We start from the raw sequence: 57,408 nt of genomic DNA, 5'->3' as shown, positions 1-57,408 counted from the left end.
AGCCAAAGAAACACTAAAGCAAACCAATAGAGAGAGGGCCAGTTGCCTCTTAACACTTAGCAAACAAATCTGATCCTGTCCATTGATGGTGTTTTGCAGGCTACATGCTTCTATTTCAAATCATCATAAAATTCAAGAGTAAGCTGATGTATGCTCATGAGATCTTTGCATTTACCTTTCCAACACTTTTACGTAAGTCCTATTTACTGTCTGAGCATGTATATTGTCGATAAAAGATAAGAACACATTGTACTCAAATATAATATTGCTTGTTTGATTAAAACCCAGATTTTTTCAATGTAATTTCCTGTATATCTTGTCTTTCCAAGATACAAATATATAACTCTTGTCAAGCTTTTGTTGGTTAGCATGTAGCCAGCCTCACCAGTAGAACTGACTCTTGATATAATGTTAGAACTTTAAGGCAGCTTTTTCACAGAGGCCACAAATAGTTGCAAAAAAGAACCATTAGTTGGCCCTTGCAAGCCTAGCTCAAACACAACAAACACATCAACCTGTAATGCCACCCAGTCCCATCCCACCCAGTTGTTATCCCATCAGATAACAACCCACCAGACTGCTGAGCATGACTCAGGTGAATAGCATTTCATACAAGAAAAAAGGGGAGAAATCTATTCTTCAGTGAGTATTCTATACACACTACAGTCACATGTAGCTTTGAGGTGTGTTTTTTTTTTTTTTTTTTTTTTTGTTGTCACATTGTGTCTAATGCAGCTTTTGAGATTGAAGATTTTAGCTTCCATCATTGTGCTTGTGCTGAACGTGAAGCTGCTCACAGATTGAGTGAAACGGGGGATTTCTTTCTTTTGGAACCTCGGTGCTCTTTTATTTTTTTCTGTCATGCTCATCTCCTAGAGGCTTTCCAAGGAATATTGAGGTTTACAGTATCGTCTGGGTTCAGGTGGATTGTACAATGTGTGTATGTGTGCGTGTATTTGTATTTGTCGGGGCCAAACTTATGGAATCCTAATGTTGCGGGGATATGATGTTGTTGCAGGACCAATGGGAGGGTGAAATCATCAAGGAAAAAATAAAATAAAATGTTTAGTTAATGTCCAGGTTGTTGGCCAGAATAGACTCTTTCTGTGAGACATTAATCTTAATCTCAGTTCCATCTATGCAGTGGGGAGTGTGATGTTCAGTCAACATCTAACAGACAATTACCCCTCAGTTTCATGTTTGGCTCTGTGACAATCCACAGCCAACAAAACCACAGCGGGGAAAAAAAACTATGTTTAAAAATTGTGCAATGATTATCCTCACAAGTAATTCCATTACTTACAGTGGTGGAATCCCAAAATGGATCCTAATTCTTACGTACAATATTTGAGTGAGAAAATGTTCGTTTTGTGTTATTTTGGCCAAAGCCCTTTCGTTGTAAATGTAGTAGTATTGCTTCATGATTCATAATCTAAAAATGCAATGTTTCTAGCGTATCTATATACGTGCAACCCCCCGCCTCCACGTAACAAATCATATCAACGCTCCATCAGAGCTGCGGGCACAAAGTTGAAGAAAAGGCGCTGGAGCAGCTGCCTTTCCTGCTCAGCACCACGGACAGCGAACACTTGGCACCCTGAAAAAGACTTTCCATCGATATTGGAAAATTACGGAAGAAGCACAGGACCTTATTGATGGCAATTTTTTATTTTTATTTTTTTTCCCCCCGTGGTGATTACTCATTTTAACCCGATTATAGACAGACGTGGACTTTCCCACTGCTCGACAAAGTAAGTCTGTTCTTGTCTTGGTCTCGCAATAAATCATTGTAATACCCTGTACATGTCAAATTCCGATGGAATATGTCAAGTCACGCTCAAAGAGATAAGATTCTTCAGGCATAACTTTCACGTTATACATTTCACAGCTATTATTAGTCAAGCAGATCTGCCGTGCGTAAAAGCGGTGGCACGTATTAGTGATAGTCCACTCCTGCTTGCGGAGCGGGTGGCCTGTGTGTGTTTGCAGCGTATTTGTCAAGAAAAATGAGACAGAACCTCTTTTAAAAATCAAATGCGCGGCAGAGGTGACAGGAACGATACATCATGATTTGTGGCTCAGCGGTTTGTAGTACCTAAGTGCTTATACAACTCCGTGTAAAGCTACGTGTGTGTTATGTAGTCTTTATGGCAACCCACCCGTGTCTGTGGAAGTCACTCATGCCGCACGATGCGCAAGAAAATAAAAGAGTTGCGAGTGCCTCCTCGTTTTCTCTACTGTGGTCAGAGCCCACGGTGACTCAGATAGACTAAACCAGTATTTCCACGTTTTCAGCGGATACCTTTACTGATTTTCATTCTGTTTTTGTTTTAAAGTAAGACTTTCTTCTGAGCCGCTGGAGTCACTCTGCATATGGGCTGTGTACAATGGAGCCTCTGGATCAGAGCCACTGGTTTCCCCTCTCTTCAGACCCAAACTCCTCTGCAGGTGCTCCCTCGCCCTTCCTTTTTTCCTTTCCTCGCCTTTTCAACATCTCCTCCAACCTGTCCACTCAGAGTGTCCCATTCGAGGGCAGCAGCACTCTGATGACTGCGCTGATCTCACTCGCTGTCTTTGTAGTGGGTCTGGCCGGCAACACTCTGGCCATCTACGTGGTGCTGCGCTATGCAAAAATGAAGACAGTCACCAACATCTACATCCTGAACCTGGCTGTGGCCGACGAGCTCTACATTATGGGGCTCCCCTTCCTCACCACACAGAACGTACTCTCCTACTGGCCGTTTGGCTCCTTCCTGTGCCGCGTGGTCATGACTGCAGACTCCATGAATCAGTTCACGTCCATATTCTGCCTCACCGTCATGTCCATTGATCGTTACCTGGCCGTGGTGCATCCAATCCGCAGCACCAAGTGGAGACACCCCAGAGTGGCCAAGGTGGTGAGCGTAGCAGTGTGGGCCGTGTCTTTTGTGGTGGTCCTGCCGGTGGTCATCTTCTCGGACGTGCAGGTATGTAGGCTACTATCGATCCTGTGGCTGTCGAAACTTCACACAGTGAGATGAAATCTGCATGTCCTTCTCAAACATACCTCAATTAGACAATCGTTTTGAAAGACTTACCAGCAGTTCAACCACTATTGTTCCCTACAATTTCCTCAAACCTGAAAGATATGGAGACAAGACAAAAATAAAAGTCCAGAAGTGTAGGAAAGTAAAGGAGTCCCACTACCTGCACCTTTGAAGCTCACAAATTGATTGATTTTTGTTGTTTGTTCTGTTAGAATTAAAGTGGAAAAAAATGTCAGCTTGCTACTTTTTGACCTGCACATTCTTTTGGCTGCCTAAGTTGGGTAAAAACTTTAATGGCTGATATGAAAGATATTTCCTGCATCATAACACAGTAGTGGTGGAAAATATTTTCCACTATGTGCTTCCTTAAATTTTCCATTAAACATCGAGCAGGGTGCTGCCCTAAGCACGCATTGACCGCCATCCCATATCAGCTCTGGCAGTGTGGTGCTGACAGAGAAAAGATGCAGCTTCTGGGGATATGTCTCATTGGTTCTCATTTGTATATGTCCCCAGGTGCTGGATGAGCATGTGTTATAAATATCCAAGAAATGACAACCTCTGAGTTACTAATAAGAATGCAAAAGGTGTTGTGTTTGGCATTTCTGAGGCTGATAGTGAAACATAGGCTATATACACCAATCACGCATAACATTATGACTACTGGTGGGAGAGGTAAGTAACCTTGACCATCTTGTAACAATGTTCTGCTGGGAAACTTTCGGACCTTTGGACTTTTGGCATTCATGTGGATGTTACTTAGACATGTAGCATCCTCCCAGACCAGACTAGACACTCCCACCCTATAGCAATGCCGGCAGCAGTCATCCCCAATATTGACCTCAAAATCAAGTATTTTATTATTCGACTGGCTGAGCCAGTTATGATTAAATTTTTGATTCCTAGCAGTATTGTCTTTCAGTAGTTAAATATATATTGTAAGTGGTCTTGAGACAGTTTGTAGAGTTATTGACGCTATGAATTGAATTGAATTGAATTGAATTGAATTGAATTGAATTGAATTGAATTGAATGCTTACTCACCTGCATTAGGACACTTTCAACTCCTGCAACATGATCTGGCCAGAACCGAAGGATGTGTGGTCAACAGCCTTCATTCTCTACACTGCCACGGTTGGCTTCTTTGGGCCACTGCTCATCATCTGCCTTTGTTACTTACTTATAGTCATCAAGGTGGGTGTTTGTGTGTGAGTCTGATTAAAAACACCCATGTGTAAATTTATACTGTTATTTCAGTCAGCATAATGATCATCCTCATCACCCTGCCTATCATATTTTTTTTAAGCGTCATCATCACTGAGATAATTAAAACATCCTTGGTGTTTTCGCAGGTGAAGTCCTCGGGGGCCCGGGCGGGCTTCACTAAACGTAGGCGTTCAGAGCGCAAGGTGACGTGGATGGTGGTGGTGATTGTGGTGGTTTTCGTGCTCTGCTGGCTCCCGTTCTTCATCATCAATATGGTGAACCTGGTAGTCATCATCCCTGAGTCTAGTGCCACTGCAGGCATCTACTTCTTTGCTGTCATCCTTTCATACGCCAACTCGTGTGCCAACCCGGTGCTCTACGGCTTCCTGTCAGACAACTTCAAACAGAGTTTCAGAAAAGTACGCTGACTGTCATCTGGCTTTGAAAACTGCATAGACAACGCTTGAAGAAATCGCATGCATATTTACGTGTTAAAGTATTAGAAGACGTGTTCTTGTGTGTGTGGTCAATATGAAGCAACTGCCATGAGCTGGTTATCTTAGCACAGCTTGAAGCTAATGGAAATAGCGAGATTTGCTCGTTTAAAGGCAAAAACAAGAAGTTGGAGTTACTATAAGTACTGGACTTGTCAGAGAGTGGAGATCTCTTGAAGGCAAAGCCAAAAGCTCAAAACATTTCTGTAACGTGCAATAGTTTGTAACACTCTCCTCCCTTGGTGCTGTTTTTGAATAACAGCACATAAATGTGGCTTTCCTCCTTCCTTGACACAAATCAGTCTCTCACAGCTCTCTCTGTGCGTAACACAACTTCACAGTTGATGAAGCACTTCATTTGGCAGCCAACACCCCCATTTAGACCAGCTGATCACATTTCTAAACTTGCCAAATGTCAAATGAGCACCCTTATCTCTCTCCAAATGTTTTTTCGTTCTTCGTTTTAATATTTATAAAGACTAAATTTATAAAGACTACAATAATGGCAGTGGCTTTTGTTGACAGATAATCTTTTAATCGTTTAGGATTTGTATTATGCACAATGATCCAACATTTTTTTTTTTTTTAATATTATCATTGTTAGGGTTAGAGGTGGTGCTGACATAACATCCTCTCTCACAGCTAGATATCTAAATGTAAACATTTCTGGAAGTATATTTGTCAAATGCACCTGTCAAAAGCTACTATAAACAATGGAAAGAAACACTTTTATCCAATCAAAATTATGCTCCTGCCTGTTACCTGCAAGACCTCGAAGGAGCACCCCCGTCTACATACAGTGCTTACTATTCATTATTCAGACAGCATAAGGATAAATCAAAGTCAAGCACTTGTGCTTAAACCTTCCTCAGATTAACTGCATCTTCAGGAAACAAACCTTATCTGTGTTACCTGCATTGCAGCCTCTTATTGTTTGACACATTGTGGCACCAAAACAAGAAAAAAGGCATAGATTACAAATTGTGTAGACATGTTCCAGAAAGTGCTTTGCTACTTAAACAGAAAATCTCCTGATGTGCTTTTATTGATTATTCAGCAACTAAACTCACTCTTTAATTTTAAACTAAATTCAAAGACTAAAGTAAAGTGTGATTTTATTGCAGTGTGGGTACAATAAAAACAAGCAGTAAGTGCAATACATGTTGCATGGCTTTGTTGCTAAATTATCTTGGTCAGCCACAAAAACTACTTGAACAGATGTAGATTTATTTCTATTTTAATTTAGAACAATACTACAGCTGTTTAAAGAACCACATATTGTAGCTTTAATCTCCTCTTGCACAAGACTGCAAGTAGGTACAGTGTACTCTTCTCTGTCCTTTTCTAACCTGGTATTACAATGTGCGTTAAGAGCAGTTGACCTTCAACACGAAAGCTGTTGCCTCGGCCTGGAGATTAATGATGTGGCCTCAAAGCCTCTACCGATAAAGTGTTTATTGTTGTGCATCCTCTAGGTGCTGTGCATTAAGAGCATGAGGTGCACTGCCAATGGCGTGGATGATGGTGACCCGAGTGCTCCGCGCAGTGAGAAGACCACAGCACACGACTGCATCCTGCTTTCCTCTCGTAACCAGGTCTACCACGATCCCCAGAGCAGCCAGGTAACCTGTGTGTGTGTGTTGAGACATTAAGTTTTTTGGTTGAAAGAAAAACGTGCAAAATTGAAATGCCAAAGAAAAACTCAAAATATTCAGACTAAGTTGTAAATCTGTTTAATGCAACAGAAAATATAATTATACAACATCTAATGTTATATCCTGTTTGACCTGTTGTTTTAGTTTTATTGATATCGCCTCTTTGACCCGAGAGACCTGATGTCAGATCCGTGTGCTACAGATGATCTAAACACATTATAGCATGCACCATTATGAACATATAACACACCAAAATGACAGAGAGAAACCCATCTAAAAGTCTCTTTCAGGCATTGCCACCTAAACGAAACACAATTAAACCCCAAATGTATGGGAATGTGACGAACACACGAATACAGCCAACACTTATTTTAGTGCTTTAGTGCATTTACTAACCTCACCACTTCAAGACAGCCACTAATGCACAAATGTGTCATATAAACGCAGAGATCCTGCTGATTACAATGACATCTGTCTCTTCACTGTGTGACAAAAACTCAGAGAGCTAGAAGCCAAAGAGTCATGAAAATAACATTCACAAAATCATAAAGTATGTCTTACCTTTGCTGTTTTGTGATTAAAAGTTATATTCCAGCTCCAAAAAACGCTGCTAATGACTTATCCCATGACTCTGCGTCAGTTTCAAATGAATCATGGCGCTCCCATTTGTTTACATGAAAAGGAAGAGGCTTCTAGGTCGGAGCGCAGGGTCGCTGGCCATATGCAATCTTTGTGTTTACTTCGCTCTGGATCGTCATTGGTGGTTGCTACAGTACATTCGAGCATGGTGTGAACAGAAATTAATATTTTTCACTTTGTTCCAGGTGAATTTTCATCTGACACAGTAACATATATCTTTATTCTGACACTTTTGTAGCAGTCTCACTGGTGTTTGTATCACAGGTGACAAAAATTATTCATACAGCCCTTAGATATAATAAGATATAACACATTCATTATTATATATCATTTTCACACAGGAGGCAGAAAATGATATGGCATAGGGATGAAGAGGTTAAGAAACCTCAGGATGTGCTCACAAGCACACGCTCTCTGCACAATCTCTGCATCATCGGTGTGACACTTCTGTAGCAATCAACTGGCAGGTGTGAGAGCAGCTAATGGAAGAAAGTTGATGAATTAATGCTGCTGTGGAGGCAATGATTAGAAAATTTCTGAAAGCTGAAAGATTGTGAGATTAGGTTTAAAGGAGGCCCGTCAGGCAAGGGGAAAGCTTTGACTCAGTCTGTGCGTCCAATTAAATAACCAGTACATGAGCAATGGAGTGTATTGGACTGACAGAGTGGCTCTGATGAGACTCTCCCAACGCCTCATTAGCTAGTTCAAGGTTATCAAAACTACAACCTCTTCCATAAGTCACAGAGTGGGCTAATATGTTAGAGTACAGGTCCTTGATTATTGATGTATGGGTGGTTTCAGAGTGTACATTTTCCCTCAGGCTTGATGTCTCCCTATTCCCCCTCCCAGCCAACAAATAAGATGTGACTGTGAAAATGACAACCAAAATGGGCAGTTTAAAAAATTAAACAATCAAATTTGTAATTTGCAAGGTTTGCATACTGACTGATCTGGTGAGACCTCAAAGGGGTTATTGTGATAACAGGAAATACAGGCCTGACTTTTAGAAAGACACGCAATCCAATTATTCACCCTCTTTACCGTCATGTCTCTTCTTCTTCTCTCTGAAGGTCTCTCCACAACCCCCCGGCTCACCCACCTCTCACACTGCAGCAGACCCGCACCGCTCCACCCCTACATGTCAGTTCCCGTCTGCTTACCCAGGACTCACCACCACCACCACGATAACCTCCACAGCAGCCTCCATGGTTACCACTGCGATAAGTGCTGCTGATCCTCCTACTGTCACTGCCTTGACAGCACCCTCTTACTCTGTCTCCATAGCTTCACAGGAAAAGTAACCAGCTGGCAAAACTGGTCAAAATGTAGAAATACTTTCATATGAATGGGAAAAAAATACTTGACTGTCAAATACATGCACATTATAAATACATTGGAACATTTCTGCCTCATTTTCGTGAAATGACCTCACACATATATTTAATTACCAAGCTCCTCTGGCATGGCGGTACATGTAAGTGCCTTTCCATCACACTTTTCAATCATCACAACACCTGAATGGAACATTTCTACCTTCTCCCCTTCTGTTATGTGACATGTAAGAATGTATTTACTTCTCAGAACCAAAAAATGATCACAGGAACCCGGTGTCAGAGATTTATTTGGGACCTCCAGGTTTCTTTAGTGTGACTCATGTGAAGTATTTCCAGATAACAGTCTTGATCATCGCAGCTTTAATCAGCAGGACAATGTACTGATTATTTGTCATCCCCCTCCCTCCCATTACAAACTCCTAGTTATTTCCTGTTATTTCTTATTTAAGAGGGTAAATCTTCATAACTAAATCTGAAATCTGTACAGCTTTGCGAAAAAGTCTGCTGTGATCCTGTTTGTGCACAATTAGTTTTTATTGTTGAAAAAAATGTCTTTCTTCACATTGTAGTTAACGTGACTCGTTCACTGCCCTTCAAGCCAGCACTGTACAAACACCTCTTAAGTTGCGTCCTTGCTTGTGATGTGACTGTTTTGCACATATCCACGTATGTACTTGTGTTCGCTTTTGCAAAAACTGTGATGCTGGTAAATTCAGGGTTTATGGTGTTACTGCGTACTGAGTATTTGCTATTATGCCTATTATACCTAGTTATGTCTTTATTTTTGAAATATTGTATTATTTTTGTTACGGAGTCAGACTCAAGAGGATTATATCGTGGCCACAGAAAATATTTGGTTACAATTGACTGGTATGTAATTACTTTCAGGTCAGGCACATCAAGGTTGACTGGTCATTCTGACTATAAAAACAATACTTTAGAAACAATTTGAGCACAGCTTCTTCTTTTGTGGTATAACGTGCCTAAGTGTATTGCTATATTATTGCTTACGTATTGTTTGTGTATATTCCAGTCATCCTAAAAGCAGCAAGTAATGGAGTTTATTTAATATAAACTAAATGGTATCAAATAACTCAGATAAATTGGATCCTTTTAATGGTGGCTTATAGTGCTTTTTCAGTCACATTTCATTTGGTGGAAAATAAATTTCATCAATGCCACACAGAAGCTGGCCGAGTGAACATAATGGAGTGGATCCACTCAAAACAAATGGGCTCACTGGAAGAAGAAAAATCAAGGTTTCTACATGCAAATACAGAAAATGTGTTGTACATGTAGCTGATATAGATGAGTTGTTCAGATTTGTTTGTTGGATTTCTTTGGAATAAAATGGTGTGATCATACGTTTTGTTTGCGGCTGTCACACAAACACCCTCAGTGTATGTATGTATTTTAGCCACAACATCAGCAACTGTGTAGTGCCACTTCACAATTACTGAAAGTGGTTAAAGACAACTCAGTCTAACCATTGACCCTCTTGTGCAGCAATAAGTTTCAACTGCTGGTTAGAGATGTTGGTGGGTTTTCCCACATGAACTGTTTGCTTCAGATCCTTCCACAACATTTCTATTTGGTTAAGGTCAGGACTTTGACTTGGTCATTCCAAAACATTTGTTGTTTTTAAACCGTTCTCTTGTAGAACAACTTGTGTTCTTTGGGTCGTTGTCTTACTGCATGGTCTAGTTTCTCTTAAGCTACAGCTCATAGACAGATGTCCTGATACTTTCTATTTGAAGGTTCTGGTATAATTCAGAATTCATTGATCCATCAGTGATGGCAAGTCCTCCTGGCCCAGATGTAGCATAACAGGTCCAAACACGGACATTACCAATTTAGCTGAGTGTTATTTATATAGCATGAATAACAATGCAATCTTTCTCAAGGCTTTACAAAACCCCATTGTTGTCTCATCTCCAAACATGACACCTCTTATTTAAACCAAAACAATTCTACTTTGGTTGGATCTGTCCACGAAAACATTTTCCCAATAGTCTTCTGGTGTGTCCACATAATGTTTAGCAGATTTTTCTTTTTTCTTTCTTTTTTTTTCTTTTCAGTGCAGTGGCTTTGTCCTTGCTACTCTGCCATGCACACAGTGGTGGTTCTGTGTTCTCTGGATGGTGGATTCATGAACATTAACATTAGTCAAAATGAGAGAGAAGTTACTCTGGGTTCTCTTGTGACCTTACAGACTATAATACATATTTCTTTAAAGTGATCTCCATTAATTGACCACTCCTGTGGAGGGTAAGAGTTGTCTTAAATCTTCCTCATTTGTTCTCAGTCTGTGTGACTGTGGATTTGGGGATTCCAAAATGGGCACTAAACAACATCTGAGTCTCGTTTCATTAATTGGAAGCAATTCTGAACAGATGGATTCTAATATGGCCTTGAAATTCATTTATAATCCCAGAGATGCCATTACTTTAACATCTCACAGATATCTAACATCGCCCCATTTTCCTGAATACACGGTTCTCAACTATAATATTTCACAGCTGGGGTTTTTAGTCATTTTTATTTAGAAAATGTCCAAAAATGCGGAAAGCACAAATACTTTTAAGCACCACTGCATATGCTTTTGTTTTATATTCTTAGAGATGACTTATTTCAATTTCAATCCGTTACTATCTGGATACTCTTGCTCTAATTACAATAAAAATTAACTCAAGGTACTTTACAGGATCCAGAGTCTGAAACCTCCAGAGGGAGTACCAAGGCAGCTGTAGGAGAACAACTCCCTTTAAGGAAGAAACTTGGAGCAGAACCCAGCTCATATGTAGTGACCCATCTGCTTCAAATATCAGGCGGGTAAATTATGCATCTCATTTAGATAGGAATTGATAACTGTCAGTGGCAAATGCCGGTTGTTCGGGGCAGGACCACAGATGAGAGGTGCAGCTCCAGGCCGCAGACGCTGACTGATCAAAAACTGTGATAACTTCGCCCTTCATGCTCCTTTGGAAAAAAACAAAAAAACATCTGTGCATCATTTGAAGACATCTTGTCACCAATCAAACCGTCAATCTCCGGCACGGTATTTGACTAAACAGATGCTGCAGTAGCGCGTAGGTCTTCAACAGTGGGTCCATGACCCCTAGGTGGTCAATGGAGGTACTGCAGGGGGGGTAGCAAAATCTTTTTTAAAAAGTAAAAAAGTAAAAAATTAGACATCTTTATATATATATATATATATATATTTTTTTTTTATTATTTTCCCCCACAAATTTAAATTTCTTTAAACACATACATGGATCCAACATATTTCAGTCAGTACAAAAAGGATAAATGGAGGTAAAAAAAAAAACGTCATCTTTCAGTCAGCACTTCACTCACTCAGCGATACAGGAGCTGTCTCAACAGTGCATCATTTCACGCAGAGCACCACACTAGCCAAGACCTGTTGAACTAAGTGGCCAAAATGGCTTGATTCACTGTCCCTACTACTATTTAGCTATGTCAAAACTTGACTCTGTCAATTATTCGCACCGTTGCACATCTTTGAAATAAAAAAAATAAAAATTTTGAATCTGAGTATTATTTGAATAGCTTAATGGTGAAATTAATGATTTAAAATGATTAAATGACAATAATAATGTATAGTTATAAATAGTATTAGGGCCGAGTTTAATACAGAACGCATGTAGTAGAGAGGGGGTCCCTTAATCTCTCCATTAGTTTGGGGGTCCTTGGCCTGAACAACGTTGAAGACCCCTGCGGTAGCGTATATGAATGGAGATGCACCCTTAGGCTGTTAAAGAATCGATTTATGTGCGGTCTGTGAGTAAGAAGCAAATCTCAAGTAATGGTAAATGGTCTTGCTCTTATATAGCGCTTTTCTAACTACCCAAAGGTACTCAAAGCGCTTTTACAGTCAGAGACACATCCACCCATTCACTCACACAAACACACACACATTCACAACTGGGGGTTCAGTGTCTTGCTCAAGGACACTTCGGCATATGGCACGCTCGGGGGATAGAACCGCTAACCCTTCGGACAATCCGCTCTACCTACTGAGCCATAGCCGCCCGAACAGATCAAGCAGGTTAAATTGCAACAAATAGTGATATACTAGCACATTTTGGACAATGCAGAATTTCTGATTTGTTACACAACGTTCAATCTGACCTTGAAACCTGATGAAGCTGATTAGCTACGTAGTTGTGCGTTACATTCTCAATCAATAGTACGTGCTTGACGCTGATTGTTCCTTATGACTGTTTATTAGTATTCAAGCTCAAGATAAATCACTGTAAACACTGTGACAAAATATTGATCTCAAGGTTTACTTACCGGCTTGGTCTATATCCGTAGCGCTCACTCTGAGGGGTTCAGGCACCTCGGGGTAATGATTGGATTGTTATTCGGCTATAAAAATAAAACTTGAACAGTGCTGAAGGTCAAATAAATGCTGCATTCACAGGATCCAAGCAAGAAGTAAAGGGACACAAACAAGTCACAGGATTGACTGGGAAATGTCAAAAGTCAAAGGGCAAATGGAGCCAAATAGTTTACAGCAAACCCAGTCTTTGACTATGGTAGACAGTCACCAAATGATTAGGTAGTATTACTATGGAGTACAGTGGTGAGGCCACATTTTAGAGACTGTGACTGCTGTGTGTTCTGACCCATTTTAATTTTATCCATAACTTGACACAGACTGAGTGTGTGTCTGCCTTTGTGTGTCTCTGGAGACAACTCCTCAGACTGGGTGTCACGTCGACTCTCTTAGAACCTGACAATCAGTCGTACAGTCTAATGTCCACACTCCATCGTGTTCACAACAATATATTATTACAGAGACGGTCCACTCAGACGCACACATGGAGAATCTGCTTCACCACAGGTTTTCCATGTTTCATAAGACTTTATCTCAAATGCTCAGCTTTGAGAAGAAAGCGACGATGAGGGGGAGGAGGGTGGCACGGAGGAATCTTTATTCATAAACCCACTTATGCAACAGCAAGCAAACATAGGTAATGGCCCATTCTGCTTAAGAGTCTGTGATAAGCGTATGGTTCCCATCGTGGTTTATGAGTTCTTCTCTCAGCAAGATTTCTCTCAAATTTAGTTAGGAATTTGCATTTGGTGGACGGAACAGCTAGGGGTCAAGGAATAATAATTGAGTGTGGTGGCAAGTGGCAGAGTCGGGTAGGAGGCAGAGGAGACAGGCAGCAGGAAGAGATGCCTTGTAGAAAATCCTTTTAAGTTCTCTTTATCTATTTCTCTTTGTGGGATCACATGTGAGGTCCTGAGTTCTTGAACTGTTTTACACTGAATCGGCTTTGTTGTTATTATCAGCCTGTGAAAGCAGATTATAATTACAGTGAAATGAAGAAACAACTGCCTTTGGTCTTTATCTGGCATCTCCTTCCTGGCTGCAATGTGGTAAATATGTGTGTGCCTAATTATAGCCTCTGCTGAATATCACACCATTAACACATAAGAAAAGAAAATGTAGTTTTAAATTTCCCACTCTTATATTACTCACAGAAATTAGATTCTGCTCCCCAGCTGCATTTTAATGTGATTTTCATAAATGTGCATATGATTTTTACAACGACGAATCACACTCATCAAGCAAACTGCGAATTATGATCTTATATTTAATTATAGCAGATTCTTTTAATTGAAGGGTGTAAAAACACAGCCCCACATAGACCTTGCATTGTTTTGCTATTGTTCTTGTTGCTTCTCTGTAAGATTATGACAGGCATAAAAGACATGCCAGTCAAGTGGCCATTAAAATGTCTTTACCCTCTCCTTCAGTAAACTCTCCCTCTGCAAGAACCCTTGAAGTAAATCATCTGGAGTTGGACTGCCACTCAGTGTTTCTTACCACAGACTTCTAGGCTGACAGCGTGCTCCACCAAGTGTCAGTTAAGACAAGACGAGATAAAATAAGATAATCATTATTTATGAAGTTCTAGCAGCAGAGAAACAAAGGAGGGAGACTAAAGGGGAGAGTATATTATATTAGGGTTATACAGAAACAGGAACTGAAGGTGTTCAGTCAGGTTTTAAGTCATGACTAACGCTTACTTCAAACCAGCACAACAATAAAACAATTAGCATCCCTCACAAATTGAGACAGACACTCACACATACATACGATTAATTTACGCCAGCCAAATTAACAGTCACAACAGTTTAATTTCATCAACAACAACAGCAAACTTGTCTTCTTAGTTCCTCATCTCACCTTATGAGACAGGCAAGGCCAGTCAGCTGGGTCTAAACGTGCTGCATTGAGAGGTTTTCATGGACTTAAGGATGTGTTAACGGGGCTGGGGTGTCCTCAGGCGGTGGACGAGTGCACGCTGCGCTTGTCCCATCACCTGCAAGACAATCAAACACACATGCAAATATAGATATTAATCCTTCAGTATTAGTAAAGTCACACAATGATTTACAAATTACAGGACACCCGGCTATAAACACAGCTGAAGCATAAATTAGGTATAACAGTTGTATTGTTCAGTAATGTTACTGCAACATTTAATTACAGAACTCACCTGCTTCATGCTGACTTGCAGAGGTGGGTGATGTGGTTGACGTGGTAGTGCTGCTGCTGCTGCATCACGCCTGACTAGCTGTATTCAAACAGAGCACATCCACACTGTCACACCACTGCATCAAGTCTGTTGTGTCATTCTATTTCACTTAATAAATCACTTAATTTTAATTGACTAAACGTTATATCTGCTGGCATTACTGACAAGGTTGTACCATTCAGTTACAACAACAATAACATAGTAGTGTGTCAGAGACCACAAACAGTTGGATAAACATGCTCCAGAGAGCGGTGTTTCTGTGGTTGTGTAATCAGAAGGCCATTCTCCAGAAGCTGTCTGAGGTGTGTGCAAATATTTTCTGAGTGAATCTAGACAGACAGAGGAAACGTATTACACTACAAGCAAAAACAAGTAATAATAAGAAAAATAATAATAAAAAAATAACCTGCTGCAGCTTGCATTTTCACCACAACTACTGAATTTCATCAAACGTGACAAGACAGTAAGAGAACTAAGCACCAGCAGCAGTAATTGTGTCAGTGGGCACACAGTTGTTAATACTAGTGATGACTATGGTAAAATTAATTTTCAGTTCGACCAAACATAATGATGACGTGATGAAACTGAAATAAAATTCCAAATCAGACCGGACATACAGGCAGACATGATAACTGTGTAGAAAACGAATGAAAACTCATCACAACACAAACAGCGCCGACGCATTTCACATTAAACACGGTGTAGCCGGCAAGCAGAAATATGTGCACAAAATAAAACGTCTTCACACAAAACGGCATAATTAAAAAAAAAAAAATAAATTTAAATAGTACAGCCTTATGTTACCTTTATATTGCGACTTCCTCTTCTCCTCCGCTTTCCTTCTCCTTCTCTTCTGCGTACCCGAGGGCTTGGACAACCTTTTCATCTCGTAAATTACACCATCACCTGTCCGTGGCCTGAGCTCTGAACCCTCTGACCCTGAGGTGCGCACCCGTCATGTGACTCAGCAGCACCACATTTTAGGAACATCATTGTTTATTTATTTGTTAATGTTTATCATTTTCAAGAGAGAACACACAAAGGAGGGCGACTGGGCATGGAAAACGATTTTTATTTTTATTGTTTTTTATTATTTTATTTTCCTCGAGGCCAAGGGTGCCTGGCGGCGCCCCTCCAGCAGACGGCGCTCTAGGCGACCGCCTATATCGCCTATGCCAACAGCCGGCCCTGACCAGGCCGTATTTTGGCCTCTTTCTCTGTTTCCTCTGCTAGCCTTTCAGCAACCCACCTCCTCCCCAGCTCCTACCGTTGTGTTAGTCTCTTCAGTACCATGCTATCGTATTATCATTTCCTTTTTGATTCCACAAGTTTGCTTTAGTCAAGTGTAAATATATATCTATGACAGATGTATATTCATCTAGTTTCTCCTGCTGTCCTCTTCTCTCTCTCTACCCAGCTGGTCTTAGGCAGATTGGTCGGGTTCTGCTCAAGGTTTATTCCTGTTATAAGGAAGTTTTTTCTTACCACTGTCGCTGAATTATATAAGTATAATTGTATTGGATTTCTGCTTCTCTGGTTCTGTCAGGTTGTTCTTTGCTGCTGCAGACACCACTGTAGCCTTTCATGAAGAGCAGGATGGTGGCTCTTCTTGGCTCAGACCTCTAATGCAAGCATGTGGAGCTCAAGATAACTTGATTGACCTTTAACTCTGCTTTTTCATTAACAAACGCGAAAGCCAAACACATGTAGACATGTGCATACCTTATCAGGAAAGGGTAGAGTAGCTCTTCACCAGATAACCGACTCAGTGAATGCACACAATTCCACGATTCTGATTTCATGTAAAAAGCAGATTCCTTTTGTGTTGTGATTTTTTTTCATTTTGCTATTTTTCTGTTCTGTTATATACATTGGAATCAGAACATCCACTTAGCTGAGCGTTTTACCGCATGCAGCCTTGAGGCTCAGATACTAGAGAAGACCTTACACTTTTCTTTTCTTTGCAGTTGAAACTGAACAAAAGAGTTGAATGTCTGCAAGTTTGTGAATATGCAAGGTTAAAATGCTGACGTGTACCAGAAGGTGTTTGTAGGAATAAAACTGAAAGCTTAAAAAAATTATGCTGTGTGTATATTTAAACAAACCCCTGAGTGAGAGGAATCTATTTGAGGCATTTATTGCCTGGAGGGGGAACACAGGCTGAGACATTATGAAATTATTCCCTGACAGTTTATTCTCTTATCTGCCTGACAAACCATTCATTCAGCGTGTTTATATGCACAGCTTATGCACAGATATGCTCGAAATTTGACATTCTGAATGCGGACCTTGTCCTAGTTTATATCCAACAGAGAAAATCAAATAACTGATGGGGACACGTCCTCCTCCTCCACACTAGAGGGCGATATGTGCCTTTTCAGCAAGTTAATACGACCCCCTTTCCGATTGACCTATTATGTTATGTAATAAGCAGGAGTCGTTCATGTGGCAGACTGGCTTTTCAAACAACGACCAGATGGATGATAGTTCAGCTTTTTTAATCTACTACCTAATGTGTGCGCTACTTATGATGCAGATAAGATGTGTGCTATCCCTCAGATGGTTCTTATACCAGCTCTGTTTAACTTTTGCGACCAGCTTTCTTGGATGTTTTTTTTTTTCTGGGGTCATATGCCAGCACGATGGTCGTGGACCATGCACATGCACATTGTCCGGTTAAAGTCCGATTAAGGCGCATACGTGAGGGAGAAAATCGGATGGATAAGGAGAACTCAGATTTTAGATGTAGTACGATCATAATTCGTTTTACGCAATATTTATTTATTCATTTATTTATTTATTTATTTTCATGTGCATAGTGCATATAAACATACTGATTAGAATGCTATCAGCATGTATACACAATGTAAACACACATAACCTGGGAACTACAAACACAGCCGTGCAGACAAACTTGTTTTATTCAAGATTCTTTGGCTGCCGCTGTTGTTGTTCTGCTCCGGATCTTTAGACTCCACGTCCCCTGACTTTGTTCTGCCATATTTCCTGTCACCTGTTAAATTTCTTTCCATCTCCCTTCTTTTCTTCAGTTTGTTCCCTTGAGTATGAGGCTTGTCAGTTCAAGCCATGTAATTTTCTCTACTGATATTGATCAGCTTTTCTTAAGCTGTTTGCATTCTCATTTGCAGGACACATTTTCTTTCTTGTCCACCTCTTTGTCGATAAGAAAAACGGAGAGGTGGACGTATACATGACAAAGAGATTGACATACAATGCAGGGCAATTCTCCTGAAACAACTATAGGTGAGGGGCACAAAGGGACAGAGAGAGACTGAAGTAGTTTCAACTGAAATGCATGTGGTGTCTAGAATTCACCACCCTCCCATCAATAATATGTCTGTTACGCTCATCAATGATGCCCCACCAATACATGACAGCAAAGTTGTAAACTGCCAAACCAGCATACAAATGAGATGCATCGTTAAGTTCTTCAGGTTTTAATCGCACTAACAACTGCAACCTTCAGATTCTGTTCTGTCAAAAAATCCTTTTTGTTCGTTGATTCCACTTAAAAAATGTGCTTCTTTCATTTATCTGCAACAGTAAATTCCACAGAATTAAGAGAAAGCATTTGTTCACTTGGACAGCAAGTGCACGGCCTTCACTGTGCTGTTATTTGGTGGTAAATATTTATTCCGTGTCCTACCAGATGGATGGGATGCTTGTAATCATTAGGTGGCTGGATATTTCTCCTGTGGTGCTACTACAATGGAATACATGTCATACAGTCCTATTATTTATGGTGCTGTTCAAATCTGGAGACAAGCAGCAAAACAGGTAGAGCACAGGGATCTATCCGTTACAATGCCAGTTTTGGCAAACTTGTCTTTTTCTCCCTTATCTATGGGTGGCAACTTATTGATCCTCTAGATAGAAGTGGCTAGGATTGTGCACAGGAAGGATTTATACATTTAGGGTAAATTTGCGCCAAGAAAAAGACAGAAAGAATCATTTCATTAGATACCTCCAGTTTTGACCGTTGTCAGCTTGTGAAGACACATTTTCATAGTTTAAAGCCGCCTGATGAGCTTGAGGCTCTGTGTAGTTGGATGCTGGATATATTGCAAGAGCATAAACAAGTACGCAATGAATGGTGGAGAGGGACTGGGGTGAAGAAGTGAGCGAGGAGTTAGCAGTTACCATTAGAATCAAAGAGTCTGAAGCATCTCAGTAAATTCCACTAATGCCAGATATCGTTTGACACAGATACAGAACTACTCCAGAAACGTAAGCAATGAAGGAAAAATGCGATCAGGCAGAGACAGATCTCATTTATTTCTAAAAGCGACAAGAATTCAGGGTTACCTTCAATCTTCTCAGGTTGTAAATGCCAAATAAGACCTTATCCACTCTTGGTTGTTATGGGTGCATCTGAAAAATGGAGAAAATACAGAACGCACAGTGTCATCTCCACCAACTGCCTCCAGTGTGCAAAAAAAGAGAGAGAGTTATATAACCTCTTGTGCAGAAAAGACCAAATGTTAAGACACAGTGCACAAGCAGTTGCCTATCTCTTCTAAATAGCACTGGTCGACGAGGGAATGGTTGAGGAGGTGGATGAGTGGGGCTGTTTAATTATTTTGCACATACTTAACAGCTGTGTGCTTATTCACATGCTCTTCTGAAGGCCTGATTTCTGACCTGAGACGTTGTTTATCTGACTTCCGTGTACCTTTAACTTGGAATGTGGAAACAAGATGGACACTACAAATAAAATGTGCTGTATTTTTTTCATCCATAGAGAAATATTGTTAGCGTATGTGCATGACAGTGAAGAGCAAAGGAAACACGATTCCTTGTAAACATGTTCATGACAGTCTCTCGTGCTTGTGAGAGACTGACATGCAAATTGCATGTGTCAAAACTCGGGAGTCAGTTCTTTGTTCTTTGTATGTGATATGTACCAAGTTGATATTGCATGAATCTCTCTAGTCAGTTGTCTAAGTCTGCCACTAACACTGCGAGAAGAAAATGTCAGAGTGAATTGTGCAGTTTAGAAATAAGAGACCATGACCAGTGTCAGGCTGTCGTGAGCATCTGTTTCTTTATGGTGTGTCCTGAAATGTTACTGAATGTTACCTGAACACTGCTGTTTGCCAATTCAGTCTGTGAACTGGTGGAGGAATGAGACAGCACACACAGAACATCTTCGTCTCTTAATAATCAAATTCCCGTGTACACTCAAAACAACAGGAGACCATCTAATAGCCACTCTTACAGTTTCCCCTTTGGAATGATGATTACTGCCACCTGCTGGTTTGGTATTTCCACATGTCTTCTGGCTTTTGGGTGAGGCAAACTGTTGCAGAAAATTAGCAGCGTCTCATCAAGTGCGTGGAAATAATTCACTAAAGATTAAGTTGATTCTACCGTGACATGCAGAATATGTAAGTCAACAAAAGTACTTATGCATTACACACTCACCTGAAATCCATCTGCTACTGCTAGCAGAGGAGCGGCCCAAATGCTCTCGAGAGCAGATACAACTTCACCAAACACCCTGCGGCAACAGAGAGGAGGAGGCTGAAAACCAACAATTTGCTGGTGAAATTCATTGTCAAAGTTATTAGACCTTCAACTGCAGTGCACGGAAAAGGCTTCAGAGAACTACCACATTTTCTTTAACCTGGCCAAGCTATCTCATCTTGCAACACCCTGTGGAGTACTAGGGGTTTAACGACTTCCGATTTTTCTAAAGTACTATGTGGTGAAAGTTGAGTCAACATCGACTAGTCGGTGATGTCACACATAAAACACAGTAGAAAGTAATGCTTTGTATCAATGGAATCTGTATTAGGTAGCCAACACCGACTGCTAGGCAGCAGCCACTTCAGCTCTTGTTTGCTCCAATTACTGGGACATTTGCTAGAGTAAAAGCCATCGTGGCCTCTGCACTCTATTATATGAACAGTCTATGGTGTCAGGGAGGTGATTCAGTCGTTTGAAGACTGCAGCAGTTCTGCTTAGGTGTGCGCGCGTGTGTTACTATGCGTGTGTTCAAGCAAAAGTGGGCCTTAATTTGCGTACAAGCAGAAGACCTCCTGGTGAGACTATTAGACTGTTGGGCTAGACAGCGAGGTCCACAAAGTAACAAGACGAGGAGGAGGGATGTTGCTATATGAAAGGCCACGCTGTCGGCTGTCGGCATTTATCACAGCTCCACAGCACCGGCATCTTCGTCTTTCTCTCCCCTGTCTCCACTTAATACTCTGCTGGTTCTTTATCTCTTCCTCACTCTTCTCTGCCCCCTCCACTGTACACAGCATCAAGCTGTTGCTCCTTTCATCCTCTTTCCTGACCGCATTCTCTGGCAAGAATTGAACTGCCCATTTCCAAAAGTCATAGCCTTCATAAATATATAACAAATTCAAATGGTAGGTCTCCATAGGCTGAGTGACATTTAGTCAAAGTAATGTATTCTATGCATAAATTCGCAAAACACGATTCAAAATGAGTTTTCTTTGTTGACAAATGGTGACTCCAGTCAATCATGTTACATGTAAAAAATGCTTACAAACATTTGATTACTATTTTACAATTTAAAGAATTTTACAATTTTCATCAGAACAAATTTTTCAAATGTGCACCATTGTGACGGTGTCAGTGAGTCCATTCTTTCAGTGATTCTTTCAGTGACTCAAGCCTATAAACAGACTTCCTGAAAGCACTAACCCTAACCCTAACCCACATGTGTGAGTGCACCTCACAGCTTAAGAGTCCCGGGTTCCCTTCCAGTTGTTGCTGAATTGTGCTGTTACCTTTCTGGTACTACATGTCTGGCCAGTCTCTACTTTTTTGTGATCTCATGCCTGTCTCACATACACATGAGACAGATGACGACTTTCCACATTTAAAACATTGCTAACTCTTTTAATCCAACTTTCTAAACTGCTGTGTGGCCTCTGTTGTTGGAGTCCTGCAATTAGAAGAACTGAATTAAAGAACGGTGACGTGGCAGCGTGCCAAGCTATGACTGATGTACAAATGTGTCTTTATGTCACGTCAAGTGAAGCTTCAGTGATGACAACGCTTTTCTCCTTGGAGTGCCATATTAACAGGTATAAAAGTGTCTTGGTATTCTGAAATGATTTCCTTCTTACCTTCTTGTCTCATTTTGTTTGTCGCCGGTTGCTGCTGCCAATATGTTTGATGAGCAAATGTCAGACAAGCGGCATCTCCAAGGAAACTGCGGTCACTTAGATTACTGCTATGACTCCAGAGAACTGTTTTTCATTGTTGCTGCTGGTTACATGTTTGAGAGGAAACGCAGACAGTACTGTACAGTATCTTTGATTTTACCATTTAGGTATTTCCAGGGTCTTGCAGGCACAATATCGTATACTGTACATATATTGTCCAGCACTTGTACAGTGAACACAACCTGAATACATTGTCCTATGTTTCCTGAAGGCAACAAAAAATAAATGAAGGCTATTCATTTTCTTTTTGTAAATGCCACAGGGTGTCAACATTATATGTGATTGATACATTGCATTGGAGCTAGTTTGTTGATCTTTACTGAGTGGAATGACCTCGTGTGTAGGGAAGGACAGTGCTACACCTCAGTGGGAAAACAAAGGACAGAGAAGATGTGGAAGGATGCTTTAGAAATGACTTCATAACCTTTGCCAGACTGATAGATCTCACTTTCTTTCATTTGTTCCTGAATTTCTTGGCATCTGGGCGTGATGTCTAGTTTTTGAGGATCTTTTGGTCTACGTCATTTTGTCAGGCAGGTCTTATTGAAGTGATTTGAAGCTGAATGAATGAATGTGGCGCACCCCTTCATGTCTATGAGAACATCTCTCTTTCCAAAAGCAACGGAGGCTTTTATTTATACCGATGCCATTATCGATTTTACTTATCGATTCCCTAATCAGTTCCATAAGAGCTTGTGTAAGAAAACAAACTGGTCACTGGATCCTCACTAGTACTGCTCTGCTGAGACTTAGCGATAGCTGCACTCGATGACTGGAGACTGTCAAACACATGGCACTTTCTGTATTTAACGCCATGCGTCGTTGACAAATGCTTCAGCATGTTGGTGGTGTTGCATAAGTTTCACTTTGTGCTGTTACAGTCCCTTCTGGAGAACTGACAGTTTCTTTCTCTCTGCCATCGTGTCTTCCTTGTCATCTAGTGATGTAAATGACGTGCTTCCACCACTGACTGTATATACTAGGCTTTCCACGTAAAGATTCTTCTTCTTTCATTTTACGGCGGCTGGCAAACAACTTTTACATGCATTGCCGCCATCGCCTGGACTGGACTGATTCGACTAAGAGAAGTATCGCTAAGGTCGATAAACGTGAAGGCTAATGATGTCAGTGAATTGAACCAGTGGGAATCAGTTCTTTAAAAGAAGCAGTTATCGATGTCCATCCCTATACCTTTTATATCATAAACAGCCTGAAGTGAACGGATATGGAGTATTTAGATGGAGTCTAAGATCGCCTTCAGAAAGACCTTGTGAGCTCATGGTTATAAATCAATTGTACAAACAGTTTGGTGGTTGTCCTTTTTTTTTCACTTCAAGTTCCCTTTTTCATAATATCACCTGCTTTCACTGTTTTTAATGATACCAAAGTACATATCCTCATATCACTTTTAATTGACTTTACAACAGCCCTGCAATAAATACTCCTGTCTTTATGTTTGTTTGTTTGTTTGTTTGTTCTGGCAGCAGTCTGACATTTAAAACGGATGGGTCTGTGAGATGTTTCATCTTCTCAAATCACTCACATCACTTAAAGCTGCACTGATTCAGATTTTCACGATAATGTTGCCAAACCACTTTGCAAAAATGATGTGACAGTATGAAAGAGGTCTATGGCAGTCTATTTTGAAGCACATTTTAAAACAACATTGACAAAAGTGCTGTACAAAGTATGCAGTGGTAGAGGAAGACATACTAATATTAAAACAGTTAATATAAATTCAGCTCTCCGATTACTTTTAATGACAGAGAGGAAAAATGTGCTCAAAAACAGGCAGTGTCTTTGTCTGCCTAATGTGCAGAAGCAAACTAGTTCAGAGTTTGGTGGCTGCAGCTGCAAAAGCACGACCCCCTCACCCCCGTTCTAGCAGCAGCCAGAAACAAGCATGCAGCAGACACTTGGGACCTTAGTGGTTGTAGCGGATCTGTTAACGTGAGAAAATGCAAAAGAGTTGTGAACATAAAATATATACATATCGTACAGTATGGTCTCCGCCGACTTATGTTTTCACGAGAAAATATCTCAACTTGCAGTACCAGAAAAGATAACTGTACCCGTGGGGTTATATGTAGATGCTGGATGTCACGCTGACAGATTGAAGAAGCAGACAATGAAAACTGGTGCTGAGAATGAGACGTTATCGGTGTAAGAGTATGCTGGTGGAGTGGTCGTCTACGGATCTCAGGGTTGGCTGTTTGATCCCTGGTGTCTCCACATGTGTTTTTGTACCAATACAGTCATCACTTTCTTTGGCAGACGAGCACCTTCCAAGGCAGCCTCTGCCATGACTGTGGGTGTGAATGACAAGCATTGTAAAGTGGTTTTATTTAGATTGCTATTTGCAGCCTTTTCCAACGAGGAACTGCAGCTGTTATATCACTCTCTTCAAAGCCAGCATAGTCAAAGCCAGCATTTACTTTGCAGAATATTTGCTGGTGCTTGGGGTCAAGCCAAAGTCACACAATATCAAAACCTGATTAACCAATCAAAGCAGTTTAGAGAAAGATCATACTCTACTGATTTATGCTTTGGTCGGAACCATGAGCCTTTCCTAAGCTTAGCTGAAGTGTTTTGATGCCTAAATCTAACCACAGTCCTTTTTTACCTTTATTAGTGAAAGAAGTGACAAACTGAGAGAGACAAAAGAGAAGAATAAGAATAATACAGACAATACGAGCAAATGACATAAAACAGCACAGAAGCATAGTACATACTGACCCATCTTTTTTCCCCACAAAAAACAATCCTGCCCCTGCTGGAGATGAAGAGGGGTGAATAAGGCCAGCCTTTAATAAGGACTCAATATATTCAGTCACAGCCTTACTTTTAGGGCCAGAGATGGAACACAACCTGCCCCTAGGAATAGGGGCCCCTGAGATTAAATCAATGGGACAATCGTATGGTCTGTGAGGAGGTAGAGAAACCTTACTTTTGCTAAATATTTCTCCCAAGTCATGGTAACAATTCGGAGCTGATGTCAGGTTGGGCGATTCAGAGTCTGTGTCAAGATTAGCAGATACAGGGTTAGATACCGTTTCAGCATTCTGATCATGACAAACACTTAAACATTTGTTTGTGCAACCCTCAGCCCAGCCCACAACCCTCCCCGTGCCCCAGTCAATGTGTGGGTTATGTTCCTGCAACCAAGGAAAGGGAAACCAAGGAAAACCCAGGATAAGAGGGTGCTGGGTAGAACGATACAAATGAAAACACACCAGTTCTTGGTGGCCACCTACAGTTACTTCCAAAGGTTCAGTCTTGTTTGTCACCTTGAATATGTGGTTCACCATCTGGGAGGTGGTGGTGGTGCACTTGGGTAGACATGGCTGCTTTGAAATCCTCCTGTCTGGTATGCAGGTCCGTCACTCCACGGTGGAGAGAAGAGATCTGAAACTCCTGGTTATTCAAGCGGGCAGCTTGAAAGCGAATAGCTGCCACGAGTTGATCAGAGTCGGCTGGGTTCATGCTGGCCAGTTCGTACGGTCAGGACTGGTGTCAGAACCCAAATGCACGACTCACACTCGATTTCAATATTAACTGTATTTATTCTGGGGAGGTGCAAACAAAAGTCGTTCTTTTGAGGTTCAACGAAATAGAACAAAAAATCTCTCTCTGGAGGGAAAAACTAATAGAACAGAAGAACACTGTTTCGAGGAAAAACCTGACATGGACATGGGAGACGTCACAGGACAAGACGAACAAAGGGAGACACAGACCAAGTACACACATACAAGGAAATGAGTTTTTTTTTTAACTGAAATTTTTTAAGGCAACAACTTTGCATACTTTAAGTAAGGTCATCTAATTAGATTTTACAGTGTGTTACATTAGTGTTGTGTTGCTTTGATAGAACTGTATCATCACAGCCTAGCCTCCTGCCAAGTTAGCTTATGACTGACTGACTGAAATGAGAAAATAGGTATTTAAAAGTATTATTCAAATTGTTAGTACAAATTATGGAAAACTAATCTTTTACTTTTTTGTGAATTGTGTCTAATTTTTTTTAAAGGGGGTGAACAAAAATTTTTTGTGCACTTTTTGTAGTCAAATATTGCAAATATTATGTTACTGCCATGTGTTTGCATTTGTTGTTAAATGTTAATTTCTTAGGTATTGAAAAACGTTTATTTTTTTTACAATGTTAATGTAATTTGTAAACAAATGTTTCACTTTTTTGTGATTATTAATTACTAAATTAATTACTAATTCTTGAGTAAAAATTCTATCATGAATTTATGATTATATATTCCATAACATTGTAATAATTATGAATATATGATATCATAATGAAGAATAATTCAGGGACGTTTTTATAAACGACCTGAAAATGAGGCTTTTCACCCTTCACTTTTCAACCAAATGTAGACGTAGTTTGGACGCATAGCAGTGATTCCCATTAACATCTGGCTCAGTGCAGAAAAGCTAAACTTACGTCTCTCCCTCTCATTCACATTTCTCCTTCTCCTTGCTGAGGACTGTCTGATGTCCATGACGCCAGCCAGGCTGTCCGCTAACAGTGCATCCGTATCTATGAGCTGTGTTTGTGGACTATTTAAATTTCGCCTGTTCCATTCAGTATCTACTGTCACAGGAGCTGTCAACTACTCCTAAATGCGTCAGTCATAGCGCAGGGGTTCGGATATTATTCTGTGATCATAAACTGTCTGTGATGAAAAATAGACTCATTCGTGAAATTTCATCTGGAATTTTATAGGGGGGCACAGCGCGTGTTTACCGGTAAAAAGTGTCTGGTGACGTGCATGCTCTTTAGAGTCTAAACCCTCTAAAACCTGACTGAAATTCTTCAAACAAACCATTCCTGTTCAGATTGTCACACAACTTCTTAGCAACTTTTTGTTTGTTTGTTTGTTTTTGTTTAGAAATTAAAGGATTGTTGGAAATTGGTCTATGGTTGGCTAAAACATCTGGGTCTAGAGTATTTTTATTTATTTATTTATTTTTTAAGGTTTAAGCAGTCTTTAGATGGATGGATAGATAGATAGATAGATGATAGCAGTGGTCATGTTATTGTAACTAAACAGTATATAATATTAGTATAGTATATATATTATATAATAATAATAATAATAATAACAGCATATAGTGCTACTGCTACTACTAATAATAATAATGGCAACAACAGTATGTAATAATAATATGTAATAATATCAGTATAATAACAATTATTTCAGCTGAGGGCTGAAGGAATAGATGGCTCAACAGAGCTGTGACTCTTTGTCAGCCTGGCTACAGTGCTGAAAAGACATCTGGGGCCGTACTTATTTTCTTCTATTAATGAAGAATAATATGCTGTTCTAATATTAAGGATTTTTTTTCAGTTGTTAAACTATCTTTCCAGGCTTATCCAGCTTCTTCAGAATTAGTGAAGCCAAATCTTTCCAGCTTTTAAACTGCCTACTTTGAAATGTGAGTAATACCATGGAGCTATCCTCCTCTTATTTATGACCTTCTTTTTCAGAGGGGCAACTAAGCTTTTCGTTGCTGTCGTCCACATCATGCCGGCACATGAGGTAAACCATGAAGGAATTAACCCCTTATATCTAATTACAGCATCATTAGATAAGGGCCTACTATAATGAAATGAAATTGAATGAAATGAAATTTCTGTATAATCCATTATTGTAAATTCAAATGCTATGATGCAATGATTGGACAAAAGAGGGTTGTGAATACTGTCAAACCTTTAGTTTCTATACCATATGTTAGGATGTCAGATCTAAGGTGTGATTAAAACAATGAATTGACCCTTTTAGATTCTAAGAGAAGCCAGTTGAATCTAATAATGACATAAATGAAGAGCTAAGACTTTCACTGACAACTTCTATATGGACATTAAAGTCACCTACAATGACTTCTAAGCAGAAAATCACATATTAAAAATTCAGAGTAGGTGGGTGATACCCCACAAAATAAAAAAAAAATAAAAAAAAATGTTTTCCAGTTTGGATGAGCAAGACTAAGAGTAAGGCTTTCAAATTCAAAATAAACCTTTACTTAGGTGTGCAATTAATAGATAAATCAGAGTGGAAATTGACCTGTGCTTCAAGGAATGTGATAATTACTATGACTGGGTGGCGTAGACTCATTTGACCTGACATACTCATCATCCTGCAGCCACGTATCAGTCAAACTAAATAGATCAATCTGATGATCAGTTATCAAATCAATCACTAAAAGAGATTTAGATAACAGAGATCTGACATTTAAAAGACTGTATTTAATTTTCCTATTCTTCTGGTGTAGCAATAAATTTGTATTGATATGTATAAGGAATATGAATAACTCCTCTTTTGTTCTTTTTTTTATTTAAAGAGTCTGGGAGCAGACAGAACATTTAGTTTGGAGAGTTGTGGGTGTGAGGCAGTCCGAGAGAAGTGTATAAGATTCTAGATCCCAAACATACCTGTTGGCTTCCACACCTGCCATACATGATGTTCACAGAGGAGGTATACAGGTTGATACAACCATGTCCTTCTTGGAAGCCTGTTTTATTCATCTATCAGAATGACAGTAGTGGAAGTCTGACAATAATAAGCATGGCTGCCTGCAGACTTTGTGAAGTCCCATTTTGTTTGATAGCAGCATGCAGGTGTGCTCTGCATGGTCTCTTGTGCACTGAAAGGTGACCCTCATCCAACATTTACATTTTATTTAGAGGTCCACACAGGGTGTGAGGTTCAGAAACACTCGTACCTCACACTCTGACATTTTTTACTGGGCTGCAGGATTATTTTTCCATATTGTGAGCTGCATGTAAAACAGGAGCACACAGTTCAGCTCCACCTGTCTTTATGTACAACCCTAGAAATGATAGGTTTGTCTATTTGTCAGCGAATTCACCAAGACTATTTTTATTTATTTATTTATTTTGCAGTAAGACTTGAAAAACATTGCCTGGTCTGTACAAATACAGTATGGTTTAAATGCCCCAGCGTACCTGAGTATTGTTGCTGACCATGTTCATCCCTTTATGACCACAGTGTACCCATCTTCTGACGTCTACTCTCAACAGGATAACGCACCATGTCATAAAGCTCATATCATCTCATCGCGTTTCATTAACACTTTTATTTCTAAAGTTTTAGAAAGGGTTGTTGCCAATCAGTTGTTTGATCATTTAAACAGGAATGGTTTGTTAGAAGAATTTCAGTCAGCGTTTAGAGCTCATCGTAGTACAGAAACGCCTCTGATTACAGTTACCAATGATAGCCTCATGGCTTAAGACGATGGACTTGTCTCTATACATGCCCTGCTAGATCTCAGTGCTGCATTTGACACTACTGATCACAGTATTCTACTGCAGAGACTTGAAAGTGTGATCAAGATTACAGGAACTGCATTAGACTGGCTTGAACCCTATCTGTCAGACAGATTTCAGTTTGTCCATGTAAACAATGATTCTTCTTTATATACCAAAGTATGCTATAAAGTTCCTCAGGGTTCTGTACTAGGGCCAGTATTATTCACATTATACATGTTTCCAATGGCATAAACTTCCAATACTATGCAGATGATACCCAACTATATTTCTCCATGAAACCAGATTAAACTAATCAGCTGGTTAAACTCCAAGCATACCTTAAAGACATAAAGGCTTGGATGACCTGTAATTTTCTACTTTTAAACTCAGACAAAACAGAAGTCATTGTATTTGGCCCTAAACATGGTAGAGATTCATTATGTAATCCCCTGGCTTCATTGGATGGCATTACCTTGGCCTCCAGTTCTACTGTGAAAAACCTTGGTGTTATATTTCACCAGGATATGTCCTTTAATTTTCACATAAAGCAGGTGGCCAGGACTGATTTCCTTCACCTTCATAATATTGTAAAAATTAGGAACATCCTTTCTCAGAGTGATGCTGAAAAACTAGTTCATGCATTTGTGTCTTTGGGCTGGATTATTGTAACTCATTACTGTCTGGCTGTCCAAATAGCCCTTTAAAAAGCCTCCAATTGATTCAAAATGCACTTCAAACAAGCACTGACAAGAATTAGCAAGAGAGATCATGTTACCCCAGTTTTAGCTTCTCTTCACTGGCTCCCTATAAAATCTAGAATTGAATTTAAAATCCTCCTCCTTACATAAAAGGCTTGAAAGGCCTAACTCCATCATATCTGAAAGACCTTATAGAACCATATTGTCCCAACAGATCACTACGATCTCAAAGTGCAGGTCTACTTCCTAGGAGGCAGACAATGTCTCTACATTTAAGGTCAAGCTTAACATTTTTCTTTTTGACAAAGCTTATGCTTAGGGCTGGACTTAACCATCCCTTAGTTATGCTGCTATAGGCCTAGGATGCTGGGTTACGATGCACTGAGACATGTCCTCTACTCTCTCTTCTCTGGCTCCTGTCTTCTAATATCTTATAATTTTTTTTTCTATCTCTTATAATTTATTTTCTATTACTAACTGATCTGTCTCACTGAATTGAATTGAATTGAATTGAATTGAATTGAATTGAATTGAATTGAATTGAATTGAATTGAATTGAATTGAATTGAATTGAGTTCATTGTACTCCAATGGCCTCCACAGTCACCAGATCTCAATCCAATAGACCATCACCTGTGGGATGTGGTGGAATGGGAGATTCTCATCATAGATGTCGACAAACCTGAATTTTTGTTAAGAATTAAGGCAGTTCTGAAGGCAAATCTTTTACTAGCAAGGTGTACCTAATAAAGTGGCTTGTGAGTGTATATATGTGTGAGAGTGCGTATTATACATGACTAATCTTGCCCTCAATCAAGAGCATGGCCTCATTATGTACTGGAGTCACATCAAGACATAACATTTGCACCTGTTAATACTTCCATATGTTTTAAATCATGCCAGTTGGTCTATATAAAGCACATGACACGTATTCACCTCCTGTTGTTGTCTGAATAGAACAGAAGGAAGGCGTAACGCTTTAGTTCAGTGGTTTTAAACTTTTCTGCCCAAGACACACCAAAAGCTGAGTCAAAATCTCAAGGCACACCTGTATACATATCCATGCAAAATAGCTTTGATAACAAGTGCCATCGCTGTCACCACCATCCTATAAATGTTTACATCTACATTACTTGTACCAAATAAAATTTGATAAATTATGGTGGTCATTCATCATTTATTAACAAAATATTAAACTAAAATGATTTTCTCTTCAAGTCAATAGAACATCTGTTGATGTGCAGCCAAAGTATTGATATAGGCCAGGGGTGTCCACTTTCTCCCCAGTGGAGGGCCAAAATTGAATGCGGGGGAGGGTCATGGACTAAAATGTTCATTTTTCAGTACATTATTTACACTAAGTCAAATATGGGTGTATATATAGCATGTATGTACAAAATACACAAAAACACTAGGTAGACACTAGATTATGCTTCATATTTATGTTCAATGACTGAACTGGCTTCTTTAAATAAGAAAAATAATTGAGGCACTCCAAAATATTTGAAGACAGACATTATTACTAGGCCTTGGGCCTACATCTTCAAATACAAAGACATTTAGTGCAATAGGCAAAGTAACATGCTCACATTAATCATACAGAGTTCAGTCATACATCATAATATTATCATTTTCCCAACTGAATTTTAGTTTGTGTTTCTGGCTGCTGGTTTTCTTCACCTCCCTGGGTTTGAGCCTGCAGGAGCTCAACAGCGCCACCAACGATCAATGTATCACAGTGGTATTCTCTGGTGAGGAGTGGAAGTGCACCAATAAATTGTATATAACGAGAGCATGAGCGCAGATTTTGAGCATTGAAAAACAAATATGGGCACCCAGGGTATAGGCCCTATTACATTTAACATTTATTCACAAATATGTGCATTGTCACTGTATATAATTAAACATTAAAAACATACAGCTGTCACAAAATTCTACGGCACACCTGGACTCGTCTCACAGCACACCATTTGGGAACCACTGCAGTTAGCTGAAAATTTATTTTTATTACAGCTTTTCACTCATCTTTGTGTCGCATCTATTCCTTCCTCATCACACCATTTCCCCTCACTCTGTTAATGTACTGCTCTGCCCTAGTATAACCCCTTCCCTTGTTGAAAGAACAAGACTGATGCACAAGTGAGTGAGAAAACGATGCCACAGAGCACAAAAGAGATTATTGTGTTTCTGATCTGTTTTATGTCAAAGACTAAATCACAGATAGTGACCCCTCTGTGACATCTTCTTTGTAATACTCAGGTAAGATCAGGGGGTCACCAAAACATTCCAGTACAGCTGAAAATTCTCACATCCCAGTTTATGACATTGTTTTTAATGACTCTTGATAATATCTATTAAGATTCATTTCTGACTTACTAATTTTGTTTTCAATATCTCAGCTTTGGCCTTTAAGAAGCCGGTTTCCTTTCCCTACAGTGGAAGTTTCATGTAAAACAGTGTGTCCTGGCTTCATCACTTCTCAGAAAAAAATAAATAAATAAAAATGTACAGTATACAAGTGAAATCATTTGACATGAATATCCATGAATATGTTTTAGAAGCCTATTCAAGTGTGACTTTGTGGGGACAATGCAGGATGACTTCCACTGCAGGAGGACCTCCTAATTGTGCTGAAAGGGCTCACAGGCCCTGTCTTTAAATGCTCTGTGCCAGCTGATTGAGTCCTCAGTTATTGGGCAGATTTGTAGGCGAGTTATTTTTGTCTGAGCATCATATAGTGCTCAGTATTCTAGAGCTTTAGGTCTTTCATATGGGAAATCTGTAGTACTCTGCAGTACAGTCTAACGTAGCATGAAATGAAAATACTCAAGTCTCATATTTCACAATCAGTTTACAATCCTTCCTCCTGCACATCTCTCCGTCCTCATTCCTGGTCGACTGCTTCTACCAAGTGGTTATTTATTAGCATTACATGCGACACCACCTGCAGGACCTTCTAGAAACAGACAAGACACAACGTCTGTGGTGATAGATGAAACAACCTGGCAGGATTTAAAGCAAATTAAAAGCAAACTAACTTGTTGATTGTGAACCACAGCCAGAAGACAGTCCATCTCCAAGAGTCTCATTCACATATATGATATAAACATATATTTTTAAGATCACAGTTATAGTTTTCTTTGGTGAAATAAATCAATATTCTTCTCAAGCTGTCTTGCTTCTTATGTTATTTTAATTTATTGTTGTTTTATTTAGTATGGAATTTGAAACTCACTGCATTATCAGTGTGGTGGCACAGTGGCTCGGTGGTAATGCCTACTAGCGAGAATGTCCAAGTTCGAGTCCAGCTCGGGCCTTTCTGGGTGGAGTTTGCATGTTCTCCCTGTGTTCGCGTGGGTTCTCTCCGAGTACTCTCTCCGTACTTCCTCCCGCCTCCAAAGACATGCTCGTTAGGCTAATTGGTGACTCTAAATTGACCCTAGGTGTGAGTGTGAGTGCGAACGGTTGTATGCCCTGCGATAGGCTGGCGACCTGTCCAGGATCCCGGGGGTACGCGGTACGGAAGATGAGATGAGATTAATTATCAGCTCCACCCCCTTACTGGCAACACAATTTGGAAAGGAGAAACAGTCACACACTACTGAACTCCCGACAAGGTAAGCGGTATTAGAGTGTCCTCGGGTGTTAGACAAATAGAAATGTGCTGTTTTCCTGCTTTGAAAATGTTGTTGAATTTTATACTTTATTATAAGTTATTACCGCTTAATAACTGTTATAATATATTGCTTTCATTAGAGGTAACCACAAAAGACCAAAGGCAAAGTTCCACTCTATTTGTTAGAACTACAAAATAATGCTTAATTTTAATAATACGATGTCAGGTTAGAGTTTGCTCTCTAAAGTCATATTTTTTTAATCGAAATATTATGTAAATTTTCCATTGTGTTGAAGCGAAACCACTACAGTAAAGCTCAGCGGTTCTTGGCACATAAGAAATACCTATTAAGTTTAGTTGACACGTTATGACTTTTATTATGAGAAGTTTTATTTTATTGTGGCACTGTTAGACCTTTTAGTTTTGGTTCATTTGGATTCACAGACAGGCTGAACAAGATTTCATGCTCCTGCAACATATTTGTTTGATTTTTTTCCTTCTCAGTAAGCTGCCGCCATTAATTGTATACTGAGAAAGATGGATAGGTGCGTAAGAAAACCTGCCTAAGAAAACAAAGCACTCTGCATATACACAAAACAAAATAAGAACAATAAAATAGTTGTTTAGTGTTAAATTGCGATTCATTGTGAAAGTTCACGTTTGGCCTTCTGTTCTTGGAACTCTAGCTTCAAGAATGAAAGAAAACAAACTGGTTCAATTTTTTTAGTGACATGAATATTTAGTCTGCTGTACTTATTTCAAGATTAAAATGTGGTTAAAAGATTCAAGAAAAGATAACAAGTACATTTTTGAAAATTTTACATAAATATTTCTTGGACACAACGATCTTTTATTCATTATGTGCATGTAACTATAACCAGTTTTAGCATTCCCCTGGGCGTCTAGCATGAATGAAACATGCATTCTCTTACAGTAATCCAGTTTCAGTGATGCATGGTCTGCTGTTTTTCCATCATTTACTCATGTGTACTCCTTAGACACAATAGGCACCATCTTTCTTGCTGAAATGTTTTCAGCATCAGAGGCAACTTTAAGAAACTCATAAGGGACCATCGTTACAAATGGAAACCATCATATCAAAAATGCATTCATTCACAAATAAAAAAAAAACATACATATGAACACCATATTTGAGTTCTGCTTGTAAATCTATAGACATGTTTATCTACAACACAATCTGTGGTAACTGCTATTTTTAAAACGTTTGTGTTGAGAAAACAAGAGAGTAGTTTCACTTTTGCTAATGCCGCTAAAATAATGCAACCAAACCTGCTTGCTTGTATTCTGGTGGTGTCGTAGCAAAGGGGCACCCTTTCGTGTATATAAAGGAAAATTATCTGGATAAACTGGATAAACAAGCTGTTATTTTTATGAGAGAATAAGATGTGCTGAGGAGATACCAGGATTCAGTTTGAACCTAAGTACACTTCCAGTCAGAGGAATCGCAAAAAAAGTTTGAACCATTTTTGTATAGCAAGACGTTTAACTTCCCTTATTATTTTGTTCTCCTGCTGGTTTAGACAAAAATAATGGAAAAGGGATCAGAACCTCCAGAATACCCCGGCCCCCCTCTGGACAGCAGTGTGGCACCGTCCATCACCCAGCCTAGTTTACAGCCCGCTGCCCAGCCCGCTGCCCAGCCTAGTGTCCAGACCGCCGTCCAGCCTTCTGCTCAGCCTGGTTTCCAGCCCGCTGCCCAGCCTAGTGTCCAGACCGCCGTCCAGCCTTCTGCTCAGCCTGGTTTCCAGCCCGCTGCCCAGCCTAGTGTCCAGACCGCCGTCCAGCCTTCTGCTCAGCCTGGTTTCCAGTCTGGTGTCCAGTCTGCTGCTCAGCCTGCTGCTCAGCCTGCTGCTCAGCCTGGTTTCCAGCCTGGTGTCCAGCCTGTCAAGACTGGTGGGAGACTGTCAAATTGTGTCATTTTACTTACTTACTTACTTACTTACTTACTTACGTTAGTTCAAGTAGTAGCAGCTTTTGGTCAGCTCATGTATTGAACTTTTCCCATGTTATCATATATTATGTTTTTCTTAGGTGCAGTTCAAGAGCCTACTTACAAAACTCATATCATCCAGCCTGGTGAGTATCTTTCTTCTATTGTCTCTCATGAGTTAAAATAACTTATGAATGTGAAAATGATAGAACTACTTTTTTTATTATTATTATTATTTATTTTTTACCAAATGTGGTTTGGTAAGCAGTTATAAAGGTTTTATTGTGCACACAGTGAGCAACACCTTGGTGGTGCAGCAGCAGCCGTCAGATGTTCCTGGACAGATGATGTGTCCTCACTGCCAATGCAATGTCGTGACCAGAACCGAGCACAAAAATGGTTTGTTCACTTGGCTCATCTGTCTCACTCTAGGATTGTTGATGTGAGTAAAACCCACAACATATAAACAACCACACAACCAAACTCAGGCCCACAGCAAAACCTCACACAGACATTTACAGGCAGACAAACAGAAATCAGATAGAACTTCCTCATTAACTTGTATGAAAATATTACAGATTAGATTAGTATTGCTACTGATTTCCTGAATTGATTCTATCCTGATTCATAGTGTCTTCTTCACTGTCATACTTTTTAAATGCACTCAGTCTAATTTTGCTGTCAGTCTAATTTTGATGCAGGAAATGGCAAATATATTTTAAAAAAAAGTATATAAGTGATTTTATGAATCGATATTGGATCTTTCAAGTGAAGAGCAAGTGAATAGAAAATACTTTTCTTAAACCCATTCAGAGAATAGCACAAACATTTGTCTTTCGTCTTTGCATACTATATTAAGTATTATAGATTTTTCGTTGAATGAATGAATGAATGAACTGATTAGTTGCTGTCATTTCAATTTTTGCAATGTGAACAAAAACTGTACATAACAAAAACTTTTTAAATTATTTATTTATTTTATTTTATTGTTTTCATGACGGAAACAATGCATAACAAAACATAACTTGGTATGTAATTCAGTCCCTAAATTCATTATGCACCATTCTTTGAATCAACTCAAAGTGATTAAAACAGCTCTTCACTACAGTGTAAATTCAACTCAATAACTTAACTTTTTTGATGGTAATTCAGTGAGGTTGTAATAATTTACAGTGTACACATTGATGCTCATGCGATGAATTATGATTTGACTTCTGATCCTTCACACCAGGTGTTGGCCTTGCTGTGTGATCCCTTTCTTCGTGGATGCTTGCAAAGATGTGGAGCATTCCTGCCCCAACTGTAACAACGTCATCCACATCCACAAACGCAGATGAAGCAGCCCTGCAGTATAATCTCTGCTAACATCATGACAAAAGGTGTAACCTTTGACTAAAACTGAACCATGACTAAATATGGGAGACCTGTTTTTCTATGAATATCATCCAATTCTGACTTAGATGCTTAGCTTGCACATACACAAGAGCCTCTTTATTTTCCTTTCCTTTTTCTTGACATTAATGATATTGATATGTTCCAGTGATGAATCTAAGCAACAATGTGGGGTTTGCTGTCTATAACTAAATTAAATTATGACTTTATTTCTTCATAAAATTACAATCCTACTTTCATAAAATATTGTCATTACAAATAAGAATGAATCATCATGTAATTGTTAATCTTTTGATTCCATCTCATCTGTTAACAGCTGAAGTTCTTCTTTTACCATAATAACCAGCTCACTGCCTGTACCATGGAGTGATATATGAATAAATGTGTCTCATTGTTGTGTTGATTTCACTTTTGCCTCCTGTCACACTTCATCCGTCCACCAGATGTCCTCAGACCTCCCTCTTAGGTTGTATTCACCAGGGGCCTCATGTATCAAAGTGTGCATGCGCCTGGATCCAACTTTTCGTTTGTACATCCCAATCAACGTGGAATTGAGCGCACATGTAGGAGTTCCTTTTTTTTCTGTGTACAGGCTGAAGTTGAACATCTACGAAAGCAGAGGCTGCTCTGGACATGAGGCAACCAGAGGAGTGTATCTGTACAGTAGGAGACTAGACAAGCAGACACACACACAAGTCTCAACCCAGCCATTTTTCTCTTTTTTCAGAACGCATTCCCGCATCACATATAAAACTACATAAGAGACAGAAACAGCTAAGCTATTCCTGATACACTATATTATATTGTGCTATAATAATGAAAATAAGATTAAAAAAAATAATAAAAAAAAACACAGTTATAACATTAAACGCGCCCCACGTACATATAGACAGAAAACACTGAACAGCTTTGCTACACTCTATGCAGATCATTAAGTGGTCAAAAATTAGATTAGATCCAAGATACGGGGTACCACGAACCATGAGGTCAGACAAGACAGTGGGACACATTTCAGCAGCAAACACCCAGCTGAAGTAGAGACACAGGTAGGGATATCGCACAAGTTCGGGTCAGTTTACCATCCAGCATTTCAGGGCTTAGTGGAAAGAGCAAACCAAACATTAAAGAGGAAGATAGCCAAGAGATATGCTGAGATATCCTGAGATATGCTCAGGGACAAACCTGACATGGTTAGATGCACTCCCTTTGGCCTTTATGTCCATGAGAGCCTCTCCGAATGGAAACACTTATCTCACACCTCATGAGTTGTTAACAGGGAGACCTATGCCAGGGCCGTCTAAAGAGGCTAGCCACCTCCCCACATTTGAGGTGTGGGACAAAGAATACGACGACTCTATGACGGTGCTGACGGGTTGACTACAGACTTGCATCGCCAGGTGCAAAAGGTGACTCCAGAGGCAGGCTCCTTCAAGACTCCAGCAGTACAGGTGGGAGACTAGGTGTGTGTTAAAGTTCACAAACAAAAGTGGGCTGAACCCAGGTGGTCTGGACCCTTTGAAGTGGTGGAGGTGACTTCCCACTCGGTCCAGGTAAAAGGAAAAGCTGGAGCAAATTGGCACCACCTGACACCTGCCTCCCCATCCTCTCGACCCTTCAGAGAGGTTAGGTCCGATTTGGGTGTTTTGCACTGTGAGCAGTGGAGGAAAAAGTTCCTCATTGCATATCTGGGGGTTGGGGTTCAGGCTCAATGGAGTGCGGGGAGGAAGGCTTGAAATCTCTCTCCTGTGGAACCAGCTCCCAGTTTGGGTTCAGGAGGCAGACGCCATCTCTGTTTTTAAGGTCAGGCTTAAGACTTTTCTTTTCGACAAAGCTTATAGTTAGGGCTGGACTTAACCATATAGGCCTAGGCTGCAGAGGGGAGATGCACTGAGGATATGTCTTCTACTCTCTCTTCTCTGGCTCCTGTCCTCTAATCTCTTATAATTTATTTTCTATTACTAACCACTGTGTCTCACTCTCTCCCTTCCCCTCCCCCTCCATCTCCTTGTGGGGTCTCTGGTCTGGAGTGCTGAATATCTGACCTGTGGAGTTCTAAGCTACATCTGCTGTTGTGGTCTCATCAACCATCCCAGTCTTCATGTCCTCCTCCAGTTGTCCACTCCTACCAGATGAACAATTCACCAACCTGGCTATGATTCCTGTTATACTCACAAACTGTCACAAAAGATCATCAGCTATGTGCTATATTGTTAGATTCTGTGTTTCCTTCAACTCAATATATGTATCTATGACAGATGTTTGTTTATCTGTTTCTCCTGCTCTTCTTTTCTCTCTATCTTCTCTGTTTCTAACCGGCTGACCTTCAGCAGATGGGTCCCTCCATATGAGCTGGGTTCTGCTCAAGGTTTCTTCCTGTTAAAAGGGAGTTTTTCCTTGACACTGTCGCCCTCAGGTTTGCTCTGGAGGTTGTAGGCTGGTTTTTCTAAAGCGTCTTGAGACAATTTGTATTGTTATTGGCGCTATATAAATAAAACTGAACTGAACTGAACTGAACTGAATTGAATTGGCTTCTTTAAATAAGAAAAATAATTGAAGCACTCCAAAATATTTGAAGACAGACATGGATTATTACTAGGCCTTGGGCCTACATCTTCAAATACAAAGACATTTAGTGCAATAGGCAAAGTAACATGCCCACATTAATCATACAGAGTTCAGTCATACATCATAATATTATCATTTTCCCAACTGAATTTTAGTTTGTGTTTCTGGCTGCTGGTTTTCTTCACCTCCCTGGGTTTGAGCCTGTAGGAGCTCAACAGCGCCACCGACGATCAATGTATCACAGTGGTATTCTCTGGTGAGGAGTGGAAGTGCACCAATAAATTGTACATAACGAGAGCATGAGCGCAGATTTTGAGCATTGAAAAACAAATATGGGCACCCAGGGTATAGGCCCTATTACATTTAACATTTATTCATAAATATGTGCATTGTTATTGTTCTGCACTTATATAACCCCTTCCCTTGTTGAAAGAACGAGACTGATGCACAAGTGAGTGAGAAAAAGATGCCACATAGCACAAAAGAGATTATTGTGTTTCTGATCTGTTTCTTCTTTGTAATACTCAGGTAAGATCAGGGGGTCACCGAAACATTCCAGTACAGCATAAAATTCTCGCATCCAAGTTTATGACATTGTTTTTAATGACTCTTGATAATATCTATTAAGATTCATTTCTGACTTAATAATTTTGTTTTCAGCATCTCAGCTTTGGCCTTTAAGAAGCCGTTTTCCTTTCCCTGCAGTGGAAATTTAATGTAAAACAGTGTGTCCTGGCTTCATCACTTCTCAGAAAAAAATAAATAAATAAAAATCTACAGTATACAAGTGAAATCATTTGACATGAATATCCATGAATACGTTTTAGAAGCCTATTCAAGTGTGACTTTGTGGGGACAATGCAGGATGGCTTCCACTGCAGGAGGACCTCCTAATTGTGCTGAAAGGGCCCCCCCAGCTCATCGGCACAGGCCCTGTCTTTAAATGCTCTGTGCCAACTAATTGAGTCCTCAGTTATTGGGCAGATTTGTAGGCGAGTTATTTTTGTCTGAGCATCATATAGTGCTCAGTATTCTAGAGCTTTAGGTCTTTCATATGGGAAATCTGTAGTACTCTGCAGTACAGTCTACGTAGCATGAAATGAAAATACTCAAGTCTCGTATTTCACAATCAGTTTACAATCCTTCCTCCTGCACATCTCTCCGTCCTCATTCCTGGTCGACTGCTTCTACCAAGTGGTTATTTATTAGCATTACATGCGACACCACCTGCAGGACCTTCTAGAAAAAGACAAGACACAACATCTGTGGTGATAGATGAAACAACCTGGCAGGATTTAAAGCAAATTAAAAGCAAACTAACTTGTTGATTGTGAACCACAGCCAGAAGACAGTCCATCTCCAAGAGTCTCATTCACATATATGAATATGTGTCTCGCTTCTTATTTTATTTTATATTATTGCTGTACGCATGTTGGTCACTTTGGTGAGTTTCCCGCTTGTATAAATAATAAAAGTAAGGTATACTTAAGGTGGCATTTGTACAGTATGAAATTTGAAACTTGCATTGAACTATTAGCTCCACCCCCTTACTGGCAACGCAATTTGGAAAGAAGAGGCAGTCACACACTACTGACCTCCTGACAAGGTAAGCGGTATTAGAGTGTCCTCAGGTGTGAAGAAATCTTACCTTATGTTGTTTCTCATGTTAGACAAATATAAATAATGTGCTGTTTTCCTGCTTCAAAAATGTTGTATTATAATATATTGCTTTCATCAGAGGTAACCACAAAAGACCAAAGACGAGGCTCCACTCTATTTGTCAGAACTACAAAATAATGCTTAATTTTAATAATATGATGTCAGGTTAGAGTTTGCTCTCTATACCCGTAAGAGTTTTGTTGTTGTTGTTGTTGTTGTTGTTTTTTAATTGGAATACTAGTATGTAGATTTTCAACTATGGTAAAGCTCAGCGGTTCTTGGCACATGAAAATGAAATACATATTAGGTTGTTTAGGCGTGTCAGAACTTTTATTATGAGATCTCAGTCACCAGTCTTCAGAATGACTTCCATGTTTTATTTTCTTCTGATACTGTTAGATTTTTTAGTTTCGGTTCATTTGGATTCACAGACAGGTTGAACAAGATTTCATGCTCCTCCAACATGTTGGTTTGATCTTTTCTTCTAAGTAAGCCGCCGCCATTATTTGTATACTGACAAAGAGGGATAGATGCGTGCTGCCTAAGAAAACACATGCAAATGCGTTTGACAGAATGATGGAAAAAAAAAAAAAAAAACATTCTACAAACGAAACTAAATAAGAACAATAATCATTTTTTAGGGTTAACATTGCGATTCAGTGTGAAAGTTCACTTTTGGCCTTCTGTTCTTGACACAGTAGCTTGACAGTACTTGAAACAGTAGTTTCAAGAACGAAAGAAAATATATTTTTTAGTCCATTTTTTTCTTTGACGCAACAATTGATTATGTGTACGTTAACTATAACCGGTTTTAGCATTCCTTTGGATGTCTGCCATGAAAAAACATGCATCCTCTTACGGTAATCCAGTTTCAGTTGCATGCTGGTTCATTGTTAACAGTATTTGTTTCTTACGTGGACAAATGAAAAGTCCTAGTGTGGGTTTCAGTGTTGCAAACAACTTTCATTTATTGATGTTGTATTTGCATTTGTTATGCTATGCATGGTCTGTAGTTTTTCCATCACTCACTCGTGTTTACTCCTTCAGATTTGGTTTTAAACTTTACTTGCAAACTACATGGCACACAGACACAATAGGCACCACCTCCTTTGCTGAAAACAATATGAAGAGAGTAGTTACCCTTTTGCCAAGTGCCACTTAAAAAATGCAGCCAAACCTGGTTACTTGCATTCTGTACAGGTGAGTTTTTAGTTTGAACCTAAGTTCACTCTTTCGGTCACCTGACTTCCAGTCTGAGGAATTATAACTATTTCTATTAACATGGGCACATACATCAGAGAATACCCTAAAACCAATCAAGTCTCTCTTCAAGAGAACACTTAAAACTCTTGACAAAAAAAAACTATACATTATCATTATTGTAAAATTATTAATAAGTACAAAATCTTGAAATTTGATAGCTACCAGTTGCTTTTGGATGTCTGTCTCATCTTTAAGGTTTTGAACGGATTAGCCAGGGCTTCATAAAAAAAATCTTCCAGAGTAAACACCAGACCACTGACTAGAGGAGACTGTGATGGACAATGTCGAAGGACTAAATTTTGCAAACTGGTGGCGTCCATCAGTGTTGCAGTGTTGCAGTGTTAAGACACACTGCCAGCTCACGTTAAGAAACTGTGACAATTACATCACCTTTAAAAAGACCCTTAAACAGTGGTTGAAAACACGTCAAACCTGCTCTCATGGAAAACTTCTTCATTTTTCTTGTGTGTGGGCTTATTTTTTTGTATAAGATTCTTACAAGTTTTTCTTTTTTTCATGGTGTACTGTGTGTATTTTAAGACATGTTGATTAACGTGCATTGTCCTAATCAAATAAGTTAAAAAATAACAACAACAAAAAAGTTTGAAACATTTTCGTATTACAAGATGTTTTACTTCCCTTGTTATTATTTTGTTCTCCTGTTGGTTTAGGCAAATATAATGGAAAAGGGTCTAGAGCCTCCAGCATACCCTGGCCCCCCTCTGGACAGCAGTGTGGCACTGTCTGCTGCCGAGCCTGGTTTACAGGCTGCCGCTCAGCCCGCTGCTCAGCCCGCCGCTCAGCCTGCTGCTCAGCCTGGTTTCCAGCCGGGTGTCCAGGCTGCCGCCCAACCTGTTTACCAGCCTGTTTACCAGCCTGGTGTCCAGCCTGGTGTCCATCTTGTCAAGACTGGTGGGGATCAGGGACTGTCAGATTGTGTCATTTTATTTACTTACGTTAGTTCATGCAGTAGGACTTTTTGGTCAGCTCATGTTCTGAACTTTTCCCATTAAATGTCTATTTTTCGTAGCTGCAGTTCAAGAGCATACTTACCAAACTCATATCGTCCAGCCAGGTGAGTGTCTTTCTTCTGTTGTCTCTCATAAGTTAAAATAACTTGCAGCAAAATGCAGTAAAGCACGAACATGATAGAACTTCAGTGGTTTGGTAAACAGTTGGTAAGCAAAGGTTTCATTGTGCACACAGTGGCCCAAACCTTGGTGGTGCAGAAACCGCCTTCAGATGTTCCTGGACAGATGATGTGTCCTCACTGCCAATGCCATGTCGTGACCAGAACCGAGCACAAAAATGGTTTGTTCACTTGGCTCATCTGCGGCAGTTTAGGCATAATCGGGTGAGTAAAACCCACAACATATAAACAATCACAACAAAACATCACACAGATATACATAGAGAAATCAGCTAGAAGTTCGTCATTAACTTGTACAGAAATATTACATATTACCAAGGGCGCTAACAGGAAAACCAAGCCATTGTTTGTGGCCTTGTGTCCTGTGAAATTTTTTTAAAAGGGGAATGGGGGACAGTTGGTCTAGTAGAGTCACATGCAGAATAATGTAAAGCATTCCTGAAATACAACTAAAGTACTAATGCATACTCATCTGAAAAGGCATCTGTTAAACTTAGTTAAAGTCACCAAACATCCCATGTCAACGGAGAGAACGAGGCTGCACGTCAACTATTTGTTGGTGAATTTCATCGTCTAAAAGTTATTAGACCTTTAGTGGCTTTAAACAGAAAACGCTTTGGTAATATATATATATATATTTTTTTTTATCCAGGCTACACTATCATTTCTTACAACATGCTGTAAAGTACTATTATTAAACCACTATTAGCATGAACGAGGTGGATTACTTGATTTCTAATCCATTTTCCTCAATGTCTTTGGGGAAAAGTTGGAAGTTAAGAGACTGTGGTCACATCGGCTTTTTGGCTTTCTGTGCCTGCTTTCTGAAAGCAATACAGCATGGCCCCAACAAGGAATTGTGAATTTTAAATATTTGTCATCCAAAATTAGAAAACATGGATGCAACACAAATCACAATGGAAACAGCGTTAAGTTGTCCATGTTAAGAAAGCACGGATTCAGCATTATGAGACGTACGGTTGGACAGTACAGTGGTAGGTGACGCTGGCTACCAGCACTAGTAATCTTGCAGCCTGGTGGAGTACAACATGGCCCATTCAGATTCAATGTCCCCCACTGCCCCTGAAGGTTGGAGCTCTGCCACAGGTGGGAGTTGAAGACCATCTTGACAGGTTCTTCCACCAGGCCTTGCTAGCAGACTCTCACTACTCATTGGGGACTACCAGGTCTGTGCAGAATCCACCCCTGCCATCTGATCCAACTCAGCACCAGGTGGTGATCTGCTTTTCTCTTCACCCGAGTGTCCAGAACATACGGTTGTAGGTCAGATGATGCGACTATAAAGTGAATCATCGACCTACAACCTCAGTAACCCCCTGGGTTGGGTACATGAATACTTTGCCGTATTGTATTTGCAATTCAGGGTCTTTAGAACCATTGGGCTAAAACCAGTCTGCCTTGGGAGCCCGTACCAGGGGAAAAATGCCCCAGACAGCATAGCCCCTAGGGTCATTAGGGCACTTAACTCCTCCACCACGGTAAGGTGATGGTTCAAGGAAACATCTTCATTTTTGCCATGTCATGTCATTTCATGAAGGAAACAACACATACCAAATCATAACTTGGTATGTAATTCAGTCCCTAAATTCATTATGCACCATTGTCTTTGAATTAACTCAAAGTGGCTAAAACAGCTCTTCATGTCACTTACTGCTGCTCATTCAGTCAGGTTATAATAATTTATTGTGTACAATTGATGCTCATGGAAAGAATTATGATTTGACTTCTGATCCTTCACACCAGGTGTTGGCCTTGCTGTGTGATCCCCTTCTTCGTGGATGCTTGCAAAGATGTGGAGCATTCCTGCCCCAACTGTAACAACGTCATCCACATCCACAAACGCATGTGAAGCAGCCCTGGAGTATAATCTCTGCTAACATTATGACAAAAGGTGTAAAAGTGAACCATGACTAAATACTAAATCATCCGTTTCTCACTTGTATGCTTTGCTCGCACACACACAAGAGCCTCTTTCTTTTTCTTTATCTTCTGATTTATAATCTTCTATGACATTGTAAAATGATGAAAATGTAAAAATGTTGAAAACTAAATTATCATTAATTTTATTCTTGACATTAATGATACTGATATATTCCAGTGATGGGTTTAAGCAATAATGAGGGTTTTGCTGTCCATAATTAAATCAAATCATAAAATGTTTTTCATAATAGTTTAAAAGAGAACTTTCATTGTTTTTGGCATCTAAATTTATCATATTGACTTAATGTTGATAAGACTGTGATTATTTTCATTTCTTTACTTACATTTCAGCTATTTGACAAATAAATAGAAAATAAAACATAAAAAATATTTTTAAATGAACAAAATCCAAATTTGATGACAAAAACTGTCAAAGGAGTTGTTTTTTCATTTTGGGTTTTACATTATTAAGCACAAGAATCCTACTTTTATGAACTATTATCTTTGCAAATAATAATGAATCAATATTTAATTGCTAATCTCTTCATCTGTTAACAGTTGAAGCCTTATTTTACCATAATAACCAGGTCGCTGCCTGTACCACGGAGTGATATATGAATGTGTAAATGTGTAATCAATCAGTTCCCATCTCATTGCTGTGTTGTGAAGATTTCACTTTCGCCTCCTGTCACACTTCATCCGACCACCAGATGTCCTCAGACCTCCCTCTTAGTTCCAGTCCCCTCTCACACCTGCCTCATCAGTTTATAAATACATAGTCAGCCGCGGTGTACATACGGTTAGTTGTGTCATTTTAGTTACTTATATGTTTGACTTATAGCTATGTGACTGTAAAGTTAAATAAACTAGTCGACTTTCACCAAGTTGACTCTAAAAAATCATCAACCCCTCATTCAACCCCTGCTGGATATCGCTACTGCTTTCCTGACTGATTCCATTCCGATTCACATGGTCTTCTTCGTTATCATACTTTTTAAATGCACTCATTTTTCTAGTGTAATGGCGCTCTCAGAGTTGTAGTGTAATGTTTTGGATTTCCCTCACATATGGACTGACCTGGCTGGGCAGTCTTTTCGAAAGAGAGGATGCAGGAAATGGTATATACTGTATTTAAAAACTTTTGCTGAAATTTTCTGATCTTTCAAGAACAATTTGAATCAGAAAATTGCATACACATGTCTCTCGTCTTTGCATACTATATTAACACTGAATGAATGAATTGACTAATCAGTTGTTGTTGCTCACAAAGAAACATCATTACCAGACATCTTACTGTATCGTACCATACCCTACGAATGGTGTAAATGAGCTAACAGGGCTAAGCCCTCCCAAACTAACACAAAAAACACAGATTGTTTTAAGTTTTGGTGAAACAAACTTCTGATTATTGACTTCACACGACATACTTCTTTATGGGTCCTGTAATCATTTGTTATGTTTGTAAAATTATTGTTTGAAATTGATCTTTCACTGTGGTCCTCCCTTCTTTGTTGTGGCCTAAATGAGCAGGTCACAGCATAGCAAAAAGAGTTTCTTTTGTTTTTGTTTTTTTTAATTGCTTCAAATATATTTCTTCTAACTGTGCAAAGAAATGTCCATCATAGTTTGGCCAATATGACTAAATGTTACACAACAAATTTTTGTCTTTGTCAAATTATTGTGCCTTGTATGAGGCTGCATGTGGATGGTTGCTAAGTGAGATAAACCTGGGATTACGGGATGGGCCATACTTAACAAGGTCCTACTGGACTGTGACCATAGTAACCACTGGATTACCCAGATTAGGACTAATGCCCTGAGTCAGTCAGCACTTCTCTGTCCTGTTATCTTCCACCACTGTCTTCTTTTTTTCCACTGTACTCCAGCACAGAATGCAACAGCTCACAGATACGAACACTGTCAAACGCTGGTCCTCGTACTGAATGTTCTATCGAGCTGCATTAGCAACTGTGTCACATAGGGACATGAAACAGTGGTATCTGTGAGAAGCTAGCAGATATTCAGGTGCTCTTCAAGGGCAGTTCAGAGGTGTACTTTGAGATACAGGTCTTTTAATATACCACAGAACAATCCTGTGTGGGTGTCTGTCTCACAGATTATTCAATTCATTGTGTTGTCAACAAACAGCCATAGAAGGGACATTACATTTTAAAGTAGTTCATTTCTTACTGAGAATTAAATGACAAAACTGATAACACTTCATTGCCTGTACAGTAAATATGAAATAAGCATTGTGTTGTAGACGTGCTGGAAGGCAGATTTTTTTTACCCTCCGGACAGATTCAGATTAGCTGAATTAGATGTTTACTGGTCAGACATGCGAGTGGTCAATTACATTTGGACAAAGAATTTGAGTTTACGTTAGTTCAGTTGGTTGTTTTATCAGCTCGGCCTCTGAGCTGAATGGACTTTTAGTGAAGTGGGAGAAAACCCATTCACAGCTAGGCTTAGGGCGCACGCATTCGAGGACAGCAGGGTGCAGGCGTGCAGTCCTTTGCATGTATCTGTTTGTGGTTCGTGCATCACCAACCATCTTTAGCCTACGTTCAGCAGCCACCAGCCTCTGAGCTCACTAGCGTCTGTCAGCAGCAATCTCTCACAGGCTGATCCAAACTGACTCGATTACCTGGTACAGTGCTCGCTCCCTGTCGTGGTCTTCCTCATGCTGCATCCCTCTCCAGCGCCACATTGAGGGGAGGAGATAACTCCTCTCTAAAGGGAGAGTGAATCATGTCTTCAAATGTATTACGTAACACTCTCTACAAGGCTGGTCACATGGCCATACGGCTCACCTGTGTTTAGATGGGCCAGCTGGCCTCCTCATTCCAAATCCAATCCTCGCACGCTGCTACGCACACCATCAACAAACTTCTCACAGCTGAAGAAACTGTTTTGCAGTAATCTGTTGATCAAATATACAGTATCTCCCACAGCCATGGGTGTGAGGGAAGATTGTATAAATGGTAGGACGAAGACGTGGGAGCCTGAAGGCAGGAAGTAACACTGAGAAGTGCAACTAGTGACTAATGCTGGGCTGTCTATGAACAGTCATTTTTATATACTGTACTTATTTCCTATCTTCTTCCTAGTTAGACAGGTGCATCAGCAAATCATACTCCCCCTGTGTGGGTGAACAGAAGTAAGCTGGGATTGCGTCTCTGCTGACACCTCCGCAGATTCAGCGTGAAGCAGGGAGAGAGAAACACAGACATGCAGACAGAATTAACAGAAAGAGGAGGACAGAGGGAGCAAGAGCGAGGCAGAGAGTGAGAGAGAGAAGAGTGAAAGGGACAGAAGATATATTTGACTGTGTGGGTGTGTGAAGAATCAAGGCATGCATCATAATTGTGGATTCTTCTTGGAGCAGCTGGACAAGTCACTGCATCGGCAGGACGTTATTGCTCTTTCGAAGTGTGTGATTTTGCACTTTAAAACAGTGGGAGCGCTGAGCTCATACAGCGACATTGTCAACGACAAAATGGAAACCGCTTTGTTTTTGCTGCCTCGAGGATCACACTGACTGGGATTACAAAAACACTTTGTTGACTGAAGAGATGCTGAAAATGACATACGGGAAATTATGATACTTCAGCGCTTTCAGTAATCAAGAAGTCAAAGAACTTTATCTGAGGTGAGTTTGATGTTAAGGGTGAAATTGTTTTGTTGCTGTATTTATTTTGGATGTGCTTAAATTGCTGTGTATCTTAAAGGGCTTAGACATTGTCTAACGGTTCATTTTTTTTTTGTATTAATATTAGATTCATCTTAGTGTTGGGTTTTGTCTAACGGTTTGTGCCAGTTACAGCTCTCACAAATAAGTACAAACACGTCATGTGTGTGCTTGTGCTTGTGCATGTTTGTGTGTTTGTGTGTGAATGCTTGTTTTTCTGTGATTTGGGTATTGAACTTGACTTCTCAAAAGCCCAGTATGCAATATAGTCAGCCCACGCTGTTTCCCGTTTCCATGGAAACTATTGCCCAGTGCTAAAAGCAGTTCTATTCTGTGCGGTGGGTGTGTGACTGTGGGTTTGTGTGTGTCTGAGGGATGAGAAACCTCTCACACAACAGGTTTATTGGATCCTAAGAGATATTTACTGCTGGTTCTACCGTGTGACAATGAAGTAGGGACCAATATACAGAAATTTACTACACTCGCCTTCTTTTGGACCTTCCACCACCGTCTCGCTTGTCTTGTACCTTTTTTCATACCTTTACCTTTCTTACTCTCTTTTCATTAACCATTTCTCGTTCTCTCCTCACTGCTACATTATTTTTGTCTTTGTCTCTAAGATGGCCGTCAGCCCTATCGTCATCTGCCTCCTGACACTTGTCGGCTATGGCACCTCCCACCCCTCTCCTCCTCCTCGGGGATGCAGCGTGGACGTGGACCCTCCCTACAGAGTGCTGTGTGACCTGGAGTCAGCCTGGGGAGTTGTTCTGGAGGCTGTGGCCTGCAGCGGTGGCCTCACCTCGCTGGTCCTCGCTGTGTTGCTGATAGTCAAGCTGCACTCCATTTCCGACCCTGCCAGGCGCTCCGGACTGGGGCCTCTGCTCCTGCTTTTGGGCACTCTCCTTGGGCTTTTTACCATCTCTTTGGCTTTCCTTGTGGGGAAAAACCAGGCGCTCTGTGTGGTTCGCAGGGCCTTCTGGGGACCTCTTTTCGCTCTCTGCTTCTCCAGCTTGCTAGTGCAAGGGGTGAGGCTCAGGAGGCTGGTGGCTGGAAAGATGAGCCCGACGGGCAGCACCCTGGCAGCACTTGGTCTGGCCTTGGCTTTGGTTCAGGGGATAATCTCTGCTGAGTGGGTCTTGCTGACTGTAGTCAGAGAGGGTCATCCAGCCTGCGAATATCCGCCTTTAGACTTCGCTCTGACATGCAGCTACACTTTGGGGCTGCTCCTCATAGCCATGGGTCTGTCTCTGGGGGTGATTCTATGTGGAGGAGAGTTGGCAGCAGAAGGAGGTAGTAATGAAGAAGATAGAGAAGGCGAAAGTGAAAAGCGGAGATGGAAGTGTAATGCCGTCTGGCTCTTTCTGTCCAGTCTGGCATCAGCATTGCTATGGGTGGCCTGGCTGGGCTTTTATCTTTATGGCAGCCAAGCGCTGAGGGGAAAGGGGAATAGAGAAAGGGGAGGAGGAGGAGGAGGAGGAAAGAAGGACGGAAAAGTGTTGGATGAGCCTGCGCTCGCCGTGGCCTTGGTCATTCAGGGCTGGATCCTGCTGCTGCTCCATGCTATACCAGAGGCGCATCTATGTCTCCGGAATCCTCCACAGTCCAACACGCAAGATTTCTTTGATACCAGTCACACGTCTCCTCCTCCACATTTTGGCGATGAGCTCCCTGCACACACTCACCGACCCTTCCCAGAAAACCAAGGCTTTTCACTGGAGGAGCACAGTGCAAGTAGGCGTATGTAATGTGTATGTCTCAGTGCATGCTAATATAACAGTGACGTCAAATAAATCAGTTTCAGCCCTAGTCTAATGCTGCTGTCAGCTGGAACTCACTAGATCCCATTTTCAAGGTGTTAGGCTGAGTTTCCTTAAAATATGTTTGGCAGTAAATATGTTTTACAGTAAGTTATGAGAACGCTGTTGCTAAGCAACTGACAACAAAAATGCATTGATTCCTCTTAAAAATAGTGAATGTCATTTCTGCATTCAGTGTCACAAGTGCAAGAAAGCAACAAAAGTAATAGTTTTTTGCATAGTCTGGATTTTTTTAAATTCCAGGATCAAAGCTTCCTTCTCAGTGCCTTTTTGTTCTGGTCATCTGTGTTCATGTCATTTACAGTAAACTCCAACAGCAGTATTTTGACATCACAAATTAACTAAATTATATTTAATTCGCTTAACTTTAATACAATAAATACAACAAATAACAAAGTAATCTACATTATTATAACATTAAATTAAAAATAAATTAGTAAATTAATTAAATTAAATGACAGGATTATTACCATACAGCCAAAGATTGTGGCTTTCTTTTAGCTACTGTAAATCCAAGATCCAATTAAACCTCTTGAAATACATTATTATCAAACAGACTTTTCTGCAGGGAGAAATATGACTCATTTTCCTTTGAATGCTCTCCATTTGTATTTGAAGCCAGATGCACAGATGAGGAGCTAAAGCTCCAGGATAAACAAAGACCGAACGCAGAGGCAGAGAGGAAACATACAGACATCATGATGCTGAAGGTATTTGTTGGCCATTGTACAGCTGACAATAGTATGGTTGGAGAGGTCACACATGTAATACAGTGTAAGCAAGACACAAGAGGATTTATTTTGGACTTGAAACACTGCACGGGATTCTGTAACTTGGCTTCACGGATGATGTGGTGTAAGCCTTGTTTCAAAGTGTGTACATGAATGGACTTTGTCATAAATGTGGAGGTAGGCTACTCTGTGTCAAACAACATAAAAATGAATTACTGCACTCTATAACAAAAAAAACAAACAAACATATAACAAGAAACACTGTGCACCACAACTACAGGTGAAGCCACAACTTATAAAATTTCAATACTCAATCTGGCTGAAGTTAAATTATTCTTAACTGAAGTTATCAGTTCATGTGAAACTCAACCTCCTGGATAATGTAATGACTGAGTTTATGCTGTGCCCATTAGTATTAATTATTTTCACTTTGTTTCTAGGTTGGGTCTCCCATTTTGGAACGGCAGATGGCTCACAATATAACGATGCATATAAGCTTTGGCCGTTGTTGTTATGCACAAACCAGAATAATAGCAAATTCAAACTGTGTTGTTACCACAGCTGAGAACAAAAAATAGAAAATAGTTTTGAATTCATTTAACTGAGCTAGAAAATAAAAGTGAAGGTGACCAGTGCTTCTGGACTCGACTTGCCTGAAGCACATATATATATATATATATTCCAGTCCAGCTCGGGCCTTTCTGGGTGGAGTTTGCATGTTCTCCCTGCGTCCGCATGGGTTTTCTCTGAGTACTCCTCCCACCTCCAAAGACATGCTCGTTAGGCTGATTGGTGACTCTAAATTGACCCTAGATGGGCGTTTGAATGGTTGTTTATCTCTGTGTTAGCCCTTCGATAGGCTGGAGACCTGTCCAGGGTGTACCCTGCCTCTCGCCAGATGACAGCTGGGATAGGCTCCAGCAACCCCTGCAACCCTAGTGAGGATTAAGCGGTAGGGAAGATGAGAGGAGATGAGATATATATATTCCCATATTTCCAATACCTTTGCATTTACTATAATAAGTTACTGGTTGTGTGGTGTGCTAAACTAATGGCTTGGTTTCTAGATGCCAACATTTGCCTAGCAGCAGTGTCCTTATGACATACAGCTGATGATACCACTTGAAAGCCAAGCATATTGTTTACACAGCCACAAACCTGTGAGTCTGAAATGACATGAACACACAAATAGACTACCCTCAACCTTTCTTTAATAAAAGAACCAAATATTTTCAAATGCATTACTGATGTGAATGAGCTCAGTCAATATCGTGGGAGTGCTCTAATTTTTAGTCATATCATATTTATTATCATAAATAAATGGGGATTTCACTTCTTGATCTGTGGGAAGTGAACTTACTCAACATCAATAAGCAGCAGTTACTAAGTTACATTGTGTGAACAAGCAATAGAAAAATATGCAAAAGAGGTCTAATATATTATTATTATATGGGTTTACAATGGACGTGGAGGTCCAAATTAAGCAATTAATATAATGTAGACGTTATCAAATTTGTTAGTCTGAATAACACAAGTAACTTGTGTTTGTGTGTTTTACCTCCTTTGGCCTATCAGCTCTCCGAAGTGGAACATACCACGGCAGCCATGGGAGCATGCGGCCTGGAATCGCCTTCAGAGGGCATGTCTACCAACCTACTGAGATGGCTTTGGTCATGAACGGTGGTACGGTAAGTACGGCAGAGACCCGCGCTAAATGAACAGCTTTCTTGTGTTATTTCTCACTGCTTCTTTGTCTCTTTGTAGATGCCCACGGCCCCGGTCAACTACACTGGACGACGGTTGTGGTAACTTGGATTGAGACGCAAGGTTACACAAAGAGGTTATTACGAAGAATTTCCTGTTGCCTACAAAGAAGGATATAATCGAAACAACACATATCATATTGGGTTACTCAATTTAGCTACTTAATGTGAGATAGATATGTTTAATGTGTATTTGTTTCAGACGCACATGTATGGCTTTCACATTCTAAAAACCAATAGCATTTCTGCTTCAATGTTCTTGCCTTTTTATCGCCAGACTGGACATGAAATCAGAGTGGACTGAAGAGACAGTGAAGGAACGTTACTTAGAGTGCATTCCTTTAATCAGCACATGCAATCTCAATTGTACTTAATGAAAAGAGTGGAGAGGGATGTATATTGGAGGAGGATACTTGAGCGAACTGAAATGATGATCTGAATGTAGTGACGTGGTGGACATTGAACCATTTTTGCCCTTACAGCTCTAAATCAGTGCCGTTCGTCATCAATGATGCTTGCTTCATAAAACTGCATATTCCATCTTTTCCTGTTCGGCTTCAAGCCACAGCTCAGAAATGAAGCCTTTAGGATGTTTATGTAAATTACCTGCATACGCCCACAGAGTTTGCTTAGCCTCTGTATTTTTATGCTGGAAAGCCCAAAGGACGCTGATTTAGCTTTTTCTCTCTATCTATCTCCATTTCAGTGTCAGTGCTGTTGGACACGTTGGCACATCTCGTCATGTGTATTCATAAATACCATGTATTTAGCAGAGCTTTTGCAGGGTTGCGGAGGACTTTTAGGTGGATTTAAAATGTGAATGAAAGGTCTCAACTCATGGATAGTTTTTTAAACGAGAATACATTTTTAATATCATAAAAGCCATTAAATACTGCAATACTAATTCTGCAGTAAGTCGGAGGCTGTGGTTTTGCACTTTATCAGCGCTGATTACGTCTGGGATTTGCGATATCTAAAATTATTTGAGATGCATGTAAAAGCAGAGTTTAACGGTAATGTATTTTGTCATAAATGTGTGTGTGTTTTCTAGAATTTTGATATTTATATTGGTGGAAATTACCTGTTGTAGTTTTCAATTTCAACACTGACCCTTGTTACTGGACACAGCTACATAAAAAGATATTTCAGCCAATATGGACCAGAAATCAGTCAGAAAAATGGACATTTTCTGGACAACTGAGCAAATCCCATCTGCCAAGGGAGCCAATGTAAGATGACTAAAAGCTGCTGAACAGCTGATATACACCCTGTGGTCAGACTGTTTTGTCAGCTAGTTTGTGGGTGTTTTTCTGCATGTTTTTCCAAGGTTACTCTGGAATAAATAAGGCTACTGACTTATTATCATCATTTTGTTCAAGATATAGAGCAGCATCTTAAACAGCGGCAACAGAAGTATCTGGAAAATAGGGTAGTTGCTGTTATTAACTGCTAAATAGTCATTAAACATACCCAGTGGAAGAAGTAAGTGAATCGTTTCGATCTGATAACTGGTTGAACCTATGTACTTTAGCAGCACTAACCTCAAATAAGCATAGCATTTGGAGAACAACTTTGCACATTACTTGGAAAAAGTTTAGGAACATTCTAGATAGATAGATAGGTAGATAGATAGATAGATACTTTATTCAGGAAATGACCGCAGTGCAGTTGCTTCCTGACAGGGAGGCGTCACAGATTCGTATGACCTCCTCAACTTGGACAATTTGGACAGCAGCCTGTCACTGAACAAGCTTCTCTGTCTGACTATGATGGTGGACACTGATCATGATGGAGTTTGCTCAAGGGCTTTGCCTCCACCCCTGACGTCACGAACTCCAGCTCTGCTCCTACCACAGAGCCCACCTTATGTATCAGTTTGTCCAGCCGAGAGGTGTCTTTGTATCTTAGTGAGGTCTTAGTGCTACCTCCGAAGCACTTCACAACGTAGAAGAAGACACTAGTGACAAAAGTCTGGTAGAACATGTACAGCAGCTTCTGGCAAATATTAAACAACCTCAGCCATCCTGACTTCATAAGATGCCATGATGATCAATTTGGCGAACTGTCCAGGCCACCCCAGTTCATGATACTTCCTCCTCCATGCTTCGTCTTCTGATGGTGTTTTAACGTGCACCATTCTCTTTAAACAACGGTAGTGCTTTTGCACTTTCTGCTCTTAGTTTTTTTTAGTCCGCAGCAGTTTTTCCAAATACAGTTTTGATATTTCAAAGTGCTTTGTGGCTGACATCAGGAGTGAGGATTTTATAAATAAAATTACACCGAAATTTAGATCTTTCCAAAGGGTTTTCTTACTTTTTCTTCAGGCACTTAGGATCATTTTAAATTCCATCAACTAAAACGAAACCGTTTAGTTCTTCTTTGCTGTGAATGTATACTGTTTTTATAATAACACTGAAAAGTTTTGCTTCAAGTCCAAACTGAATGCTGGATTGCTGCAGCTGCTGAAACACATATAAACTCTGAGGCAAAGCAAAACAGGAGAAAATTCTACTACTTTGCAACAGTGAGTTCGATCAAGGACGCTTCGACCAGTTAAAATGTAGTTGCAAAGCAGCTATCACATTTATATTGTGACCATTTCTTCTTGCTATAACATAACTATATTGTCAACAATTTAGCTTTTGTGTACAAGTTTGCGTTCTGATTATACAATGAAAATATGATCATTGTAGGGATTTTATGTAATAAGCCTGTATAACTGATTTTAAACATGTACTGTAAATGTTGGAAACGTGAAAAAGCACTGGTATTTCCCTTGATGCTCTTATGATGACAGTCACTGTTTTATGGCAGCGTAACCTGAATGTCTGTAATGTGATTTGCACAAAGTGGCTAATACATCAGTGCACATTTTCTGTTAAATATTGCCTGGTCTTATTGCCTTTACTGTAGGAAGCTGTCAACTCAGAGATGCAACTCAACCATTACTACATCTAAAGAGTTTAGTATGCTGGCTCGACTCCCTGTGTTCAAGGCACTGTCACAATAAAATTAATAAACAATACACAGTTTCAACACAAAGTTGGTTTCCCGAGGACACTAAAGAACTTTCTCCAAAGATAATTATGAAAAGGGCACTGCAAACTATTTATTATTCATGGCTTCTTTCCTTTATAGTTAATTTCAGTTATTTGTTGACTAAAAAACAAAAATAAGATGCATGTGGAAGTGTTTTAAAAGTACATAATCATGGACCCTTAAAGGCATGGGCAGTTGGAGGCTGTGGGTGGAGGTTACAAGAGCAGATGGAAGCTGGGAGCTGTAGTTTGCCTTTTTTAAAGCCAGTTTGCATGTTGAAGGCTTAGAGGCAACAGCTTATAACTGGAAATGATGTAAATACCGTGTATATAAGGGATCATAAACATAGTGGGCGGACCTGCTGTGGTTTGACAGGGATTGTGGGGTAATTACAGGTGACTGGTTACAGGTGTTAAAGGAGGTTGGCCAGCATGCAAGTGAAGGTGTTAGAGGCCAGTGGCTAATAGGGTGTTTGACTAATTTGAGCCTATATTGGAGGCTCGTGCTGAGGCAGACGACATAAATGTCCGGACTGGCTGAAGTTTGAAACAAGCCTTCAAACATACTGAAATCAAATACCTTAAATTATATCTTGAAGCTATAACTGACATACAGCATCATTAGTTAAAACCTGGTAAGAATGTCGGTTAATAAATATATGTATGTAGTCATTCGTTTGGCTCTAACACCTTCCACTCACACT

General features: G+C 40.1%; 3 protein-coding genes and 1 long non-coding RNA gene across 9 annotated transcripts; 3 read left to right on the top strand and 1 right to left on the bottom strand.

Annotated features, from left to right (window-relative positions):
- The first annotated feature begins 1,442 nt into the window (after positions 1 to 1,442).
- LOC125004242 (somatostatin-like receptor F_48D10.1) lies at positions 1,443 to 9,717 on the top strand. Its single transcript, XM_047578714.1, has 6 exons — positions 1,443 to 1,751; positions 2,337 to 2,966; positions 4,079 to 4,219; positions 4,378 to 4,650; positions 6,201 to 6,347; positions 8,090 to 9,717. Exons 2-6 carry the CDS (start codon positions 2,388 to 2,390, stop codon positions 8,318 to 8,320), a joined length of 1,371 nt encoding a protein of 456 aa, XP_047434670.1. The 5' UTR covers positions 1,443 to 1,751; positions 2,337 to 2,387; the 3' UTR covers positions 8,321 to 9,717.
- A 14,203-nt stretch (positions 9,718 to 23,920) lies between these two features.
- On the bottom strand, positions 23,921 to 25,578 carry LOC125004492. Of its 2 annotated transcripts, XR_007112343.1 has the most exons (4): positions 25,439 to 25,578; positions 25,099 to 25,167; positions 24,224 to 24,457; positions 23,921 to 24,093 (listed from the first exon to the last, which is right to left on the bottom strand). It is a non-coding gene; the product is annotated as an uncharacterized LOC125004492 (long non-coding RNA). The 2 variants fall into 2 exon arrangements; XR_007112342.1 differs by having other exon boundaries at positions 23,921 to 24,457.
- An 8,015-nt stretch (positions 25,579 to 33,593) lies between these two features.
- LOC125004698 (lipopolysaccharide-induced tumor necrosis factor-alpha factor homolog) lies at positions 33,594 to 47,322 on the top strand. 3 transcript variants are annotated; one of them, XM_047579531.1, is made up of 6 exons: positions 33,596 to 33,744; positions 35,285 to 35,642; positions 43,447 to 43,485; positions 43,604 to 43,648; positions 43,780 to 43,927; positions 45,488 to 47,322. In XM_047579531.1, exons 2-6 carry the CDS (start codon positions 35,294 to 35,296, stop codon positions 45,591 to 45,593), a joined length of 687 nt encoding a protein of 228 aa, XP_047435487.1. In that variant the 5' UTR covers positions 33,596 to 33,744; positions 35,285 to 35,293; the 3' UTR covers positions 45,594 to 47,322. The 3 variants fall into 3 exon arrangements, with proteins under 3 accessions (XP_047435488.1, XP_047435487.1, XP_047435490.1); XM_047579532.1 differs by lacking the exons at positions 43,447 to 43,485; positions 43,604 to 43,648; positions 43,780 to 43,927; positions 45,488 to 47,322 and adding exons at positions 35,796 to 35,840; positions 35,989 to 36,136; positions 36,926 to 37,494 and having other exon boundaries at positions 33,594 to 33,744; positions 35,285 to 35,657; XM_047579534.1 differs by lacking the exons at positions 33,596 to 33,744; positions 35,285 to 35,642 and adding an exon at positions 41,226 to 41,257 and having other exon boundaries at positions 43,245 to 43,485; positions 45,488 to 47,268.
- A 1,241-nt stretch (positions 47,323 to 48,563) lies between these two features.
- gprc5bb (G protein-coupled receptor, class C, group 5, member Bb) lies at positions 48,564 to 56,549 on the top strand. 3 transcript variants are annotated; one of them, XM_047579648.1, is made up of 4 exons: positions 48,564 to 49,316; positions 49,976 to 51,092; positions 53,479 to 53,591; positions 53,668 to 56,549. In XM_047579648.1, the coding sequence occupies exons 2-4, from the start codon at positions 49,976 to 49,978 to the stop codon at positions 53,710 to 53,712; spliced, it is 1,275 nt and encodes a 424-aa protein (XP_047435604.1). In that variant the 5' UTR covers positions 48,564 to 49,316; the 3' UTR covers positions 53,713 to 56,549. The 3 variants fall into 3 exon arrangements, with proteins under 3 accessions (XP_047435604.1, XP_047435606.1, XP_047435605.1); XM_047579650.1 differs by having other exon boundaries at positions 48,571 to 49,316; positions 49,976 to 51,086; XM_047579649.1 differs by lacking the exon at positions 48,564 to 49,316 and adding an exon at positions 49,702 to 49,806.
- Positions 56,550 to 57,408: the final 859 nt, after the last annotated feature.

Source organism: Mugil cephalus, chromosome 2 (genome assembly GCF_022458985.1).
Source record: "Mugil cephalus isolate CIBA_MC_2020 chromosome 2, CIBA_Mcephalus_1.1, whole genome shotgun sequence".
In the NCBI taxonomy this organism is placed as follows: Eukaryota; Metazoa; Chordata; class Actinopteri; order Mugiliformes; family Mugilidae; genus Mugil; species Mugil cephalus.
The sequence above is the reverse complement of the archived record's forward strand: the minus strand, read 5'-3'. Positions and strand labels throughout refer to the sequence as shown.

Bases quoted from the DNA above. Each gene is read 5' to 3' on its own strand.
- LOC125004242 (XM_047578714.1), top strand. From the start codon at position 2,388: ATGGAGCCTCTGGATCAGAGCCACTGGTTTCCCCTCTCTTCAGACCCA. The intron at 4,220-4,377 runs GTGGGTGTTTGT...GTGTTTTCGCAG, and splicing joins ACTTACTTATAGTCATCAAG to GTGAAGTCCTCGGGGGCCCG. The intron at 6,348-8,089 runs GTAACCTGTGTG...TTCTCTCTGAAG, and splicing joins ACGATCCCCAGAGCAGCCAG to GTCTCTCCACAACCCCCCGG.
- LOC125004698 (XM_047579531.1), top strand. From the start codon at position 35,294: ATGGAAAAGGGATCAGAACCTCCAGAATACCCCGGCCCCCCTCTGGAC. The intron at 43,486-43,603 runs GTGGGGATCAGG...TATTTTTCGTAG, and splicing joins TGTCCATCTTGTCAAGACTG to CTGCAGTTCAAGAGCATACT. The intron at 43,649-43,779 runs GTGAGTGTCTTT...TTGTGCACACAG, and splicing joins AACTCATATCGTCCAGCCAG to TGGCCCAAACCTTGGTGGTG.
- gprc5bb (XM_047579648.1), top strand. From the start codon at position 49,976: ATGGCCGTCAGCCCTATCGTCATCTGCCTCCTGACACTTGTCGGCTAT. The intron at 51,093-53,478 runs GTATGTAATGTG...TTGGCCTATCAG, and splicing joins GGAGCACAGTGCAAGTAGGC to CTCTCCGAAGTGGAACATAC. The intron at 53,592-53,667 runs GTAAGTACGGCA...GTCTCTTTGTAG, and splicing joins TGGTCATGAACGGTGGTACG to ATGCCCACGGCCCCGGTCAA.